This window comes from Alosa pseudoharengus, unplaced genomic scaffold, assembly GCF_046254945.1.
Source record: "Alosa pseudoharengus isolate Yale_2024_CS ecotype anadromous, Long Island Sound unplaced genomic scaffold, YU_APseudo_1.1 YU_APseudo_1.1_scf_24, whole genome shotgun sequence".
In the NCBI taxonomy this organism is placed as follows: Eukaryota; Metazoa; Chordata; class Actinopteri; order Clupeiformes; family Clupeidae; genus Alosa; species Alosa pseudoharengus.
In genome coordinates this window covers 24,906,681-24,967,628 of record NW_027468689.1, presented here as the reverse complement: position 1 = coordinate 24,967,628, position 60,948 = coordinate 24,906,681, and the positions used below count along the sequence as shown (strand labels likewise).

At 41.1% G+C, this 60,948-nt stretch overlaps 2 protein-coding genes across 6 annotated transcripts; one reads left to right on the top strand and one right to left on the bottom strand.

Moving 5' to 3' along the window:
• Window positions 1–1,823: 1,823 nt before the first annotated feature.
• LOC143141826 (cyclic nucleotide-gated channel cone photoreceptor subunit alpha) lies at window positions 1,824–8,603 on the top strand. Its single transcript, XM_076302531.1, has 9 exons — window positions 1,824–1,833; window positions 3,305–3,446; window positions 4,260–4,322; window positions 5,160–5,312; window positions 5,702–5,761; window positions 6,234–6,446; window positions 6,568–6,669; window positions 6,881–6,987; window positions 7,207–8,603. Exons 1-9 carry the CDS (start codon window positions 1,824–1,826, stop codon window positions 8,601–8,603), a joined length of 2,247 nt encoding a protein of 748 aa, XP_076158646.1.
• Window positions 8,604–10,234: 1,631 nt separating this feature from the next.
• On the bottom strand, window positions 10,235–27,711 carry LOC143142580 (ubiquitin-protein ligase E3A-like). Of its 5 annotated transcripts, none has more exons than XM_076303557.1 (12): window positions 27,429–27,711; window positions 25,758–25,805; window positions 23,907–24,226; window positions 22,032–22,858; window positions 19,288–19,719; window positions 18,258–18,402; window positions 17,963–18,168; window positions 17,346–17,510; window positions 16,347–16,502; window positions 16,168–16,244; window positions 13,790–13,933; window positions 10,235–12,651 (listed from the first exon to the last, which is right to left on the bottom strand). In XM_076303557.1, exons 1-12 carry the CDS (start codon window positions 27,503–27,505, stop codon window positions 12,531–12,533), a joined length of 2,718 nt encoding a protein of 905 aa, XP_076159672.1. In that variant the 5' UTR covers window positions 27,506–27,711; the 3' UTR covers window positions 10,235–12,530. The 5 variants fall into 5 exon arrangements, with proteins under 5 accessions (XP_076159672.1, XP_076159675.1, XP_076159673.1 ...); XM_076303560.1 differs by having other exon boundaries at window positions 16,168–16,241; XM_076303558.1 differs by having other exon boundaries at window positions 25,758–25,802.
• Between the last annotated feature and the right edge of the window lie 33,237 nt (window positions 27,712–60,948).

The window sequence follows — 60,948 nt, the reverse complement described above, 5'->3', positions numbered from 1 at the left end:
TTGAAAGAAAGGGAAAGGATTGTCTATAGCAGTGCATTTTTCTGTGATCTGCTATTGTATATGCTATTTCCTATCTATTGAAAAATCATGAGGCTGCTGGCTTCATGACAACATGGGCCATATGCTTAGAAGAGGCATTTGCCACCTTTCACAAAGCCTACCGGTACGGTATATGGTAACATACAAGCTTGTTTAGACAGTTCTTACAGGCGGTGTGTGCTATCCACCACCCTGTTCTATCTGTTCAGTGCCACACATGAATTTACTCTCCTCTAATGGTCTGACTCTACCTCTTTGCTGTTTTAAGTCCTGTATGAGAAGTGCTTAACACCACATCCAGGGAAAAGCATTAGGTGGCTCAGGGACACACTTAGGCTAAACTAAGATTAGGAGCTCCAGCCACTGTTCTCCAGATTGCTGGGAAGGATTGCCCTGCCCTGGGGGTGGGCTCTCTGACCGAGCAGAAGTGGGTGAGAGCTCCTTCTGGAAAGGTGTGCACAACCCTTTCTGACTTGCTGCACATTTTCAAAAGCATCCAACAATACCGTCTGTCTTGTTTTGGATATCCAAGGCAACAGCTGATGTATGGGGGCGGAGGGTTACGTGTCTCTGTTAATGCCAAGGGTTGTCTGACCTGAGAAAAAAAAACTGACTTGGTTATTGGTTGACACTCTGGAATAACAGACTAGTCTGTAACATGCAGTGTAATTTGGTAATAACAAACGTTCTAGTAATAACAAATGTAATAACAAAGATAATGTCACAAAATTGTATCACTTATAAAATTGTATTACACTGTAAAATGTAAATACGGTGAGGAAATAGTTAAATGAATATGTGCACATAAGTAGCAATATTTTTCCCCAGAAGGGGATAATATTCTGGAATCTCTCTATCAGTAGAAAATAAATAGCATTTGAGAACATTAATGACTGAATAATGGAGAATTATGTTTGTTAGTTAGCCTACAGTTAACCTACTAAGCCTCATGCAAAATATTTGTTCATAATAAGTGAACGACATGTAATGCATCCATTCAGCTCATGTACACATCCATGCTGATATGACCAACTGTTTGAGAAGACACACTAGGCCTACAGAATGCACAGAGGGAGGTGCGTGACAAATCGCATTTTGCATGGGAGGAGGGAGGAGGAAACGCCAACCGTTACTCATCGGGGAGCTGTTCGCGTTCAGTGGTGCTGATATTGTCCGATACTTTTAAAAAGCAAATTAACTGAGTGTTATTGATATGGGGATTTCACTGCAGAGAAGATGTTGTAATTTTTGAATTGAGTGGAAGTAAATGTATGTGAAGAAACACGGGATTGTGACTGTTCAAAATGGGATTACTTCAAGGTGCCTGAGAGGATTTTGAACTAAACTCTTCACCTAATTGGCAAAGGAGACAAAAGGAAAGAAGCGGTTTTATGGTCGACATCAAGGTAACAAAGTAGCCTAAACCCTTTTTCCTGTCAAGATATTTTAAAAACGTGGAAAAAACAGATGTTGCTTCTTGCTTTATAAGCTAGCTTGCGTTTCGCATACCTTGCCGTTACACCAAACAAAACCAAACAAATTAGAGAGAAGATCAAACAGGTATGCCTCTAAAACGTTATGATTCAAGTTGAATGTTGGCTTTTATGTGTCTTCATTAACTTTCACAAGTAGGCCTAGCCTACCTACGTCTGGTCAGTTAACATTGTACGGGTTTGCTGTATTCAAAGGAGGGAAATAAAACAACGGTTGAAACACAACTGAATTCAATATGGCACTAAGCTTAATTAGCAAAACCTTAATAATTCATATTGACATGATTCATAATGGCTCCAGGTTTGTATCAACAGTTAGCCAATATCCAAAAACAAGATACTTGATAAGATAGCCTATGTTCACTGTTTACTTAATCTCTTCAAAGATTAGCATAAATTACATGCATGCCATGCAATGTATGCAGCCATGGGTCAGAGGAGGTAAAGTATAATGGGGTTTACTGATCATTCTTATTAGACACGTGTGTGTAGGCCTATTTGATATTTGAATGCATAATGCTGATGCATCCCCAGGCAGAGCCTTCCCAAGCACATTAGCCAGCATTGGTTCTGCTGTGTGCAGGTAATCTCATTAGTATAAGCTCTTTGAGTCCATGTACTCCTTAACAACCAGCCTACCCAGAGATAGACCTTTGCTATAATTAGAAAATTAAGAGTGAATCAGCTATATAAATATGGTGGGACAAAAATACACTGAAGAGCAGAAGAAGAAAACGAAGAAGAAAAATCTGGAAAGTGCGGGTGATGGAGAAAATCAACGAACACATGGTTATTGTAGAAGATATCCAGTATAGAAGACACCTAGCCTAGCTATGTACACATAGGGGACACCTCAAGAAGCCTATAGCTCACTCTATGTGTGTGGCACAATATTTCTGACCACGATTTAAGGGGGTGAGAGGTAAGGACGACATCAACCCACCTGACCCCGAGCCTGTTTGTTTCTGGGAGTGTTTATGTGTGTAGGCATAGCTCCCAGGCAGCAGAATCAAAAGGTTGAGAGTTGTTTAGCTTGGGCCATGGACAGACAAAGCTCAGTAATCTCTTGCAATCCTATTGCGATGCGTTGGACAAAATAGTAAGGCACACAGGGTTATACTTACCCATCCTCTTTTAGGCACTCAGAGTTATACTTACCCACCCTTTCAACTTCTGGTCAGCATCTGAGAACGTAGACTTAGTACACTATATTTCAAAATATTACCCCACCCCCAGGGCAGGGGCAATCCATCCCAGCAATCTGGAGAACAGTGGCTGGAGCCCCCCCCCCCCCACCCCATAAAAGAATAACTCCATTTCAAGAATGAACAACAAAGACAACAACACAAAATCATCCATTATAGCTACACAATCTTAAGATATGAGACACAACTGTACAATGGCAACTTTCTGAATACCTCCTCTCTAGATATTTCTAGGACCTTCTAGGACCCTAGAGGTTTGCACAGTAGTAGTTTGGTGTCATGGAAGTATGGTATTGTAGAGGTTCCATATCATATCATAACAATCATAACATCAAGTCAACTGGATTAAATCTATTTCAATGTGTGTCAACAACGTAAAAGCCCGTTTTTGAAGTATCACAGCAAACACTTTTGTAAATACTCAAGGGTGTGTACTGTACTTCCTGTCCTCTCCTTAGTCTGTAGCTGACCAGGGTCATCTTTTCAACCTGTTGAATTTCCAACCTGTTCACATTATAAAGTTGTGTGTATTTGGACTACTGTACACACCACTTTTCTCACCTACAGGCTTCCCTGAACAGCCGAAGCAGGCGGCTGGCCTAGAGCAAGAAGCCATGCCAAAGATCTGCACCCAGAAGTCCTCTCCCTCCCCTATGTCACCCGACACACGTGAACGTGACCTGGACCAGCTTGAGAGCGGCGAAGAGAGGTTAGAGAACATAAACACGTGTGTCTGTGGGGGCATACACACAGACACACACTTCTTCATACACACACTGAAGATATTGTATAGATTTATGTGAAATGCTGTAGAGCAAATACTCTTCAAGGCAATATACCAAGCCAGTGTTACATGATCCAAGATATTCGTGTTAATGTGAGTGAGTGTTGATTCTATTCAGGCATGTTTTTATGTACCTATAATTTTATGACTAACTATGATATTGTATGTAGACTGAATATCATACTTACAATTGATAAATGACAAGAGTGTTCAAATTCTCAGAGAGTACCTTTTAAATGTTCTCTTCTCTTTTTGCATTATTTTAACTCCTACAGTCACTGTCTTATAGCCCTTTTCTTTTCTTTCTTTTTGCCTTAGGTCATTTCTTTGTTTATTGTGCTTAAGCACTTTATTGTGAAGCACTTTGGTGTGTCTCAGCCGTCTGTAAATGTGCTATGGAAATAAAAATTGACTTGACTTGACTTGACTCCCCTCCCAACACTTCAAGTCAGCACACCTTTAACATGCACTTCCCATGCACCTCCTTTTCTTACCTCCCCTACCTCCTTCATCTTCTACCACTATCTCCTTCGACTATACTTTACTAGTACTTAACCTTCTGTACTCTCATTCTCTGGTAATAGCATTTATTGTTGTTGTATTGTATTGTTGTATTGTTACCTAAGGTGTCCTTTGCAATGTAGCTTGAATGTTATTTTTGATTGTTGTAAGTGGCTTTGGATAAAAGGGTCTGCTAAATTAATGTAAATGTAATGTTAATGTCATGTTCTTTATTAGGGAATATGAGGATCTACCATGGTCTCAACAAGACTCGTTTAGTGGCACAGGAGCCATGGGCAGGTAAGATGACAGTTACACAATGACATACTTGAATGGCTTTCAGTGTTTCACTTCGCTCAATCTATCTTTTTTATTAGATCAGCTTTTATGCTGTTAGTCGTTGATTAAAAAGGCATTAGTGAAGTTGCAGTACATGAAGAATGAGAAAGCTGAAGCGCATGAAGCATACAGAAATTGACAATTAAATAATATATGATCATTTAACTTAACAAGATATGTACTTTATTTATAATGGAATGAGAGGTGTCTTACTGGGCTCAGAACATTTGAAAACAGAAATTATTCACCCAGTTGGAAACTGTTAAATGCTAGCGCCGTTGTGCCCTGGTGCAGTTATTTAGATTTTAGGCATTACGCAAATACCTAACTTATTAATGTAGTATTCCATCAAATAGATTAGGCATACTCTAAAGTGCCTTTTTCTTATATTCACATAAAACATTAGCCAGGCATGGTGAGGTGAGGTGATTATGGCTGGATGATGGAGTGGGAGGAGGGGAGGGAGTAACAAAGAGAATAGATTTTTTTTGTATTTTGTGGTGGTGGTGATGGGGGGGGGGGGTATGATTTGAAATGCATAGGTTAGAATATGATGAGAGAATTTGAAAGAAGTTGAAGAAATACTTAAATCGATGGTATGATGTTTCTTTGGAACTGGACTTTCATGAAAAAAGATGAATTTGAAGGGTGGGGGGTATGTTATTTGAAAATCACAGATCATGATTATGATTGTATGTAGTATGATTATTACATAGAATGTTATACTATTTACTGATGTAATGAAAGATGTCTGCTTTAGAACCAGCTAAAGCCTTTATCTCTGCTTTGAATCATAAGAGTGTCGCGTTTCGTGCACATGGTCCAAGGCTGGATGTCCTCAGGCCAGGAGGACGGGAGGCGCACCTCCATCATGGAGCACTCCCAGGTGGAGGAGTTCCAGGAGACCTGCACCGAGACCAGAGAACAGGCCCTCCACTTACGCAGGAGAAAGTGAGTCTGCCCATACCAGAGAGCTGCTTGGTGTTTAGCTGGTGACAGTAGCCATGTTACTGTGTGTGTGTGTGTGAATGTGAGGCAGTAACTTGTAAAGCACTTTGAATGTTCTGTGGAGTAGGAAAGTGCTATATAAATGCAGTCCATAATTGATGATAGAGGGATAATGCACTTGTTTCTTTATGTAGTGCAAACTGAGATTCAGCAAGGCAAGATTGCTGTTGTATTTTTGTATCATATCATGGACTGAAATTGACCCTAAAAATATTTGTGTGTATTTAGGTGATTTACACTAAATCCTAACAGGAAGAAAATGAAGATATGCCATCATTTGTTGTCATTATACTTAAATGTTAAATTGAACCCTTTATATCTCTCCTTTCCAGTCATGTCAGCCAATGGCCTCTTGCCACCTATAATATGAACAACTGCAACAACACAGACGAGTAAGTAAAATCACCATAATCTGAAATAAATTGTTGTTTGATGATTGTCTTGTCAATCATCCCAATGTGCTACTGTATCTGTCTTCAAGTTTACAATGAATTCAAAGTGAGAGTATCACTGCCCCCTACTGGCTGAAATCTTGGGTGTCGATTGTCACCTTGAGGGGAGTCGATGTATATGGCTGGATGGTCTTTTTTTGCTTAGGAAGGTCCCTAGTGAAAGATTTGATGATAAGAGCTGTTTGGATTCTCTAAATGCTTAGGAAAGGTGCTTAGATACTTCCTTCTTTTAGCAATAAGGTACACTGAAAATCCAAACACAGTCATGTGGCTTCTGGTGTAAATTTGAGCCTTTCCTGTATCTGTACAAACTGTAATTTGTTGTGTCAGTCCTGAGACTATCAGACTATATCAGAATACAAGATTAATATATGTTGTGTCTGAATGAATGTTTGGTCATCCTTGTCTTTAGCAAAAAAGATGACAAAAAAGATGAAATAAAGAAAGATGAGAAAAAGGATGAAAAAGACGAGAAGAAAGATGAAAAGAAAGACGAGAAGAAAGATGAAAAGAAAGACGAGAAGAAAGATGAAAAGAAAGATGAGAAGAAAGATGAGAAGAAAGATGAAAAAAAGGATGACAAGAAAGATGACAAAAAGGATGATAAAAAGAAAGAAGAACCTCCGTAAGTATAGCAGTAGAGAATGACGCAGAACAAAGAGCAACCTCTCTCAGCATGTAGTAAAAAAGAACTTTTCAGTCAGTTCCACTGATTATTTTAACATTGTTTTGATTTTGTGTTTTAGGAAGGAATACTGGATTATGGATCCTTCCACAGACTTGTACTACCGCTGGCTAACAATAGTTGCTGTTCCAGCATTTTACAATTTGATGTTGCTCATCACAAGGTTTACCTTCAGAACATGTTTTAATGTATTTAAATTTGTTCATGCACAATAGCACATAATGATGTTCGTAAAAAGAAAAAAATCTATTCTGAGGCCAAGAAGATAAATCTGATCACTTGTAACAATTAAGTGAAAGATATTTCAGAAATATTTGAAGGTAGTGTTATTTTTTCCAGGTTCCAAAGTGTTTAACAATCCTATGTTTCCACAGGGCTTGCTTTAATGAACTACAACAACGCAATACCTACCTTTGGATTGCTCTTGACTACACAGCAGATGCGATCTACTACATGGACACTTTTGTGAGATCAAGGACAGGTAAAAAAAAAAGAAATTTCAGTTGAGCATTCACTATGAGGACCAAGGTTTGAGGTCAGGCCTAAGGCCATTTCTCAGTCTCACTCCCCATCTCTCTCCCACTCATTCCTGTCTTCTCCACTGTCCTATCAATAAATGCCAGAAAAGCCCATAAATAAACCTTTAACAAGAATATACATGATTATGAGTATAACTACAACTGCTTGTTATCTTTCACAGGTTTCTTGGAACAAGGCCTGTTAGTGAAAGATATAGCAAAGCTAAAAGAACACTACAAGGGAACACCACAGTTCAAATACGACATGATATCAATGCTCCCAACTGACGTACTTATGATTTACATGGGCTATGACAATCCTGAGGTTCGTTTCAACCGTCTGTTCAAAATGGCAAGGCTCTTTGAGTTCTTTGACCGGACTGAGACCAGAACCAACTATCCTAACATTTTCCGTATCAGTAACCTTGTGTTGTACATCTTGATCATCATCCACTGGAACGCCTGCATCTTTTACGCCATCTCCAAAATCCTCGGCTTCGGCTCAGACACTTGGGTCTACCCCAACATCAGCCACCCTGAGTATGGCCGACTTGCCAGAAAGTACATCTACTGTCTCTACTGGTCCACCCTCACCCTTACCACAATTGGAGAGACGCCACCGCCTGTGAGGGATATCGAGTACCTCTTTGTTGTTGCTGACTTTCTGATCGGTGTGCTGATCTTCGCCACCATTGTCGGTAATGTCGGTGCCATGATTTCCAACATGAATGCTTCCCGCGCCGAGTTCCAGGCAAAGATCGACTCCATCAAGCAGTACATGCAGTTCCGTAAAGTCACCAAAGACCTGGAGGCCCGGGTGGTCAAGTGGTTTGACTACCTCTGGACAGAGAAGAAGACCTGTGATGAGAAGGAGGTGCTCAAGAACCTTCCTGACAAGCTGAAGGCCGAGATCGCCATTAACGTACACATGGACACCCTCCGTAAAGTGCGCATCTTCCAGGACTGTGAGGTTGGTCTGCTCATCGAGTTGGTGCTAAAGCTTCAACCACAGGTGTTCAGCCCTGGTGACTACATCTGTAAGAAAGGAGATATTGGACGCGAGATGTACATCATCAAGGAGGGCAAGCTGGCTGTGGTGGCAGACGATGGGGTGACACAGTTTGTTGTGTTGAGTGATGGGGCCTACTTTGGCGAGATCAGTATCCTCGGTATCAAGGGCAGTAAAGCTGGCAACAGGCGAACGGCCAACATCCGAAGTGTGGGCTACTCCGACCTCTTTGCCCTCTCCAAGGACGACCTCATGGAGGCACTCCTGGAGTACCCCGAAACCAAGAAGGCCATCGCGGAGAAGGGGACAGCCATCCTGATGAAGGACAACCTGATCGACTTGGAGGCGGCCAATGCAGCTGGAGACCCCAAAGACATGGAGGAGAAGATCAACCAACTGGAGAACAATCTGGAGGTCATGACCGCCAAGCTGAAGAAGCTGATGGTCGACTGGTCCGCCGGTCAGTGCAGACTCAAGCAGAGGATCAACAACATGGAGGCCAGGTGCAAAAATCTGAGGGAGGAGGATCTCTCAGAAGTTGTAGCAGACAAGAAGGAAGAAAAGAAATAGACTTGCACAGTATTACAATAACATGCCTATATACCATACTATACCAAAAAAGGATCATAAGGGCATTTATTTCTTCTTTTTGAGTTATTCACCTAATATAGCAGGGCTACCTTCCAAATGAACTGTATGTATAAAAAATATACTATGTATTGATACTCATAGTGGAAAGGCTGTGAAGAACAGAATGTGTGTGGATTTTTCCTCTTCTTTTTAAACCAAGGACTGCATCTGAGTTTAATACAGCACTGGCATGCTGTTTGTGAATCACTCAGATTCACCATTCTTTGTTTGTTTGAGAGTAAAAACAAAACACCTGATCTTCAGCGATGTACTTGATGCTTCACATCAGCAACATTTGAAGTTCTCCTGTCAGAATGTGGTCCATAATCTGTTGTTTATACTCTTGTAAATGTACATTTTCAATGAATAAAAGCTGCTTTGACAGTTGAAATACATTGCACTCTCCCACTATTGCTTGTGAATTAAGAAAAGCAGGTGGTCCAACACAATTTTTGAATCTGGATTCTTTGGTCACTTCCAATTCACACTTTAATGTAGGTTAGTAGTATCATAGACTGTCTACTACATTCTGGAATTTGTCTTTGACATTGGGAGATGAACCATATTTTACCAGTTACCAGGATTTGAGCTTGAGGTTCATTTTGACTAGATAAGAACTTCAGTCAATCAGTTGAAAAATATGCAGCTGTGGCAATGATAAACATTGCCAATCACAATTTGTATGAAAGAAAGGGATAACTAATCTTACAAATGACCAGTAAACAAACACACACACACTAATTGAGTATACTAAATACGATGCCCCAAAATAGTATACAAAAATGTGAATTGGGACTGTTGAAGTGGACTATTGACCCTGAGGATTTAAGGTATCCATGAGAAAGTGTCTGCAGTAATGCATATAACCTCTGTTGGCTGATGGGGTCAAACATTTGTGAGCTGAGCCATTATGACTTGGCAGAGGATGCTGGTGAAGACACAAGGTACGTAATTGGAAATTGTGCTCTGGGGTCATTAGACAAAAAGCTTTCATATTTCTACAAATTAAGAGAAATTCAATAAAATGACCCCTCCCTGTGGGACTAAAGCACTGCACTGATTGGCTATAGTTGTTCATGGCTCTATGCAAGCCACTATCTTTCTCATGTTTGGAGCCAGGACTGTGCATGCACACTCTTAAAAGGAATGTGTTAGAAACAACATAGAGATGTGTTAAAAACAACATAAGTTGATATTTTCAACACATTCGTTTTTAAGAATGAACACGAAGAAGTGTATGGGATTACAACAACAGACTTTATCTTCAAGTTAGCCTCCTATGGTTTCAGGAGTACCACCTGCTTGAAGATGAACCTCAAGGCTACTTGCCACAGTATATGCCTATTTTTAGTGTAAACAAAAGGGTTTGCATCACTGAAAGGATACTTTTCAGTGATGCAAACAGTTCAATACTTTTTTTTACCACTTGTAATGTTCAGAACCTCTAACAAACCTTTTCTGTAGTACAGTAGTTAACTGAGAAGGGCATTATAGATATAACATACTGAAATTGATCTACGAGGATGCTGGTGATAGTGAAAACCAGAATTTACTCATCATTAAATACAAGATGGAAAAAAGCAGTCACTTTTATTTAGCATTATGTTTTTCACACCACGTGATACTTGAAGCCTTTTTGTTTCTCCCCTTTAGATTAAACCTTTTGTTTATATTTTTATCATTTCAAGAGCAACAGTCTTCCAAAAAAACACATCTACAAGGAATGGCTTCCGTTTGAGAACGCTACCTGACATTTTTCTCCTGCATGGCTCTAGAGTCCTTTTAAACTGTGGGAGGTTTAGGAGGGTGGGGGGAGGGGGAGGAGGAGCAGCAGCAGCAGCAGCATTATCATCATCAGCATCGTCACCAGCAGTTCGAAAAGTAAAGAGGTACTCCAGACGAAACAAACAAACCCAAAACAAAAAGACGCAAACATGAGAACAGTGGCTCAGAATGCTTACGAGGAGAACTGACAGGCTGGGTCCTGACATGAAGTTGGGCATTTTTGTTTTGTTCATCCTAGTGGTTCACCGGACATAGGCTCAAAAGAACCAGTTTAAAAAAACCCTCATTCTTTCAGGATGGTTTCTGTAATGGTTGCACTGTTCAATTTCCAAAGCTTTGTTAGAATCCATGCAATATGCCAGTTTTAAGGATGTAAAAGTTATATTGCTATATTTACCATGGTTAAGTCAGGCATCTTCAGCAACTGAAGAGGGTTGCCTTTGCAAAACCGTTACATATATTTTAGATATCATTGAAAGAAAACACAAGAATGTGGGTTGTTTAAACCTGGGTCTTTACCGGGGCTTCTGTATACAACATACCATAATAAAAACTGGCGTAAAACTCACAGATTGTAAATACTACTACTGTCAGATGCTACCACATTATGCTGCTGCAGACTGGCATTTACACAGGCATTTATGCCATTCTAATAGACACAGTCACCAGTTATTGTTTAAGTATAGTCCCATTCCATACACAATTTACTGTTGACAAGGGAACATTTCACAGTTAGCTTTATAAAAAATAATACAAAAAATAAAAATAAAATACAAGTGCCACTTTTAAATGTTCAGTTATGGGAGACTATGTTTAGTCTAGATCCGAATCCAAAGCATCTTAACATTGATAATAATTGTAAATAATTGTAACGCCTTACTGCATGAATACTCCCTTCATTTGGCAAAAAAGAATGAATGTAACAAATAGCTAGACATAAAAGTGGAGTCTATTTCAATATAAACGTGTTTAGGAAAACATGTGAAATTTAAACATGGGCATACCATTTAGACTTCAGAGTGGTGCTTGGGAAAGGAAAGCAAGAAACAGGTGGAAACTGGACGCTTCAAGAAAACATTCGAAAAATGTCTAAGTGCACTTACACAATCTCTGTCAAGAAAATAAGTCCAACTCCTCCATGGTGCTTTCAAACACTTTTGTTTTTCTACTGTAGAAAAATGGATCTTCCAACAAAATGTTCCCCAGACATATCTTTGCTTTGTGTTGTGTTTTCCTCTTCCCACTGTTTGACGTTTGAATGGGAATGAAATCCATTAAATGTACGGCCCCTCACAGTGACTTAATGCACGTGGGTACAGATAAGTGAAGAGAAAGAAAAAAAAGAGAAGGGATCGATATGGACGTGGATGGGAGTGGGTACACAATCTGAGAACAGGAGGAACCGGAACCGCATGCAGAAAAGAACCCAAACTTCCTTTCTTATACCCACGTCTTACATACAGCATTACAGCTAGTTTTTTCCACACATTTATTTTGGTTTTACCACAAGTATGCTTTAGCCTCATTTCTTTCCTATGGGGGGAAAAAATGAAAAATCAGGCAGTTTAAACCTTGAAATAAATAGTGAGGAAAATGTTCTGTACATATGAGATGTGTAACACATTCACATAAGGATGACTGAAGGAGTGGTTGGGTCACGGGCGTGTAGAATTTGATCATATGGTCTGATACTCCATTGAGTCAAGACAATAGTATTTTGGAAAAGAGAAAAAAGGGGTAAGGGGTTAGGGAAGAAACAAAAAGGACAACTAGAGCACACTAACTTTATGCGCCATTTTGGACTCCTCACTCCTGTTTAGCTTTCATTTTGTTGTATTTTGCTTTGTTTTTTTTGTTTTTTTTTCTTCTGTTTCGGTTCTTTTAATTTCCTCGTCTTCAGAATGTGAATCATTTCCTCTTTTCTTGTCGCTTCAGTTTATTTTTGATGTAAGATAGGGACTAGAGATGTGTGCGTGTGTGTATGTTCATGTGTGTGAGAGTGTGAGTGTGTGTGTTTGTGTGTGTGCGTGTGCGTGTGTGTGCGAAAAGGAGTCCGTGGTTGTTTGCTTGAGCAGGGCGAGCTCAGAGCATGCCAAAGCCTTTGGCGTAAGTGATGGCCTTCAGCAGTCTGTCCCGCAGTTTCTCCTTGGTTGTGTATTCAGGAAGGAGAAGCACGTTGAAGCAGGTGTGGGACGTGGGTAACCTGCAGACACAAGGCAGAGTGAAGCATTGAAAACACATAAAAATGACCGGTCAGTAGCCTGACTGGTAGTTGAAGTCAAATATCAACAGCCCTTCGCCTGGAAATGCAGACTTTAATTCCATGTTGGGGTTAGAAAGGAATCTGGACAGATATTAGAAACCATATGCACAGCAATACCCATCCCCAGGACACCTGGGGTCTCGTGAGCAAATGTCGTATACAAAAAAACATCCATCTTTCTCGCTCAGCATCGGGTGTATGAATCTATATGAAGAGTGAGATGAATCTGAAATTGTGCATGACTTCCCAGCAACTTCATATCTGCTGTGTGTGCACATTACGAATGATTTCATCACAATCAGAAGCAGTGTAACTATGCATATTACGAGTTTGTTTAGAAGTCTGTAGGCCCATGTGTAATAACTTTTACATCTCAAAATTATTTACACAATATTCAGAAATGGGCTTCATAGGAAATCCTCTTCAAGGTCTGTCCAGAGGAACATCTGACTGTGGCAGGGTGGTCTGGATCAACACATGATTCATTTATGCTAGGTGACCGGGTGTGTAAAGGCTTTTTGATTTATTTATGTGCCGTTATGAGTGGAGTTATGTTGCTATATTGTTCAACTGCTCATCAACTGCCCAGACTGACAGAGGATTTTTTCAAACACTTCTCTAACCACACCAAATTAATAGCCCCTGCCACTCCACTGATTTTATGCCGTTTCTACTGTTACTGTTGCTGAATGACAAAATGTCACTTATTTTGTATTTATTGCATTTACATTAGATAAGAACATTTGCACCTTGCATTCCCTGAAATGTACTTTTTATTGCTTGCTTTTGCCATTTTGTCTCAGTCCAAACATTGAGTAGCCTTGGCCTATTTCCATTAATAAGCATATTAAAATGAGCAGTTGAGGGAGGAGGGAAGGAGGAGTGTGGAGATTATGCATGTTTGCTCCATTTGTCAGATAGGATGTACAAAGAAAAGGTGCAAAAAATCCTGCATACTCATGGCCATTTGTATTGGGCATACACCGCTTTTTAGCTACTTACGTGTTATGTGTCTATTTATTATGTTCTAATTTAAATTCAACAAGGCGTTGTCCATAAGGCCCCAGGTGTTCCTTACCTGTCGGTGTCAGGTCCGTTCTTGGCGATGATCATCTTGAGCTTGCCCAGCCCTCCTACCGGTGCTCTGTCTGTGCCGGTCGTGAACTGCAGAAATAGCCTCTTCTGCTCCTCACCGAACGAGTGCAATGTCTCCCAGAAGTCCCTGCAAAGAAAGTCACCAAAAGGGCTTTAGCTATGCGTAACTATTATTTTGTGTCATACATTTTTGAGACAAGATTATTTGTGTGAAAAGTTGTGAGCCTTGAAGGTTACATAACTATGGAATAAAACATACTAATTGTATTATCAATCAAAATAGTCATTCTATATTTGCAGATACAGTCCTGCTTGAAAGTATGTGAACCCCTTGAACAGTTTGGAGTTTTCTGTTGTTCTATCGTGATTTTCTTGATATATTATCACCAGTTTTTAAACGGGACAAGGTTTGAATGTTCTATGTGGGAGCAAGATGAAGTGCGTTTGCAGGAGAAACAGATGATGCTCCCCCGCAAATGAAATACATGCTTAAAATAACACAGAAATGATTAAAGTAGTGTACAGTATATAATTATAGTTGAGACGGATATTGTCGTTTAGGCCTATGTGGGTTCTTTTCTACGTGGGTTTCAATTCTTTCCTGCTGCTCCGTTGTCAAAACTCGAAATCGAAAGCATGACAGAGGAAGAGGACACCACTAGGCACTTCAGATGTTTGTGCATTTCTACAGAACGGATGCCAGCTAGCATAGCTGTGTTACAGTAGCCTACATTCAGAATCAAGAAACTTAAAATCAGACATCTCACAGTCTTTTTCAGTTGAGTGCTCCTTTTGAGAGACATAAGACAAAACTGAATATCCCTCCTGCATATCCTGCAGGCTTTTGGCGGGTGGGAGCGGGGCCAAATGTTACAGATGCGGGCGGGAGCGGGGCCTAATGTTACAGATGCGGGCGGGAGCGGGACTAAAAATGACACATTATTGCAGGAGCGGTGGGACAGAATGTTGTGGGAGCGGGACTGAAAAATCCAGACCTCAATTCAATAGAAATGTTTCGGCTAGATCTGAAGCGGGCAGTACATGCCAGTTGTCCCTCCAACCTCTCTCAACTGGCTGAGTTCTGCAAGGAGGAGTAGGCAAAAGTGTGCAAAACCAGATGTGAGACACTGGTTAATGGGTAAAGAAGACGTTTGGTTGAAGTAGTGAATGCAAAAGGAGATGCTACAAGACATGGGTTCACATACTTTTGCAAATGTCATACTTTGAGTTTTTGTGAACTAAATCACATTTGTTAAATATATAATGAAACTATATAACTTTCTTTTGTTTCTGTCTATTATTTGGAAGGTCAGCTTTACAAATTGGGGTTTGGATGTGCATTAAATAAGGTTATTTTGTTTTGATTTTTGTAAAAAAAACAACTGACCATGTCTGAGAGTTCACACTAGGGCTGGGCGATATGGCTGAAAACTGTATCACAATATAAATATTTCATATCAGTCGATATCGATAATTATTATTATTATTTTAAAATCTATTTCAGATAAGGACCAGAAGTGAAAAAAAGTTCAAATTAAACACTTTTATTTTAAATTTACCCTTCCTCTGATTTTAATCACCTCAGTTATCAATCAAAGCAAACAAGGAAAAGAAATAGCAACACAATCATGAAAAACACTCAAATAAATAAATGTGCACATAAGTCTGAATAAAAAGCAGCACTGGTTGAAGCCTGGAAATATTGTAAACAAAGTAGCTTAATTTGCTAGTTTATCATACTTTGTCTACTGGTTAGACTGTTCAGTTTCCCCATGTGTGTTTAAGTTTCAAATTAATACCTTTTCTTCTTGGGACAGGCCTGTTTGAGTCTTGGAAAGTACTTTTCCATTTGCATTGGGATTGAGATGATTAGAATTTAGCAGTCAATTTGAATGCAACAGTTTTGAACAAATTCGTGCAGCTTGCTAATGATGCTAACCGGATTTAATAGCAATTTAGCTCGATTGCACGATTGTGAATGTTTGGATTACGTGCATGCTGAAAAGGGATGCGCCTGTTGGGAGGGAGGGGGAGAGAGAGAGAGAGTGTGTGCACGGAGCAAAGACTCTTTGAGAGTCTGTGTTGAGGTAGGCCTACTTCTATCGCCTACTCTGGTAGAGTTGCACATAGCTACAATGCAAGATATATTTAGCCTCTTCATTTATGGACAACGTAAGGAGGTGTGTGTTGCTTTTAATTATCGAATGTTCTATGGAACGTTTTTTTTTTTTTTTATTTCATCGATGACATGTCTATTGTGATACATATCGCTATCATTTTATCGCCCAGCCCTAGTTCACACACTTTCAAGCAGCACTGTGTGACTAATACCTTCTCTATACATGCCAACAGACTGCTTACCTAATAATTCGGCAGTCTCTACTATAGCCTCCGTCATACTCTGTGGTTTCTTCAAGTGCTTGAAAGTCTAGGTTCTGCTGGAATCAAAAGCAGACATAATAGATAGGGTTACAAAAACACATCTATGATTTCTGAATGTAGAGGAAGTGATGCAAAGTGGTGTATGTCCCTTAACTTACCCTGCTTCCACAGATGAGTAGCTCAATCTCTTCAGGTCGAAACAAATACTTTAAGGGAGACTCGTTTGTCACCATGTGGAATCCTCTCCTGAAAGCCTTGAACTGCTTCTCCACGCTCTTGTTCAGCATGTACTCTGCATACTGGGCCACGAAATCCTGTACAGAGAGATAGAGATAGAGATAAAGATAAAGATAAAGATAAAGATAGAGAGAGAGAGAGAGAGAGAGAGAGAGAGAGAGAGAGAGAGAGAAAGAAAGAAAGAAAGAAAGAAAGAAAGAAAGAAAGAAAAAATGTGCAAACGTTACAACAATACATCTCTGCAGGTCAGGTTATACACAGAGGTGATATATTTAAATAAGTTAGGACTTTATGATAATTCATGTTATCTGTTATTCATGTCATATACATTCATTCAAATATAATTAAGTTAACCGCAAGAATCAAGAGTAAAAAAATAAAACAAATAACACAGAAAAACTTGTTGGAATATCTGACAACAGCAAAATGAATTACTTTCAAATGGAATCAGAGCATTTATGCTTTTAAGACACTGAAGCCTAAGACTATAATATTATTTGTGTGTCTAACTTTTCCATGTCTAGCCATTTCAGTTGAACATATGCATGCTCTTCTCCAACGCCAGGTTACAATCCATGAGGAATTTTATGAATGTGAAGTGGTCTGTTGTGCAGTGTCTACAAGACATATGTTCACAAAGCCAGCTATCATAAAGACCCAAGAAGAAGTGAAGATGAATGATTTGCAAACAATGTTCCATATTTTCCATTTGCTTTCGCATGTCATAGACATGCATGCAAACATATTAATAAATGGTAGATAATAGTAACAGTTAATGATAGGTCAGCCAACTGACTAATCGTTGCTAATTATTGCTAATCGTGACTACATCCAATTTACTTTCTGGTACCCCCTGACTTCAAAGGAAGTCCTCCAATAACAATTAAAATAAAACAAAATATCAAACTGGGCTCACTTACTTTTCTGTTGCTGTTGGTAACGGGGATCTTGTCACCATTTTCTCGTAAGTCGTACATGAGGGTGTTTCCAAAAAGGTCTGTCTGGGAAATCTGGAAGGTGATCATCATGTCCTCCTCGACTGAGCCCTCATACTCCATCAGCTCTTTCAAACTCTGAGACAAAACCTGCAACACAGCACACATTTAGGTGAGTCAACATTGCTCTGTGCACTATTACAGGAGACAACCAGCGATAGGCGAGATTTCGTCATTTAGCAATTACTTCACTATAAAACTCTTACCATCATCTCCCGCCTATCAACTGAGGTTTATACACTGTGCTGCGGTTAATAGACTGGTGCAGTCAATACACACAGTTTTTTTTTCATCTGCATACAATACTGTGGTGCTGCTAATAGACAGGAAATTCTGTATTACTGTAAATACAACACAAACACTATCTGTAGCTGAGTACACCACATGTAAGTGCAAAGATCATATACAAGATAAAAGCATTGTAATTAGGTCCTTTGTATATTCTTGCATATTGCAGCAAAGTTTAACTGACTGGATGGACAAAAAATCACACGATATATGCATGTTATCAAAATGCACTTCTGTTTCAGAATGGCACGTACCGGATGTGAATCGGCCAGGTCCCGGAAGGTCCCCTTCTTGCCCATGAGCTTCCTGTAGACCACCATGGGGAAGTGAACGTCCAGGATGCAGTTGTTGTAGATTGCCAGGCCCAGGACGATCCCGATGAGAGTGAACTGGCCCTCATTTTCAAACGATGATGGGTTGAACCAAAACAGCCTTGTGCTTTCATCATACGAGAACATTCCTGTAGACATCCACAGTTCACAGTTGTTCGCAAACACACAACTAATATTACGATGCTATAAAAAGTAGGTTTAGCGGACATCAACCTACCGATATCTGGGTTGAAGATCTCCTCCACCACCAGCTGGAAGAACTCTTTGGACACGCCGCCCTCGTCGACACCCTGCTCTCCTTCAAACTCTACGTACAGCTGCTTCTTCAAGTCGGCAGGATTCTCCATGGCGATCATCTCAAGCTGCAGAAGATGAGGAGGAGGAGGAAGAGAAGATGGCATCAGAGCCTGGTCAGGGAACCTGGCAGCTCAAACTAATTGAACTGATGAGCTGAATGACCGCATAAACAAACTGCACCCACAGCAAACACTCACACTGCCAACTACTCAAAGTGCAAGCCAGCACCAGTGGTGGCTTAATGAATGCAAGGGAAGGCTCTAGAAATACACACTTTGACAGTCATAACTTCATCATTAAGGACAAAATATGTGTATAACTCTCGTAATTATAAATATTTTAATCACTCAGGTATCATATTTGACCATATCAAAGCGTGGACAAATCACTGTTTACACTTTATAGAGCTCAACAGTCCCGCCCCTCCTCCGAGAGTACATATTTTAATTTCCAAGCAAAGGGACAACTCATCCCATCAGCCATTGTGAAATACATTTCAAACATTTTCCAGCCTAACGATAGTTTAACATGCTTCCAGTGGCGGGAGTTAAGGCATAAACATTTCCATGGCAACGGTGATCTCTACCAATCAAAAGCTCTGCTTTTACAGGATTTTGGGTAGTGTAGTACTTTCCCATTGAATCGCAAATAAAACACATTTTTATCAAAACAAGGTTGATGCCCCATAAACTTTTGGTGTCTATATGAGCATATACAATCGCTTAATCATGACATAGCTGGTTTTGAGTCTACCGTAGACAGTTACGACTTTATGGATTATTATCCAGTTCTCAATGGAAAAGAATAACTTAAATCTAGCGTCTGAAATCGGGACTGTTGAGCTCTATAGAGCCTCTTGAGAGATATATAGAGACTCTAAACCAATGGAAAATCTGACATTCACTTTGTTAGTTAGAGACATGTTTCCAAGTGTGGACGGGGACACTCACTCTGACGAGCGCATCGTCGATAATGTGGTCTCGCCGCACTTTGAGCCGCAGGTAGGGGTTGAGCTGCTGCCCCTGCACCAGGCTGTAGAGCACGGTGATGCGCCGCTCACTGTACATGCGGATGCGGTTGTCGTAGTACAGCCCCAGGTTCTTGGTGACAGCGTTGAGGATGAACGGACACGTCATGAAGGAGAACTTGTTCTCTGTCTCCACCTTGAAGAAGGTGTAGTCCTTGTCCATCTCCAGCACGTCGTTGAGCGGCTCATTGATGAACTCCTCGAAGGGGATGAGCGGCCGGCGGCAGTCGGACACCCGTGCGCCCAGCTCCGTTTCCAGCGGGTCCACGCGCGGCCCCTTCTTGTTGCGGCGCTCCTCACCCAACAACTCCTGTAGCGTCAGCTCGCTCGACTCCGGCAATGGCTCCTCGTCCTCCTGGAGCCACGGCAACGATGAGACACACAGAGAGATGGTGAGAGAAATTGTTAACCGGGGGTGAAAAGATTCAGAGCACTCAATTCCAAAAGTGGCTCCTCAACAGACACAAAACAAGACAAATTAAGACAGGAATCCATTCATGGTAACAGAATAACAGTTAATATCAGTTAACTCAGTTGTAGTAGTGGTTCCTCCAACTACTTTGACAACACACACATAAATGGAAAATAAACAGATGAGCAGTATACACAATTCCAGTCATGGGTCCTCATCCTTTCAACAAGAGATATCAATGACTCAGACAAAACGACAATTGGACACAAAGCTCAATTGATATTAAAACAAATCTTTCTTGGGAGGTTGGGTTTTTCAGTCATTTTCAAAGGGCTAAAATGGTATGTGGGGTAGCTAGTAGGGCCATGAAAATCTATGTGGAAGTAGCTCATTGTATGGGTATTTTGTGTACAAAGTGGCAGTGTTGTATCATAAAAATAAAATAGTATACATGGGTATAACAATGTTACTAATTATGTGAATTTATTTATGAATGTATAACACACTAGGCCTAAATAATCACACTCTAAGCTATTTCCACATAGATTTTCATGTTCCTACTAGTTACCCCAAATTGTATTTTATTTCTATGAAAATGCCCCGAAAATGCTATCACAAAACGAATATCTTCATGTTCCTATGTTGTGGAGAGCTAAAATATGGGCAGAACATAACATACCTAGACAAAATACTTAATGATGCCATGTGGGTAGAAAACAATTACGGTACCTCAATATCACTCTTTTTGGACATTTTTTTCCGAATCTAGGGCCTTTTATAAAGTCTTTGAGCATGCATGACATTTTAATATCATTAATCAATCAACAATCAATCAAACTGAGAACATGTTTGTCAAGTTTGGTAAGGCAAGGAATAATACTTTTATACCCAAACGTGGCATAATTATAAATATCATGGCATTAAATTAGCTATTAGCTCATATTTATCCAATAGATATTAGCTTTGGGACCTAAACATTGTGTAGACAAACTTAGAGCAAAATCTGAGAGACAACCATTTCCTTGTATTCTGTCTGATTTGACTCAGAATGACCACTTTACTACTGTACAAAGTAAAAATGTCAAGTCCACTTTGTGAGAAGGACAGGTGAATTCACCCTAATGGCCTGTTTCTGGAAGCCTCCATAACACATTACACAAGTGTCTTCTTGTCATGGCCTCTTGCCATGACACCTCAACATGACACTGGCAATTAAAAAAGAATCTTTGGCTGTACTGAGGAACGAGAAAATCTATCTACAGTAATATTATCTAACAGAGATAAAGATAAGATACAGAGTAACCCTGATTTATGTTAATAACAATATCTCTAAAACATCAGTCAACTCGCAAGCTGCCAGTGTTCATTTTAAACTGAAAGTGAAACTACTCAAAATCAAACATCACCATAAACAGCTGATAAGGCTGATGATTAGCCCAAGTCTGAAAGTGCAGACATTGTAAAATGTAGTGGCTGTATGTTCCACTATTTGCTGAGCAACAAGGAAGCAATATATTGTCTTGAGAATGTGTTCCTATTTAAGGACAAGGACATTTTGAAAAAGATCATTTTAATCAACATTGATCAATCAATAACAATCATGTTTAACCACTGCTCAACTTCTACCTTTCCCTGGCCTCCACTCACATACCCGGGCCCACTAGACTGACGCAGTAAAGCTAATTTAGTCACATTACTTTTCCATGATGCAACAAGACTAGAATGGTCATTCCATGTCAAATTAGAGAAGGTTGTTGCTGCACCATCTCTGATTTTTGTTCAAACCTTGTCTATAACTAATGGGTCCCAAAACCAAGGACTTGTGAAATACTTGTCCAAATCCTACGGCAAAATCACTTTCCTACATTCTGTCTGATTTCACATGGAATGTGCTACCCTGATATTACATTTTTTATAATATTTTCATTCTATTAGTACCGATAGTTCTTCTTTAAGAATATGTTGTTAATCAGGCTTTAATAAAAAGCTATTTTTTAATCATTTAATAAAAAATATATTTTTATTACAAGGTTCAACTCATCTAGGCTTATTCTGACTTCCAACTACTGATGTTAAAGGTTTTTCATTATCATTTCAGCATTGGTATCAAGATAGTTAGGTATGGTATTGTCTCAAAATCATACATTTGGTATCGCAACACTAAATCATTTCTCTTTAACTGCAGCTACACAGTGGCCTTTTTCCAAACAGGACTAAGGTGATGGGCCCGTTTTATCCCCCGTGCTGTTTGTTACCTCCTCATTGTGCTCTCTGTCCACGTCTCCGCCGAGCACGTTTGCATAGTAGACAATCTTCAAGCACTTGGTGGCAGCCACCACGGCGTCGTCGTCGTTGACCAGGTTGCGGTTGTTGAACTCGTTGCTGATGACCTTGTAGGTGATGAGCTGCTGGAAGGTCTCCATCATGCGTCGGATCTGGTCGGCGTGGTAACACGCCCAGAGCCGCGCCAGCTTGGCCTGCGCCGGGAGCGGCAGCTTGCTCATGGCCTTGCAGAACTGTGGCAGCGCAATCTCCAGGTACTCGGGGCTGTGCAGGTTGCCGTTCTCCATGACGATGACGAAGAGGTTCAGGTAGTTGGGGTCACGCGAGTACACGTTGTGGTAGGTCAGGTCGCACTCCACGTTGGGCGACAGGTAGACCAGCGCATTTAGGAAGGCCGCCTCCACCTTCTCGTTGGACAGGAGGCGGCCGTAGACGCGGCGGACCGCTTCTATGTCCACCGACACCTCATCTGGGCCCAACTTCTGCCCGTCCCCCCCTTCGCCTGACCGCGATGACGAGGACGCCTCCAGGTCCGTGCCGCCACCCTCCTCCATGGCGGTCACTGAGCAGGCACCCCCTGAGGCCGCCTCCTTCTCGTCCTCGTCCTTGTCCTCATCTTTGGCCTGCAGCGACTTCAGCTCCTCCTTGGTGTGCTGCTTGGAGCGGCGGAAACTCTGGACAAGGCCCTCGGCACTTGAGAAGACGCGGCCAATGACGCGGATTAGCGGAGAGTAGTCCTCCTTCTCGCCGCAGCTCTCCAGGATCTCGTAGACCTTTTCCTCCGTCAGGAAGTTCACGTCTGGAACCAGAAAGAGAGGGCCGTATGTAGTCAAGTTATTTTCAGTGTGGCTACACTGGCCAAAGGCCAATCTCCCGCTTGTGACTTCACCCCCCCCATGGTATGTTGCACCAGCCTTAATATACACTTCAGATAATCCAAACACAGAATTTGTATCTAGACAATGCAATTTCATCTTTAGTAAGAATACTAAGGACCATGTTGCGGACATTTGGGAAGGGGAGCTACACAGAGAAGTCGCCTTTGCCTGTAAGCAAGTTCCCAGGACACCTCAGCATAATGAGATTCCCCCTTTCAAAAAATAATATACTCTATAGTATACTATATAGAATGACATTTCATGCACTCCCAGATGTCAGATGGATATTCTCAGAATGACAAAGCACACTTATGGGTAGAGGGCTACACCTGGTGCATATGATTACCGTGGAATATAGATGTGTGCCAGATAGAAATCAAACATGAGAAATACATGTTTCAGTTGGCAAGATATGTCACTGCTGCAGGGCTCAGGAGAATGGGACAGACATAAAGACAGACAGACCTGTCTTTTTCAATGCCAGACAGACGAACAAATGCAGACTCAAAAATAGTTTACAGCCTGTGACATTCACAAAGAACCCAGAGTGGCCATGACCCAACACAAGACAAAGGCAGAGAGTGCACCTTGGGTGCAATAGGCTTTACTGGTGAGCCGCTCACTAGAAGGTTCTAGAACTACAGACACTCACTCCAGCTACCAACAAAAGAAAAACACCAAAATATTATGAGGGAGGCAAAACCTGAGGGACTCATTACATAACTAAACCTCAGTGTTGTACATTTTTGTTTATTTACAAACAAAGAGACCAAAGACACACTTTTACAAGGATCCTATTTTAACAAACTGCAAATATGAAAAACCATACAACATACTGCCTTTCCAACTCTGAATTGGGAGAGAGTAGGCGGCTGCACAGGAAGCTTTACAAAAAAACAAACCAAGTAGCCTAAGAGCCTTCCTTATATTTGAATGGTGGCACCATGCTGCCTGTGTTGCGGCCCTCACCTTTGAAATCCTCTCGAACTGGGTGCAGTTCCTTGTGGTTCATCTTGCGGTTACCGCACGCCATGTTGTGATGTCCAGCACTGTTGAAGGAGCTGTTCTCCAGGTAAGCAGAGCTGGTGCCCTTCTTAGAAGGGTGGGGGTCGCACAGTTTGGAGTTGACCTTGTAGAGCTCCAGAGCTTTGACCGCCGCTGCATTGTTGTCCATGCGGTGGAAGCTCGGGCTGGAGGCACAGCAGTCATTGCTGCATGACTCGTTTCCACAGCCTTCCGTTAACTGGTGGTAGTAACGTTCAATGAGATGCTTGGCGGCTGCTCGCTTCCTGTGACAAGAAGATTGGGACCAAGGTTATTCAACAGAAAGGGAATCCTGTGACAGACATTAATCATTAAAAATATAGAAAAAAGCAAACCACAGACTGACAAAATACGATTTTTCAAAATGGTGTCAACAAGTATGCACAGGACACATTGAATGCTGCCAAATGTAATGTTGTAAATGACCAAACTGAACAGCATTCACAGAGGACAAACAATGATGATGGAAGCTAAAGCACCTAATGATGAATTACTTGCTTGTGATTTAATAAAGTGAACCAGTTTGACTCTTGGCAAGTATGTGGCAAGTCTGCATGAAAGTCCATCAAAAATCTACACCGGGAAAATGTGATGGTAGTGGGAGTGGTGGATTTAGGTTCAGTCATTGCTCACTTATGAAACCCTTACAGCATCCCTTTATCACACTGTGCTGAAAAATACTCAGGAACCACACATCCTTGCACCACACAAAATAATGAAAATCGTATTACTGGCACGATTGAAAGAAATAATTAGTGTGCTGTTTAAAAAGCAAGTTAAGTCAACAGTGGTGCGCCTCTGCTCTCCTGAGGAGCGCAGTCACTGGACTCACAGACAAAGAGGAACTATATGCAGACAAACAGGAAGAAAAAGCAGCCTGCGATGCTAAACCCAACCTCTGGACATTGCAGTCAAAGGCAAGAAGCATTTTGGCAAACAGACTTATTTTACCTTGCACATAAGTACTCAGACATTGGAGTGAAATGACACACAGCTGCTATTTCAGACTGATTGTGGGTTTGCCGAACCCAGATGAAGGTCTAGGAGTTGAAATGTATTGGTCTGCTTGCCTATGCTCTGAATATATACTTCCTTTTTTTACCAAAAAGTGCCTTAGTTATGGCTTGCAAGACTTGTTTTCCAGTTTCAGATTATCTCAAACACACACATTTTTAACATAAATCATACATTCCTCCTACTTCTTGAAATCGTTGAAATCGAAATTTGGACAGAATCAATAATGGGAAAAGGATTTTTGGAGATGTACCAGTAACGTTTCATTTTTACCGACTGATTTGCTCAAACATTTGTATATGTTACACATGCAAGCAAACTCATTTAATACACAAAAAAAGAAAGACCACCGAAGAAAGCAAAGAGTAAGCCAACAAAATCATAGAGCATGGGAGAATTAATACAAAAAGATGATGCCAACACTACTCCAAGCTCTTATTAGACTTTAAAGGAAGTTTATACCTCTAACACAACTTACTTTCGGCTTGCTTCTGTGTTTTCAAATTTGCACATCTGAGATTCTCTCTGACACGCACTGATTTTTCATAGAAATAATTTCTCTAACTTCTAGGGTTAATAAGATTGGCACAGGATGGGAAAGGATTTTTTGCGACATGACTGATCTTCTGGTACATTCATAGGCTACATCCGTTACGCGTGCAGAATGGGGGAAACAAGACTCAAAGATGATGCCAACACTGCTTGGAGTATGGTCCAAGCTCTTATTAGACTTTTAGAAATTTAACAGCTAACACAACTTACATTCGGCTTGCTTCTGCGTTTTCAAAGATGGACTCCTCTTGTAATCTATTGGGGAGATTTAAAACGCAATAAAAATTAGTCAGGTTCCGTTTACGACAGATACTATTGCATTATGGATTGGAGCATGGCAGTTGCTAGTTTACAACTAACGTTAATCAAGATTGTACAATAAGAACACAAAACACCTCGCACGACCATGACAGTTAACTACCAAGTGGAATAGGTGAGATAAATAGACGGTGTTTGACCAAATAGATCTACACACTACAAAACATCGCAATGTTTAAAATAAAAGGACTATCATTGATTGGAAGCTGGCTAGTCTGCCCAGCTAACATTAGCTACCTCGCTATGATGCAGCAATTTCAGGGAACCGCTTGACAGCTAGCGATAGCCAAGTTGGCTAGGACGGTTGATTAGCGGTAGCTAACTACTGCTAGTCATTTAGCAAAACTACGCTACCATTACAGTAATATCCCTGCTGCTTAGAAGGCGGTCTACAATGGCAGACCGTAATGTCATATGGTATTGTAACAACACAGTGTCACATGTCTGCTAAGCAAATTATCCCAATATATTGTCAACAACACGTAAATTGCAACACTTTATTGGACTATTAGCTATGCTAGGTAGATAGCTGACTAAAAAACATGCACATTAGCATTAGCCTACTAACATAGCTAATGCTATCAAACATTCACGGAAAAACATCGACATGCCAGCCAGGCAGGTGCAGGGATTTAACTTAACATGCACGTTCATTTAGCTATCCATCCAACTAAAACTATTGCAACTGCTTTGTACCTTAATAACTTCTGAACTGTTTGAGGCGGTAACGCTGTCTGCTTGCAATCTAGAACTATAGTTTTCGATCGCTAGAAATTCAACATAAAAACATTAGCTAGCTTAACGTTACCATTTAGCTTACAAGCTAACATATTGATCCCCTGTCAAATGCCTTGATTGCACGCAAAACAAATCTTCCACGCGGTAACGAACACATAACGTTATTGTTCTTGTAAAACAGTTAGCTTCTACTGCTGTTGTTTGAGACGGCAATAGAAAACAAATTGCATGCATCTAAAGTTAACAAGCTAGCTGTAGAAGTTAGCGAGGTCAGAGATCTGTTCGAGACAGACGAGTTTAATGGAAAACAACGTAGCTCTAACTGTTCATTAACGACCTAATGCAATACTTTATGCTAACGTTACATGATGCACTTAGTAGCCTACATATCTGTATTCAATTGCTGTGTCCTGGATTATAGTGACGGGTGTTGCTGGAAACACTAACGTTCGCTGCTGATACTGTCGATAAGTTCATAAGATTCAACTATACACAAACTTCGGGTAGTGCTAGGAAGCTGTGCTAACCAGCTAGGTTTCTGTGAAGGCCCTATGCCCAATCGGTAGGCTACATAGCAAGCTAACACTATCGAGCAAGTCTGACCAGTGGTGGTATAATAAAATAAAATAACGTGGCAACTCAATATAAAACCAAATGCAGCGTAGAAACCCACTCAGACCGCTATGATCCACCAGTCCAACCTGACCATTTCCAGTTGGAGTTATGGTGCGTCCCCTTCTCTTGTAAGACAACCTTTGCTAAAATAACATACAAACATACAAGTTTCCCCGCCAGCCGCCGCTGTCGCTTAAAACTCAAGCCGACCTGTCGTATCCTCCTGTGGGGTTGGATTCGGCCTGTGGTGGCGCACACTCACAGTCCTCTTTCTCGTCGGAATTCATACGAGACTTGATCCCTCGGTTGTTTGTGCGTGTTTGTGTTAGAATTTGCAATTCCGCCAAAGATCGGATGCAATCCAGCAAAATCAAATTTAGGTCCTGCAACTGGTCTTAAACGATGGTGTCAAATGCACACACAGATCTATGCAACTTCATTTAAGGCCTGTTTCACTCTCTGTTCTGATATTACTATCTTCTGCCATCTTGACTTCCACAAGACTCACCGAATACCGGGGGAGACATCCCAGCATGCAATGTTACTGCAAGACTGTATTGTTCAAAATCAAGTCTGGCACCAGCAACGAAGAAATTCTCTTTGCAGTGCACGCATAAAGCTGTTTAGGGGCCGTAGGGTCGTAAAAAATGTTCAAATAGGAGCAAGGAACTGCAGTCGTCACCTCAAATAACATTAGATTTGAGCTATCTCGTTCCTGGTAAGCATACAAAAAGGGAGAAACTGAAACATTTAATCGTGACAGTTGTATTCAGCAGTCACTGCCAAATATTGTGACTACCCAGATACATTTTGCTGCAGTGGCTCTGAACATTGAGACTATACAAATGGTTGATTTTGATTTATTTACTTATTTATTTTTTATTTTAAAAAGGTGATTCTCTCAGGTTGTTTGGTTGGTATTTCTTGCAACCAAAAATTGTTGGAATTCTGCAGGAATTCTGAATTGTGGCTGAAATTGAGTGAATTTGACTCTAGTAACCAATTGTAGGCCTAAATAGTGCAGAAATTCGATGCATTTTCTTGTAGGCTAAATAGTGTAGTAAGCTAATATCAGGAAATTGCCAGCCACATTTACCAGAAATGGAAATGGTATCATTTGAAAAATACACACACAAGCTCACAAACATCCTTGACAGACTGATTGGGTTCTTGAGTGAGGTAAGCAAAATGTGTCTGGGCACAATAATTAGTAGCCTACACTACAAAAGAAAAGAAGAATGAAAAGGCTGCTGAATACAACATTTAGAAAGATTGCACTGACAAACTTTCACTTAAATGAATAGGCCAATGACCTCATAGGGATTGTGGGTTTGTGTTTCATCTGGGGTGTTGTTTGGGCAAAAACAAAACCGAAATTAGCCTACAGGATGTAGCCTAACTGAAAACCAACCAATTTCACTTGTTCCTGTGAAAACAGCATTGGATAAACACTGGGACAATATTTAATTCCAAACTTTTCTTGAAATATTATTCAAAAGTCAGGTATAGGAAAGTCACTAATGTTCCCCAGACCCATTGATGGGTGCAAAGTGCAAAGTCTTAAGTCTAACTGAAGCTAATTTAATATAAATAACTAGATAAACAATTTTCTAATTGAACTCCATGAAAAAGACCTGAATCACAAAAAAGACTTTGTGGCTTATAAATTAGGGTCCTATGTCTTTTTTCAGGGAAGGCCTTTGGTATTTCAGGCAAACAATGTCAAACTGCATTTTGCACATATTAAAACAGGTTTCATAGTAGAGGGGTCCAAGTGTCTACAGTCCCGATCTGTCACTTTTGGTGTACTATGGAATGAAAAACACAAATAAGAAACATCAAATTCAAAATGAGCATGTATTTTTCACAAAAAAGTACAATTAGTCAATTTCAACATTTGATATTTTTGCAAATAAATAGCCTATGGGGTGATGTGATTTACAATGTATCACAATCCGTTTTTATTTACATTTTACACAACTTTTTTGGAAATGGGGTCAAATAGTTTACTCCTTCAAACATTAAAATGCACAGAGACAAAGACATTGATTGTAGGTACAATCTAAAAACTCTTTAAACAAAATTGCCTGAGATCATTTGTGAGTTGTCTACTGTACAAGCCAATTAAGCCCGTATGACATCAGCAAGTTAGCTAAGCTAACTAACTGACCCATTGCTAGGTCAATAGTACCATCATTTGAGCATAATAAGTTGGGAAAATTCTGCCCAGCAGTTTGCAAGATCCTCTGGAAAATAGACATATTTTGGAGTGATCAAAAGTTTTTAATCTCCTTTTAAGCTTTTTTATCCAGCACAGAGGCATGTTTTGAGAGCCCTCAAAAGATACCTCCACTGGAGGTAAAACAAAACACAACCATGTTTTTTAGTATTTTTTATATGTCTAGTTTATTAAATGGATTGTTGTATTGTATTAAAATATTTTTATACTTTTTTTAATGGTATTTTAATCCTCCCTAAGACCGGAAATTGTGAAAATTCTGGATTCTGCAAAAAGGACATTATTTACTTTGTCACATGTATCTTTGGAAATAATGATCAGAAACTCACCCAATTTGGACTGTATGTCCACTGGCAGTTTGTTCGCACAACAAGGTGATAAATGAACCAATTTATATGAGTATTTAGAAAATGCATACCCTTCAACATACATGGAATGTAGGCGGTAGTAAAAACTATGTATGTTTGTAATCGGAATCAACTAAAATCGGTATCGCAGGTCAAACTCTATGACAAATCGGAATCGGCCCAGAAAATTGCAATCGGTGCATCTTTACTATTTACACCACATCACTGGGTCCACTCGCACAGCTTCTCTCTTGCCGTTACCTGAGTTAGAAACCTATGTCATGATCGATGACCAACTAACCTCTGATCATGTTGCATGAGTCACCTGGTCATGTCGCTTTGTGCTGTACAACATAATAAAAATCAGGGAGTACCTGACTCAATATGCAACCCAACTCCTAGATAGATAGATAAATAGATAGATAGTTACTTTATTGATCCCTAGGGGAAATTCAAGGTCACAGTAGCATACAGACATACACACACACATTCACTAACAGCAGAAAAAGTAATTAAAAGTATATAATATAAAAAAAACACAACTAAGCAATAAACAATTCTACAATTCTAAAAAACAGTATCCACATAGTGGGTGATTAATCAATCAGGTGCGCTTGCAATGACTGAAGCAGGGACTGAGCCTGTGGTCCTCTGTGCGTAAGGTAAGGTGCTCTTTGTGAATGAGTGTCATGGTGATGGTGCAAATGAGTAAGTCAAACAGTGCAACAGTGCAAGAATAAAGTCTATATATCTATGTAATAATAACTATATTAAGAAAGGTATAAGTGTGGTCACAGTTCGGCTGTGGCATGGAGGGAGGGGTTGTGCATATGTGCTAATAAAGCACGCAAACAGTGAGGCAGAAGACAATGGTAAAGTGGCTAGTGGACAGACAGTTCAAGACATGGAGGTGGTGAAGAGGCAGACAGACTATGCGGAGAAGTCTATTTCTACTCTTCCCTTAAGTGATGCATTGAACAGTTCAATGGCCCTGGGGATGAATGACTTCCTCAGTCTGTCTGTTGTGCAAGACAGTGAGCGAAGTCTCCAGCTGATCAGGCTCTTCTGCTTAACAATAGTGCTGTGGAGTGGATGACACTCATTGTCCAAGATGTTGATCAGTTTGTTCAGGGTCCTTTTGTCAGATATTGAAGTGATGCACTCCAGTTCAGCTCCCACTACAGAGCCAGCTTTCCTTACCAGCCTGTCAAGTCGCCCAGCATCCTTCTTCTTTGTGCTTCCTCCCCAACATACCACTGCATAGAAAAGGACGCTGGCAACAACAGACTGGTATAACATCCTGAGGAGCTTGCTGCACACATTGAAGGAGTGCAGCCCCCTCAGGAAGTACAGCCTCCTCTGCCCTTTCTTGTAGAGTGCGTCAGTGTTGGCTGACCAGTCCAGTTTATTGTCCAAGTGGAGACCCAGGTACTTGTAGGTGCTTACCACCTCGACATTGACCCCATCAATGGAGACTGGTAGCAGAGTGGGCTTAGACCTGCGGAAATCCACCACCATCTCCTTGGTCTTTGAAGTGTTGAGTTGGAGATGATTGAGTTTGCACCATTGTCTCCCAGTCTGAGGGGTTGGATGGTGTTAAAAGCACTTGAGAAATCAAAGAACATGATTCTCACAGCACTTTTCCCCTTGTCCAGGTGAGAATGTGTCCTGTGTAGAAGATAAGTGATGGCATCGTCCACGCCCACTTTCTCCTGGTATGCAAACTGTAACGGGTCTCTGCCATCTTTTTCCTATTAAGAAGGGTCTTGACATTGCTGGTTATCCAAGGCTTGTTATTGGGAAAGCAGCGTACAGTTTTGGTGGGAACAACAATGACCATACAGAAATTCAGGTAGTCAATTGTGCACTGTGTGAACTCCTGATCTCATCTTGCGACTCGACTGTTGTAATGCCCTCCTGAAGGGCCTCCCAGATACTGTGAAACCCTTCAAGTTGATCCAGAGTGCGATAGCATGCCTGGTTTTCAATCAATCCAAAAGGTCACATTACCCTGCTGCTCATCGAGTTGGTTGGTGGAACACACTTCCAGTATCAGAGCAGGGGCATCCCTCTCTATCTTCAATAACCTCCTGAAGACCCAACTCTTCCAAGAGTACCCCCACAAACAACTGGGCATGCTTAATCTAGCACTTACCACTAGACTATCCCTCTTCTCCTTCCCTTGATTTAACTTCGCTTGAACTTGCTGCACTGACATGTCCCAGTCGCACTGTACCTTGATTGTTCCCTTTTTTGTCGCTTTGGATAAAAGTGTCACATACGTGAACTGAGGGACAACCGTGGCCTACTGGATAGGGCTTCGGACTTGTAACCAGAGGGTTGCCGGTTCGAACCCCGACCAGTAGGAACAGCTGAAGTGCCCTTGAGCAAGGCACCTAACCCCTCACTGCTCCGCGAGCGCCACTGTAGCAGGCAGCTCACTGCATCGGGATTAGTGTGTGCTTCACCTCACTGTGTGCTGAGTGTGTTTCACTAATTCACGGATTGGGATAAATGCAGAGACCAAATTTCCCTCACGGGATCAAAAGAGTATATATACTTATACTTATACTGAACTTGCATACAGTATGGTACTAGTATTGCAGGAGCCAAATATAAATTTTGGCAGGAGCCAAACTGTATATAAAAATATATTTTTAAATATTTAAGGGCCATGTTCATGAGTATGTGTGAAGAATTACATTAATTTATGGTATATTATGTAACTGTATAGTTGTTAGTTTCTGCTTTCAATCTCTTTTCACTTACCGGTAACAAAACCCATATTTGTTGGCCATTTTTATAAATGGCCACCGTGGCCCCCAGGGGCCAAATCCAAGGTGTCTACGATTCTAAATCTGATCAGAGCCCCTTAGTGAGTTTTTTTACCAAATCTGATCAAAGTTACAAATTGTTGTGCTTAAAGCGTAACTCTCGCCAAAATGCAACCTATGGTCTTTTTGTGAATGTAACCAAGTCCAACTTTAGTTTAGAAGCATAATTAGGACGGAAGCGCCACTTTTAACTTGGACCGTATTGGCCTTTTGAATGGGAGTGCTGGGGCACTATGATCGCATCAAAATCGCTATTTTTAAAACATTAAGAAGGCTCGGCACAACATGAAACTTTGCTCAAAGTATCACCAGGGTCTCTACACATGAACTCGAACATTGAGAACATTGTTTGTGTACACAGAGTTTACTAAAAAGAAAGGTTTTGACAAGATGGCGGAGAGTGGACAAACCAACTGCTTAAGTGAGTTGTTCAAAACCTTTCTTTCTTTAACCTTTCTAAAAGCATCTATCTGTACTACATATAATTACATTCAATGGTGATTTTGATGTATTTACTTTTAAAATTACAAACATAGGCTATGTTATGTCATTTTGTATTACCATTGCCATTTCTACCTACAGTACATTCCATGTACAGTATGTTGAAGGGTATGTATTTGCTATATACTCATAAAAACTGGTTAATTTATCACTTCATTGTATGAACCTGTGGACATACAGTTCAAATTTGGTGAGTTCCTGATCATTATTTCCAAATATACATGTACCAAATGGTACAGAATCAAATAAAGAAACAAAAAAAGAAATAAAGCAGAAAAAGCAGACAGACACAGATCAACAATGACAACAGGAGACATGTACAGAGTTACAGACAGGGCAACAGACAGAGAGTTAGGGAGCTGGAGAGGATAAGGTAAAAAGGTGGGTTTTGAGCCTAGACTTAAAAACACAGATGGAGGGAACATTTTTAATGTCCAGGGGCAATTGATTCCACAGCCATGGCGCTGCAACTGCAAAGGCTCGGTCACCTTTTTGTTTGAGCCTTGACCGGGGCACATGGAGGAGAGTTTTGTCATTTGATCTGAGAGATCTGGGGGCTTGGTGCAGATGGAGGAGGTCAGTGATGTAATAGGGGCCTGCCCATTAAGAGCTTTAAAAACAATCAAAAGTACCTTGAACTGGACTCTAAAATTAACAGGGAGCCAATGCAAGGAAGCCAGGACTGGAGTCATGTGTCTTACAGCTTGCAATTATCACATATCACATATAAGAAAAACATGGTTTGGTTTTTGTTCTCAGAAGGAGGTATCTCAAAAACGAATGCGTTTTTGGGGCTTTGCTTCCTGTACTATTAACAATCACAGGGTAAAAACAGAAAGACATAGGTAGTGATTCTTTTTATCTTCATGAATCAATTTAAATTAATGTTTGAGCCACGTTTTGAGCAATGTCATGAATTGTAATTGGTAGGCTACTCTGCAACCTCGTGAAGAATATTTGTCATTGTGCACTTCCTTTATGCTACCACCAGGTGTCAGAGCTGCCAGTGAAATCAAGCTCATTCATTACAAACTGAGTCATTATGATCATAATGAAGATCATTAAAATGAAATTCATGAAACAAGAGAATGTAGAACAGGTCATATCAAGTGGAAGCCTAAAAATAGGTCTTATGTTATCTGTTACAAAAATGAGGGAGCTCTTTCCTTCAGGGGGAAACCCATGGACCTTGACGTTTGATGATGTATTGGGAACTATTGGCTTTCATGACGGTGACTTCAGTTGAGGAAACCAAGATTATGTCCTATATTATTTTTTTCTGTAGGACTTTTCCAGGTTATGGCCCTGAGGGAGCTCATCTAGGATAACGCTGTCTCTACGTTGTCTTTGTCTCTCGTGTCCACCAGGAAACGTCCTGTTCACTATGCACTAGAGAGCGGACCTGACCATGAGTGGTGCAGACTGACTGGAGGGAGAGCCCAGAATAGTGTCCAAATCTGCCTTCGGTGTGAACGGGTGAAACAGATGCTGGACACCCTGTCCTTGTGCTCCAGTCTGTGAGACCAGTGCAGCTGGCATAAGGTGCAGCCCCCGGGGACACATACAGTATCTCTGTTATGGCAGACACAACTGATTTTTATAAAGGTGGCATACTTCTCCTATGTTGCAAATGTTGGCGTACATACTGGTACTTTGGAGACACCTTTGCATTAAAAACTCCTCATATCATGCATCTAGTGTTAAGCTGTAGATGCAGTTATAGGCTTATTTCACATGGTGAAATATAAGCATCTTAAATTGCTGAATCAGGTAGAGCAAAGTGTATTCTGTGAAGAGATAGAAGTATCCGTTTCAGCAGTGTGGTTTGCTTTTAGAAATTGCAAGCTGTGTGCCTAAATCAATCATAAACAGTTGGCAGGAGGATCTTTTGCAGTGGTGGACAAGGCGGCCAACCTACATTGCACAAACAGGATTTTTTTCTACATATAGAGAGAGCACAATGTCATGTCACTATACAACAGTTTAAATGGAAAACACAAACCAAAGAATATGAAATTGGAAGAGTATACTTACCATTTTGCTTAAGGAAAAAAAGAAATCCATATGATACTGGTAATGCTGTCCAGCGCAAAACAATGGCAGACTCTGAATCATCCACTGATACTGACATGGTACATTATGTGGTATAAAGGTATAAGTCGGAGCGCTCAGTAATGTTGTAGGTGTAAAGGGCTTTTAGGTAAAACCATGTAACGGCTTTTCAATAAAACCATGAAAGAAGATACTAATTTCTTTCAATTGCTGACATTTCTTTATTCTCAATAATTCTCATTTATTTTGTTTGTGTTTTTATATTGATAATGTAACACTAACCCACCCTATGTGGCTCTTCATGCCAAGTAGTAGGTTTAACTTGACACATTTTTTTTCTCAGGGCCGAGTATCAGTTCTCTTCTCTAATTGCCATGCCTGGATCGGGCCCCAGTTCTGCGTGTGTCTCCAGTGAGATAAGAGAAGAGCAGAGGGAAACGCCAGGACCCCAGTGCGCTTCAGGAAGTGAGCTCGGAATGTACCACCGCTTTCCTGTTCCGGCGTTGCCACTGTGTCCCTCCGAGACACATCAGCCAATCAGTCGTGGCCCGGGTGAGTGACCCATCCTCAGTTGTAGCATGGTAATGCATCATTAGTGAGCTGTTTCTGGATATTGTAGATGTAGATTGTGTGGATTACATAGGCAGTCATTTACATCATTTGCATCTCAGAGGCATGGTCAAGTCTATCAATTATTCTTTGGCAATATTGAAGGTGCTGGAAGGGATATCACCAAATGTTTTGCCACATTTGCTGCAGTGTCCACTGAATGCATCATCTCTACATAGGATAGGATTGAATGGATAACATTGGCCTACTTTTCAGTATGATATTGGTATCAAATGTTCCAATGGTAATTTACCAAGCGTACTTTAGGCTACTTAATGCTACTTCATGAAATATATGTCACACATCAAGACTACACACTACAATGCATGCACACTGCACATAGGGAACATGAACATGGTTTGCACAGCTTGGCAAACATATAAGGCACAGAGTATTGCATGAAAGTAAAAGAACATGCACAGAAAAATATTCTCAGAGAGAGATTGCAAAATCTCCTTTTAGATTTCTCATGGGCCGCGGGCCGCGGAACTGACTGCATCTTTGAGCAGGAACCTGGCAGTTTGCTCGTCTCCCCCGAATGCGAACATGCTGGACAGACCAGTCGTGCCAGTAGGGAGAACCCTCGAGGAAGGGAACACTGGAGTGAAGTGATTATGAATTTATTGGGCACTGATTTCAGAAGGAATATATTAGGGTGCGATTCACATCCAGATAATAACAACACAAGGGAAGCAAGATGGAGGGGGAGACAGGCTGACATGCAGGCAGCTCTGGGGGGAAATCTCCCATTCAGCCCTCATGCTTTAGTCTGTGTGCTATAACTGCTGTTGGTTTTCAAACATCCAAGATAAGTTTGTTTTTTATAAAATCAATTCTCCATATAATACAATATCGGCACCTACTGTATGCAATCTTTAGAACTGTGTGAGATTTACATGCTGTGTACCGAGTTGTGAGCTCAGTTTGAAGTATGTATAAGTACATAATATTTAATAAGTACATAATATTTAATTTTACAGTTGAACAATTGTACAGTCAAACAATGTGAAATCAGCGAAAGACAGTTGTTTTTTTAACATTACACATTTTTGCAAAGAGCTAACTTCCCAGTTACAATTCATTTAGAAAAAAACAAATATAATTTCCCAGCTACTGTACTGTATATGCTCAGTCTCAACAAAGAACATAAATGAGAAACCTATGCATTTTTAATCATATGGATTTATTTAAAACTAAATACTACTTGTGTAGTACTCTAGGGAACGTTACCATCTGCTGAAAACATATTGGAACAACAATTTACTTGGCCCAATAATCATTTGAAGGGAGCGCTGGTTTAGAATGATTCTTCTAGCAAAAAGCATACAGTATATTGCAATCACATCAATCCCAACTGAGGACATTTGATATTTCACTCTGATATTGATTGTCATAATGATGCATAATGCAGACTCATTGGGTGGATCTTTCAAACAATACTCTAGTACAGTACAGTACAATACACGGTTTGCTGAAATGCATTTGTCTAGACCCGGCAAAGGTAAACTATGGATCCAGCTTTCCATGGCCACGCTGAATTACACCAGTGGGCATTAGCCTTTGCTTTATAAGTCTATAGATTTTCTAGTCTAGACTCAGTTAAAGGTATTGTTCATGATTCTTATCAAATACACTATCTGTCAAATTCAGTGATTTGCGTCTTACAGTTATCTGCCTGTGTAGTGTGTGCACTGGAAATACTCCACTGTTCATACACAGTCCTGACAATGTAAATTGGGAGACAAACTAAGTTGCACATACTACAGTACATGTAAGTCATAAACAATTCCAGTCAGTCAACATGAAGCTTTACGAGTAAGGAAGGGAGGGTTATTTAATTTGAGCTAATTCATCAATAACCTCAGAATCACAGACTCTGCCTTTTGGTTTATGCTACATAATCCAAACATTATGTTGATGTAGTTCAGATTAGTCTGTGTAAACAATATGATAATTTACAATAATTTACCTTTTTAACATTTAAAAAAATAAAAATGTACATTTACATGTTTGACTTCAGAGCATAAAAATAGCATAGCACAGCACAGCAAAATAGCATTATATATTCTCAAAGTGTTGGAAATTGACAATGTGGCATATATCTGCACTCTACAACTGAAGACTGAGACATTGTGTCTTATGTAGATAGCATTCTGACATTGTTAGTCTTTTAAACAGCTGGTACTCTGCAAAACATTATATTCCCTGGGGATTTTGATTCTTCTTCCATGCTATGCTGGTGATTTCATGAATAGCTCCCTTGCGCATCTTCCTAAAGGCTGATTTAATTGCTTCCTATACTGTTTTATTGACTGTGAAACATGTTATTGCATCTGTCACTGTCATCTTATTATTGTCCTTTTTGGTAGCCTGGACGCAAAGCACTTCAGTCTCAATTACAGTTCATTAGTGTACAAGTTGATTGACCAGACATTCAATCTCTGTTGTGTGCACATCACTCGCTCTGAGGGCATGTAAGAATCAGTGCTAACAGCATCGCCCTGTTGGCTTGGATGGGCTGGGGGGGAAATTAACCAGCATATGGAGCGCCATGCCTCATTGAGTCCCTGACAGTTTTCTCCTTCATTCCAAGACCCATTCAATTTCACCCCTTCATCCATTCATCCATCCATCCACCCACCTAATCCATCCATCCAGCTACCCATCCATCTATCCCTCCATCCATCCAAGCATCTATTCCTTCATCTGTCCATCCATCCATCCATCCTGTAGCCCATTATTCTCATGTGCTTCTTCCCACGTTTTGGAGCCTCATGCTCTTCACTCGCCTTCCCATCTGTCACAGGAAGCTCTTCCATGTTTTGCTCGTTATTTTCGACCGGCGTGCAGGGGGTGCCCAATGGGCACAATATGCTGAATGTCCTGTCCCTTCCCATCCCCCGTTACTCTACTGCAGAGGTTCAAAGAGTGCCTCTGTCAAGGGCAGAACCAATGTCAGCTTCACACACACACACACACACAGACCAGCTCTGTCACCATTTTTAGGTTTGGTGCATAGTTGTTTAGAGACTATAGCAGTTGTTCAGTGAAGGTTTTCTTTTAAGACGTCGAATCCTGGTTTGGTTATTAAGCTGTTTGTTGCATCTCCATCTCAATGATTTGGCTTTAGATCTACATTATTATTATGGCCCTGGCTGAGATGCTTTAAAGATGCACTCTGTAATTCCTTTTCACAAATGTTGTTGATATTTGAGTGTAACAGTTAATCCAATAACACACCTCCTTTCCATGCTCCTGAAGAACTATGTTGATTGGCACTGTTTATGGCTCGATCGAGTCACTATGTTTATTTCCAAGTTACAAGAGGCAGGACTATGTAGATTACAAACACCGGTTTCACTTTTACTAGGTGAACTAAACAAACAAGAAGAGGGTCTTGAGGTGCAGACTATACCTTAAAGAAACTTAAAAGAACAAAATATTTATGAAAACTCATTAAGATGGTGGACTGCATTTTGGAACCAACTTAAGTTCTTAACACTTCATAGTCATATTTGTCAAATTTCATGTAAGCCAGCTTGTGAGTAAACATAAAAACGGACATCCTTGTGAGTTCTCTGTTATTTGGGACCTGTTTCAGGTATTGTTCTGCATTCAGAGCTACTAGTGGCATGAGAGCCAGGCAAGTGTTTTCAGTGCATGAAAGTAGGACAATTATTTTACCTAAATAACACGGTATTTTAGTCTACAACTGGCTCCAAATCTAGACCACTCTCCTAGGCCTGTTTTGGCTTGAAAGAGGCCATACTCTGGCCAACTAGGACACCCTCTGGATTTGTAACCCACCAGGCACCAGTACCCATCAGGCCTGTACAAAATACAAGGCTTTACTCACCTGCAAATTGACAGAGTGCCTTGAAAATAACCGCTCTCTTAGTATATTCTGACTTTCCTCAAAGTCAGCCAGGACTAATGCAAGCACAGCATTGAGTGGCTTATTTGCAGAATCTGCATAAATGCAGTATGGCTAAAAGTAAGAAGATGGCCAAAAAATAACCATTTAATGCAAGTCCCTCTTCCTTTATGCATGACAAACTTACCCACATCCCAGCGAGGACCATTGAGCAAAGCATACATTGGGCCGCAAGCATTCAGTCTCAATATTAATGGTGTTGAGTTTGATGTGGGGATATGCATGAAAGCTGATGCTCTCGCCGCTTTCCCCTGTACTCTCTCCCAGGTTAATTTACTCACTGTGAGAGTCCACGGGTTTGCTAGCACTAAAATTCCACTGACGCCATTGTTATTTATTGTGGTCACGTCAAGATGGCCTGCTGAGTTAAGCTACTTCAGCACCTTTACAAATGAATCTGTTATTTTTTTTCCCTGAAACACTTCCTCACCCCCCCCCCCCAACACAATGCTGTTTTCTTACTCCGTCCCCCAAATTCACCCCAGCCACTAGATGTATTTCACAAGTGAACCATGGTTGCTTGTGTCTGCATTCACAGTTGTATTGAGGGATGCTTTTGTAGGTGATTCACATTCACCTCCTCTCTAGCTGTCAGTACCTTGTTTTTTGCTGGTGTTGAAAAAGGCTTGGTGAAGCTGTAACTTGTCTCTTGTCCTTCTGTCTTGTGGCAGACTCAGTAGAGAGTACTGTTACTGTACAGCATGTAGGTGTGGGTGTCTGACAGAAGTCCAATAATGGACAGTTGTAATCACCTCAGAATATTTGTGGCCCCATTTTACGCTACGTGATTGTGAAGGGAAAATGTAGGCTAGGCTGTGGCAAAGTGCAGACAGAAATGGATGGACTGGCATTACGCCAAATATGATTCATGAAATATACCCATTTCATTTCATCGACTGAGATAGCCTTCACCACCCTCCCCTCTTTTACGATCAGTACCCACCCTCCACCCCGTCCCAATGTCAGACACTTTATACACCACTGGCTACTGTGCTTTAAACATTACCAATTAACATTTAATTATGTAGCCTAGCCTTCACCAGTGTTGTTGTCACTTGATTTGATCCACTTTGGACACCAGCTTAGTAAATAGTGGTCTGATATTCTGCGTCAATGCTATTATGCTGCATGCTAAATGCCCTTTGGTGTAAACATGAACTGAAGACAGCTTGAAAGAAAAGAGATGATAAAGTAATGCATACACTTTACACTCCATGTACTTTACTGGACATACTAGCACTTTCTGGGTTTTTCTAGGGGGCATTTAGTGACTTAAAAGTACACTATGCAAGATTTTCACCTTAATATAACCTTTACGAAGCCAATTTGATGGTAAATGAACTTGTAATAGGGGAATCGTTCACCTAGCATAGCCATGCCTGATTTTAATCCTTCACCAACACAACAAAAGCATTTTCATTGTGTACAGGGAAAACAAGCCATGAGATGTAGGCTATTTAGAACGGCAGAGTAAAATATAAATATATTTCGACTCTAGGGGGAGCTCTACAGTCGCCAAACCTGCATAGTATACCTTTAAGAGGCTTTCCCATCAATCATAATCTTCTGTTCAAATTGTGTGCTCACATTGTGGTTGTCACAAGCCCAAATACTGTGGAGTCCCCATCTTGCCCACCCTCATACGTCCTCAGCTCAGGAGCCAATGGTGGTAACAACTCTGCTGGAAAACATGTGCATCACCACCACCCATCCAGTTAAACGAGAGCCACGACGCTCCAGCTCCGTGCTACAAGTCCACTCCCTCACGAGACTGACCGCGTCTGCTGTTCATATGCACATTAAAAGTCTTCCCCCAAAATGGCCTTCCCATCACAACTTCTTTTTTTGCCATACTTCAATCTCAAGAGCCAGCAGGACCCTTTTTCCCCGAGCACTCCTCCTCCTCTGGCATCTGGGGGGCTTTATGTAAACAGCATTAGCGGCGAAAGCGCCTGTAAGGCACTTTGCACGCTCGGAATACTAACATTCAAGGCACACCTTCTCCAGCAGTGGACCGGCGGGGTTTGTGGGGATTTCACTGGAGCCAATGCTACGGTTAAAATCCCTGCAGGCTTTACAGGCCACTGCGAGTAGAGATGTCAATGAGCCTGTGACAGGAGAGGAAAAACATGGGACAAAAACCTGGGAGAGTTGGCTGTCGCAATAGATGTCTGTGTTACTGACGTCTACGCCTTATTGACATATCTGTGTCACTGGTTAACTATGATGCTTTCCTCATTTTATTGTATATAATTGAAATAGTATAGTGAGTTTAAGTAAGTGAAATAGTAAGTAGTGAGTTTTGAAGTGAAAATGCAGTGGCGATGTGTGTGTGTGTATGTGTGTGTGTGTGTGTGTGTGTGTGTGTGTGTGTGTGTGTGTGTGTGCGCGTGCGTGTGTGTGTGTTAGTGTGTGTATATGTGCAAGAGAGAGATAGAGTGTGTGTGTGCATGCTTGCATGCATACGTGTGTGTGTGTGCATGCGTGCGTGTGTGTGTTTGCGTGCGTATGTGTGTGTTTTTTTGTGTGTGCATGTCTCTGTGTGTGTGTGTTGCATGCGTGTGTGTATTTGAGATGTACAATCTATCGTGTTGCAGGGGGCTTGATTCCCCATGCAGCCTCTCTGGTCTCCTCTTGGCCTGTGGTCACTGCAGGAGCCTGGCCAGCTTTTGGGCAGGATATCTTTAACTCCAGCTGCCCAGTCCTGGATGGACAGACCATGAACAGGCTTAGAGTAAACTAGAAAAAAAAACACATACCCAATGAAACAGTGCAGGGTGGCTGTCCAGATACCTCTTATTGCGCTTTAGAGCCTTCGAGCTCTTCATGAGCTCATAAACAGACAGCCTGGAGGGGCACGTAAGCCTGACACGGTGATGGAGGACCTCCAAGGTGGACCTCCTGTCGGGTGGCAAGTAGTGAAATCACAGTGGTTTAGGAGGAACAAGGTGACACTCAGGCAAAACAAAAGAGAAGACAACATCTCTTGTGAACAGCATGACTGCTCATGAATCCTCCGTACACTGTCTTTCCCAGACTTTGCCTTATTCTGCCTTTACATATAGCATAATGAAAGGTCTCACTGTAGTGACTATTTTGTGATCGCCCTGTATGAGACAAGCTGCTAAGGCTCTTTAACAGAATGTAAAATTACACAGCAAGCTGTATCAAATGTGGTTAAGGCCTGACTATCCAGGTTTTAAAAAGATTTCCAAGCTTTTAACATAACTTTGTAAAACCCTTATAGGATTATAGCGGCATTTGTTAAATAGCCCAGAAATCTTTGCTGAGAGCGACTCTTTTATTCTGCCAGTGACTTAATCGCCCTCTCCCCCCCCAGGTTCCATAATTCTACGTCAGCAAATTCACAAATTGCATGGGGTGTCAGGTGGCCAGGGGGCGAGGAACCCTACCACGTGCACAAGGTGCAGTGACTCAAAGCATGTAGGATTAATGTAGTGCAATGTGGTCCAAGGTCTCATAGAATTTATCTGGAGTGTTCAGGTCCAATAACACCCTCTTTAACCCCCCCCCCCCACACACACACACACACAGACACACACACAGACACAAACACAGACAAACACACACACACACACACACACACATTCAAGTAAAAAGGATCCCCTCAGGAGGTTTGATACTGTAATCACAAAAGCAATCATCTCATCTACAATTGATTACATTGACAGCAGCTAACTCTGATGAGATGAGTAGATGAGTAGTAACAATCTGACATTTAATGCTAATAAAATGTTAATAACATCAGTACAGCTTCATTTCATGATTCCATTGCATTTAGACACTAAATTCTTGGTTTAACAGCATGTGATAGCATAGTGGTATCTGTCTAGAAGTTCCTGAATCTGAACCGCATCACAGGCATACACAAAAGTGGCGTTTATGAAGGTGAAATACAGTGAAAATGGCAAGCTTCTGAGATGAAGGCACATATTTATATTTGAGAAAATATAAAAAGCTTTCTTAAATATTCGGTTCTTGTTGTGCTGTGCTTGCTTAGCTTCCAACAACCCTTAAACTGACCAATAGAGCAGAACTGGTTCACAACAGCCAGTTTAAAAGCCATGGTTCACTGGCGTGCCTCATTGAAATGCATTACGGAAATATATTTCTTGTAAACTGCATCCTTGTTTATTTGTTGAGGGGCCACATTTCACTTTGTAATGGGGTCTGGGTAAATAGATCTACCTAATTACAGTGGTCTTCGCTATATATACTATACAAGTATCTCTTGTAGCCAGTAAGTAACAGATAGGGGACATTTTTGTTTACTCTGCAAAAGGGACTGATTGTGTGCAGAGTATGCAAAAAGAAAGATGTTTACAGGCAATTTTGTGCTATGTCAGTTCATAATATTAATATGAACCTAGTTTCAGAAGAGGTGAATGATGTTGCGGTGGAAAAACAATAACCAAATAGGCCACTCAGAATTAAGGTAGACACCACCTAGAATAATTCCCGAGTAATCAGCTCTGGCCCTCCAGAACTGAGGACAGCAATACTAATAGCAAGCAATAATCAAAGCACTGCAGTGACTGAGGCCCTGGGCCTATGAATGGCTCCTTTTTACTCCATACATGCTACAAACCCTCTTTCTATACAGCAACAACAAATTATTCCAGGTCTTCATGCTACATTTCCCTCTGGGTGCAGTTAAAGATGAAGTTCCTTGAGTCGGGTTGGCTCACCTCATACCAGCCTTCAGCCTTCATGGAGCCCATTGTACATAGTCAGTAATAACTCTTATTTTTCATCTATTGAAAGGCGAGAATTAAGCTTGGATAACAGCTGCAGATAGGAATTGACTGATGAGGGTTTACAGATGGGCTTAACCTTGTATGCTGAAATGAACCCTTTCACTGGCTAAGAGCCTGTAATATAAGAATGAGAGGTAATATGTCCCCGGTAAAGCACAAGCATTGTCACCGCACGGAAAACCAATCAATGATTTTCACATGTTCATTCAACCACACACAAATGAACCATTGTACCTACACCTATGCAGCTGTCCTTGAAAACAAAGTAAGAGCCGCAATATATACCATACAGTAAGTCTTCTCAATCAATCGCCTTTTTGTATGGAAATTTACTGGACACAATACTTAAATGGAACTCTCCATGTTGCTATCACAAAGGATTCAGTGTCTCCCATGATACAGAACATTTGAAATGAGGAAGAATTGTTTCTGGGTCTAATAAAATCACTTGGGAAACACAGGCCTTTTAATTAAGGAATGTTTTCAAAATCGTTGCCCTCCCAAGGGATTGCTACTTTAAGTGTCACCAATTATACTTGTCGGTGATAAGGGTAAATGCATATGAGATGTTGTTGCTGAACACCCCCAGCTTGTTAGTTATATCCGGCATGCTACCGATCTTTAGAAGCAATGTTGTGCTGACAAGTAGATATTAGCTGTGCCCTAAATGAGATGTGATGTTGTGAATGTGAATTTGCTGGTGAACTGCTGTATTTTACAGTTATACATGGAGGTGTGGTAATCAATTATCTCCCCTCCAGGTATGTTATGAACGAATGTCAGAAAAAATAAATTTGTGGTCACCTCTAGCAAGGCTATGCAGTGATAACTGTTATAAGCATTATTTCTAAATGTAGGTATTTCTAGTGCAGTGCAGACTGCAGAGACAGAGCAGTAAATAAATAGTGGAATAATTTTATTTCTGTCTTTGCTGTATTTTGCCATTTGGGGATGTCATATTTTTTGGGAAGACACTGAAAACACACACTACACACTACCAATAAGACAATTGAAAGAGTTTTGTGAAATATCCTTGGGTCTGACTGTGAAGAAGCTTTCCTTATTTTTTCTATTTGATGGAATGTGAGGTGTTTCTTGTGTGTTTTATCCTATAATTATTACAGTTATTCCACATAGTTTCCCCACGCCAAATGCCATGAATTGTCATTGTAGCTTATTTCAGAGCTGAGATTTAAGAGTGAGTGGCTACATTGTATTGACAATGGAAGATTGATTAACAGTGCACAGTGGCCTGCAGCAGAGCCTTCAGTCTCATAGGACTTCAGTCTGTAGCATGAACATGTATAGTTTACAGGCACAATATATATGTATATGTATATGTATGTATGTGTGTGTGTGTGTGTGTGTGTGTGTGTGTGTGTGTGTGTGTGTGTGTGTGTGTGTGTGTGTGTGTGTGTGTGTGAGAGAGAGAGAGAGAGAGAGAGTGTGTGTGTATACATGTTTGTGTGAGAGAGAAACTCAAGTTCACCTGAATATTGTGAATATTTGAGGTAGGTAAAGTTGATAGTAGCTTATAAAGACAACAGATAAATCTGAGGGGCCATGAGATGATTAATGAGAGAGAGAAAGAAAAAAAACATTTCTGATAAACAAATATTTTTTTTTACTTTTTCCTCTAGTATTTTCTAGTTTTTGGTGAGATATTGGATCATTTGAACATTTATTGAAATTAAACCATATGAAAGATTTGATGAAATAGTATTGTAGACGTTTAGGCACCCTATCGTGCACCCGGCGCAAGGTGGCGCAAAGTTCGACACAAGGCTTTTTCTTATCTTACACTCAATAAAGTGAGGAATTTTTTGCCATGCCCTTCACTTTTATTAAACCTTGCGCCCAGGGGTGTGGCAATTAAGTGTTGCTTTTTTAGGCTATATTTGTTTAGGTATGTTTTGTCGTTGACTATGAGACCATGGTGAAGTTAGTTTCACTTTGCCTATGAGTTCAAACCAGATGAAGTGCAGATGCATGTCGGATATACTCCGCTAGTCACAAACAGGTTTTAGTAAAGCATGGTTTAGTGGAATCCCTGTTCCATACGGTCACTTGTGCAAGCAGATTCCTTCATATGTGCCGCTCACTATCAAAATACCGATGCGCTGTTTGAAGTAGTGCTGTTTGCTGTTAAAGGGAATGACAGATGTCATTCTCATTGGTTTAAAGGATGTTATTCCCAAAACACACCCAAGACTGATTAAGAAACATCAGGACAATCTTTTTGTGCCAAGCGCCCGACGTTTGATCACAAAATCACTCCATTAAATTAGTGATTGTGGACTGGCCACGCCTTTAATGTCTATAAACTTTACGCCTACCATCCATTTCTGATCGCCAAAATAGAGCCCTAAAGCTGCATATGGAAAGTACCAGTGCCTCAAAACTGAACTTCAGTGCAATACTTGTGCAAAAATATGTATACATTACTTTCCCCCATGAGAGGTACTGAAATATTTAATCATGACCATGGTTCTCATGCTTGATTGTACACATCATATGGGAAAGTTCAGCACTCTGTAGCACTATGCCAGAGGCTATGAGAGAGTGAGAGAATGAGAAATGAAAGAGAAAGGATGAAAAGAGAAAGAAAGAGGAATGGAATGTTCAGAGAAAGCGTGAAATAAGTCATCAATCACCAGCAGAGGGAGTCAGAACCCACCTCACGTCCAGCTGTGGTCCAGACCCAGGAGCCACCAGAACTAAATGCTGTGAAACCCAGCACTCAGTCATCACATAAACAAGCTCTGTGCTCTGTTCTATATGCTGCCTCTGTCCACTGACCACTGAGCATGTTGGTTAATGAAATGTAGAAAGGTATGACATTTTATAAGGCGTTGGCCTGAATTTTGTGGAATAATTATGTTGACATGTTTACATACATCTCTAATGGACTCACGCCTCTTTACCAAAGCATATCGACACCCACGTGACGCATTTGTGAAACGTTTGACTCTAATGGAGGAGGTGGGTGGACAATAGTTCTCTGAGAGCAGTCGAGGACCGAGATGGTCAGGACTTTTTTTCTACGGAGAGCCCATAAACGGGGAAGGAGTATAAATAGCGTTCTCCCTCATCTCTTGTTGCCTAGAGATCTTGCTCTGTGGACTATGGTGGTGTGAAAGCTTGCACGCTTCTCTCTCTCGCTCTCTTTCTCTCTCTCTCTTTCCATCTCTCCATGTCTCCATCCTGGTGGAGAGCCAAAGCTAATGCAGCACAAGAGTGCTTGAAAAAAGAGCCCGGGAACGGGAAATAAAAATGTAAATACAGACCACAAACTCTGTAACCCCCCCCCCCCCCCAACCCTTTAACATACTTTAAAGGAGAATTCCGGTGTGATATTGACCTAAAGTGTGTTGAAACATGATACCGAGTGTGAACGTATGTCTCATAGCCCATCCAAGATTCCAAAAATAATTCAGTGGAAATGCATGGATTCCAGTTTCTTAGCAGCAACTGGAATCCATGCATTTCCACGGAATTATTTTTGTAATCTGATCCCTTATCATACCTGTTCATTCTTACTCGTCGCTCGACTTATCGTGACTAAATTCAAGATGGCTGCTAACGCTAAACTTTGTGAAGATACTGTCTGTATAAATCGTTGTAAGTAAACTACCAGTGCTTTTTCAAAGTTGACTCGTTTTAAATGTCAGGGCCTTCGGTAGTCTACAAATGAAGTGTGGAGATACATTGAGCCTCGTAAATGGTGTAAAACAGTGATTTATTTGCATGGCTAGCCCGATGCCGAAGCACCACCATTGAAAAAGCTGTTGGTAGCATCGGCTAACTAGCGCCAGATTTGGGAGTGCAGGGGACAAGCCGAGATGGGCTATGAGACATACGTTCACACTCGGTATCATGTTTCAACACACTTTAGGTCAATTCGGTCGGAATTCTCCTTTAATGTCACGTGTGAAAAGGGCTTAACTTTGAACAACATAATCCTCATGGCTACATTTGAATTACATTTTAGGAGCACAGAATAGCCCAAAATGTTTAAAAAAAACAACAGACAACTGCCTGAAATGGGTCATACAATAATGTGTCTCAAAATTAATGACCTTTCATGCTTGCATAGGCCTAAAATTTAGATAAGAAATTTGAAAGTTGATTAAAGTTCTATTAAAATTAAAGATTAAAGTCAGTGTACAAAGTATTTACACACACATGTGTAATAGAATTGTCAAGAAATATTATTTGCTACAGGTAACTTCATAGATTTTAGCATAGTATCAGATTTAAAATGGCTCCTCACAAATTCCCAATGTCTCCTGCTACCCAAATAGGCAAACCCCCTCTGTGTAGTAGAATATGGTGTGGCTGTTACTGAGCAGGCTGCAGGGGATGTCTGGTCTAGGTAGGGACAGAAAGAAAACAGGTAATTTTTCAGGTCGCCCAAAAAATTCTGTACTAAATCTAGCCCTTGTCTTATCATTGTGCATCTAGCCTAGTTTCTTGCAATCACAACATACACCCACACTGCCACTTTCATGACTAGGCCTGCTTCCGTTGCAAGCATTTCCCTCCACCTCAACAAAACAAAGCAAATCATTTTGCAGTCTTATTTCCCAATTCTAGCAATCAGAGTGCTTGTGGGTGGTTCAAATGGGACCATATGAGGAACATATATTTCTTTCTCCCAATGTATTTTTTTCCTTTAATTCCTGATGCAGTTCTTCGTCTTAAGCGCGGCACCAGGTTGATGAATGGCGCGTTTCTACTCCTAGGGAAGAAAGGGCAACCTTCAGCAGATGCGCGCCTCGCAAATGTGGGACTGAAATACGGTGCCCCCTCGCCAGCTGCCGCTCTCTCTCTCTCTCTCTCTCTCTCTCTCTCTCTCTCTCTCTATTCCCAGCTCGCTCATAATGAGCCTGTCCCGTAGATATTGCCTCTGCCACAGAGATAACGGATGGGCGACTCACTCAAAGTTCACTCGCAGTGATATCTAGCCTGCAAAACATGCTGATTCCGGAGGAGTCCCAGATCAATCTGCCGTAATGATATCCAAAGGCTTCCGTGGCCGATTCCTGAGATATATAACTAACAATGAGGAATTACACGAGGTGGGATTTGTGGCAGTAAGAAACTGCGGGAGTGGGAGTTGAACAGCACCTCAGAATGGATTGCCTGAAATTGACAGTTATACATTACAGTGACGTATTTGTTTTGGCTAGTCAAGCTTTTTTTTGGATTGTAGTGGCGGTAACTTGGGTGTCAGGGGCCCAATGCATAAATGTCCCCTTGAAGGTCATGACACAATATACAAGCACCACTCAACACTTTGCAAACTGACCTTCGCGAGGAAAGAAAACATCCCTTCTGCCATATTTTATGGTGATGGTGACTTGTTATCCAAAAGGCCTTTCCCCAGACAGGCCAAGCTCTGCGGCACCAAGCCATATAAGCTCGCCTAGAAGGTGACATTGTGTAAAATAAATAAACAAATATGAGGACTTACCTCAGGACTCAGATGAAGTGGACTGGGGTCAAGATCGGAGCAAATGATATCTATGCCTTTAGCTGCATTACTTGGTGAAAGACAGAGAGCAGATACAGTAGACCATTGCTCAGGTAAACAATGACACTTCATGGATGGAGAGGATCATTGTTTTGTAGTATGGAAGTGGTGTGAAACAGCTTGGTGTGTGTATGTACACACAACACACAATAGCTTTAGTTTATGCGCAAGAAACTCATTGACTGACTGTACACTTTGCCCATCATTTCAATTAGAACCCATAATCTCCCAACTTTGAGGCCATTTATCCATTTACTTTTTCAGATAAAAATAAGAATCACAATGTAATTATACCCACACTGTTGCACTGTGCAATGTTCCACTTAAAACATATGATAATATGGATGCATCACCATCATAGATCTTTTATCTCCACCTCTTGGCTTTGGTGTTAAACCAACTGAAAGTGTAGATGGATTGATGGAAGCAAGCATTTCAAATATGCTGGACTAAATCCAGTAAAAGATCAAACAAAACTCATGCATGGAGTGTGTGTGGTTCAATACATGAAATCCCATAATAACATAAAAAGAATTATTAATTTTAATTAACTCTCTGTAGTTAGAATTAAAAAAACACCAGTCAACAACTTACATAGTGCCTGCTATTTTAAAATCTCTTATTGGGTTAAGGCTGTAGCCTGAAGTAAAAGACAACTGTTAATTTGCATACAACAAATTGTCTTATGGTATATATAGCCTTTTCAGTGCAATCCACACAATGTAATCGAGGCCCTGAAATATAATGATAAAGCCATTTGTGGGAGAGCAGCTGTAATGTATTCCTATTAGGAAGTAGTTTGGTTCTCCAACTGGAGGAATGCTGTTCGCCAGGCAGGCACTGCTGACTGTACACAGGAGAAGGGATCCCTGTAAATAGGTTAGCGCTCAGCTGAAGTGTGCCACATGCTTCTTAAAACAGACAGGCATCATCAAACGCACGACTGTATTCCCACAGTTACAAAAGAGAGCCTTTTGAAGAGTGCCACTTCTCCACTCTCTCTCTCTCTTTCTCTCTCTCTCTCTCTCTCTCTGTTGCAATCTTGCTGTTGAATTAAAAAAGAAAAGTGTGTCAGTTTGGGAGGGGGAGGTTGTGGAGGAGGAGAGGGGGTAGCACAAACGGAAACATCAGAAAGAATTTCTTCTCGGGGTCTCTAAAAGATCACGTCTTAATTTCACTCAGAGTACTGTCATTAATGGCAGAGGAAATTATGATGGGGCTTTGATTTAAAATGATAATAGGCATTTAAAAGAGATTACAAGTGTTAAAAGTCACCAATGATTGGCAATTCAAAGTTCAGTCATTTCTATTTCATTCATTTTTTTCCTAAAGATCTCTGGATTCATGACTTAAACAACACATACACTGTCATATCCTCTTAGCTGGGACTCAGCACAGTTAACATAGTCAGGCTGAGACCCAATCGAGAGAGACAATCTTACATTACCACCAAAGATTGGCATCATGAGTGGAGGAGGGCTTTGCAAGTCATGCACCGCCATTTCCTTCTCAGATATACACAGGAAAGGTGTTAAATTTAACACAGTGACCAATCAAAAGCCAAGCCTATTACTCAACATGATTTGGGATACAACAACAATGTACAATTGGTTGACAGCAGTCACATGTTTCACCCGGGGTTCCCAAAAGGCCCTCCTTCAATTCATGGGTTTCATCAGGTCCCTTTCCACAGGTGTATTAATCAAGCACCATGCAGTCTGTATTCATAATCTAGGTGCTTGATTTTATACACCTGTGGAAAGGGACCTGATGAAACCCATGAATACAACATGCACTTCCACTAGCTCACAATGAGTTAATGTGATTGAAGGATTCTTGTACATTGTTTGAGGAGAAATCTTGTCCACATCTTCTAAGAGGACCTTTTGGGAGAGTGAAAGTCCCTGGGATTGCTTTTCAGGAACAGAGGCATGTTTAAAAGTAATTTCCATTTTTCAGAGTGGAAAGAAACTTTATGAAGTGTCAGATAATGTTTTAACTTTTTTTGAGACAATGTCTGTTTATGATTTGTTATTATTGTACATCTTAATTTCTATTTTGACATACATTGCTTGGGTAACGTAAAACAATGAAAACACTCCAGTAACCGATGCTCATTAGGGAGAAAATACAACGCTGCTGTCACATCCACGCTATCCCAGCCCTCTGTTCCAGCTCCAGTCCCTGCAGCTACTCCAGTCCGGCTTCCTGCCCAACCAGCATATGCAGATCCAATCCGTTCATCCTCCCCAGAATTTTAGTTTGCCTTCATTAGTTTCCTGCCTTGTTCAGTGCCCACCTGTTTCCAATCCTAATTAAGTTCCTATTTAAACCCTGGACTCTCAGTGTGTGTTGTCGATTATTATTTGTGGATTCAGCGTGAAGCTCTGTGAAAAGAAAATACCTTTTGTCGTGTTTGCCCACTGTGGCCTTTTGTTTTGTTTAACCCATTTATAGTCCAGTCATTTTAAGCCAAAATAGGGGTCAAAGGTTGAACAAATTGCAACACAAGCAAACTTAACTGATTTTGAATCCTCAATATGTCCTGAGTAAGGGGAAAAAAGCCCCGAAGAATCCCGATAGGGGAAAGTTTCGAAAAAGACCCAAATATACCCTATACAGTATTTTTCTCACGTGAATAGGGGAAAACAATTAACCTTCACATATCACCATGAAAATTACTGAGTTGATTACTTACAGACAAACAAAAAATGTATTAAGTTTTTTGAAATTGTTTGTTAACATGGGCAAACAGGGCATAATGTAATTACGTATAGTTAATTTGTAGCTAATAGTCCAGGCAAAGGTCTGACCCAAAACTAATTGCAACAGAATTTATTTTCACATTTTTATATTTCAATTGGTGATCTTTACACCATAGTAAAAGACCATGAAAATCCAGTTGGTGGAAATATGTTAAAATGAGGGTTGTTTTATGCATTATTCTTCAGCAAATACTGACAAAACTGTAATTAGAATGTTGTAGAATTCTAAAGAATATCTGACCCCATCTAACTTAACATGGAATTTTAGAATCTTGCATTGTTGAGGAACATTCTTTTATTTTCAAAGAGTGAATTCCTTTGGCTTATTTCAGACTGGTTTGTTGCAAAATTGGTGTCTATTTTTACATTGTGGCCCTTTGAATCAATGGAAATGGTTGTTGAATCTTTAAATAGAGCCAAGTGGGTTTTTGCATGTAAGTGTTCCACAATGTGTAATCTGTACAAACACATAGTTAGGCATTATTCAGCCTAGGAAAGTGGTTTTGGTGTTTACATAATCTGATTTAGAGGTCACTGAAACATACAGTATATCACACTAAAGTATCAGTCCATCATTTTGCAAGTCTTATAGTAATTGACCTCTTGCCCAGGGGTTGACTGATATACTGTCTGTCCAATCAGAGGGGCCTGTATGATGCCCCTTTACTTTGCACAATTTTTGTCTAAAACAATAATCGGACAGCACAGTATGTTTATGTTAGTGAATGCAGGAAAATTGTGAAGGCAAAGTTGAAGATGGCCTAATTCGACAGAAGGGTGTAGATGGGATAACTGCAGTTGGCCTCCAAGTGACTCTATTGTTGTGACATCTGGCAAAAATGCTATACTAATAAATATAGTTTAAGATGAATTATTAACAATGCATGCCAATGCATGGGTCATGGTTTTACCAAAGGCATAGAACAGTCAAAACTATACATATTCTAAAAGCATATGCACTGTACATGAAATATAGCATCAATCAACTTATGTCCCATCTTCCTCCATACCATGCATAACACATACTCCTCTATTCTGTATAGGCGAATCAAGTGAACAGCTGATACATTTTGGCCTGCACTATTAAGGGAAACAAATTAAACACCCTAAACTGTATATTTTCTGCAAGCATATACCCTCCAGAGGAGATATAACACCATTTAAGATATTTCCCATCTTCCTCTATGCCATGCACAATACATTGCCCTCTATTCTGTAAAGGCGAATCTAGTGTAAAGTGGATACATTTTGGCCTATACTGTCCAGGGAAAACAAATTAAACACCATAAACCATATATTTTCTATAAGCATATACCCTCTAGAGGAGATATAACACCATTTAAGACATTTCCCATCTTCCTCTATGCCATGCACAATACATTGCCCTCTATTCTGTAAAGGCGAATCTAGTGTAAAGTGGATACATTTTGGCCTATACTGTCCAGGGAAAACAAATTGAACACCATAAACTATATATTTTCTATAAGCATATACCCTCTAGATGAGATATTATACTAGTTAAGACATGTATTATCTTCCTCCATGCCTTGGACAATTTATTTGTCAAATGTTGCAATTAGTTTTGGGTTACATTAGCTATACATAATTACATTATGCCCTGTTTGCCCATGTTAACAAACAATTTCAAAAAACATTTTTTGTTTGTCTTGATGTAAGTAATCAACTCCGTAATTTTCATGGTGATATGTAAAGGTAAATTTTTTTCCCCCTATTTGTGTGAGAGAAATACTGTATAGGCGCATGAATAGGGTATATTTAGGTCTTTTTCTAAACTTTCCCCTATTGGGATTCTTCGGGGCTTTTTTTCTCTTACTCAGGACATATTGAGGATACAAAATCAGTTAAGTTTGCTTGTGTTGCAATTTGTTCAACCCTTTCTCCTAAAATTACTGGACTATTACTCCTAAAATGCCTGCTAAAAACGCCTATAGAAGCCTATGGCATTCTAGACTAAATAACCTTATTTCCTGAGGGTTTTCTGAAAACATACAAAAAATTGTCAACGTCTACCAAAATTTAATATCTAAGCCTCTGTAGCACCTAGAAACATGAAATAAAAATCATGCTGCGCTACGCAGCATCCAGCGGGAGGGTCAATGTTGCGGTACGCAGCATCCAGCGGGAGGGTCAATGTTGCGTCATGCAGCATCCAGCGTGAATGGGTTAAGTAAAGTAACGCCTTGAGCGTCTGCATCCTAAAAACCTCGTTTCAAGTCCTTGTTTGTGATAGAATAATCGACCGTATTATGGATGCAGCCGAGGCAACAAGAGTTTGAGAAGCCCTAGCCCAGCAAGGCCAGTTACTGGGTCAACAGCGAGAGCAAATTACCCGCATGTCTGCAACCATCCAGGAATTGGTTGCTCGTCCACCACCACCTCCTCAGCCAGCGCCCCAACGAGGGGTGAAACCGGAGAAGTATGATGGAAACCCGGACACCTGTCGAGGTTTCATGCTGCAATGCGCACTGTACATGGCTCATGATCCTGTGAACTTCCAGTCTGAAGAATCCAAGGTAGCTCTTGTCATTTCCCTTCTTACTGGAAGAGCTTTAGAGTGGGCTACTGCAGTATGGGAGCAAGGAGGAGACAACATTGAGGATTTTACCAGCTTCGAGGCCCTCTTCAAAGCAGTGTTCCAGCATCCAGCAGAGGGTTTGGAGGTCGGGGAGCAGCTGCTGAAACTTAAACAGGGTGGCCGTACAGTTGCTGACTATTCGCTGGCTTTCCGGACCATTGCAGCCAGAAGTGGTTGGAATGACCAATCTCTGCTCACTGTCTACCGACGTGGTCTGAAACCTGATATACAGTCTGAGCTGGCCTGCCGGGATGACAACTTGACCCTGGACCAGTTAACAGCGTTGGCCATACGTCTGGACAATCTCCTAAGAACAAGAGGAGTGCCTAGGATCCGTTCGTCCGTCAATAGTGAACCCCTTCAGGTTCAGCAAGCCCAGGAGCCAATGGAAATAGGCCTCACACACCTGACCATAGAGGAGAAAGAGCGCCGGTGGCGTAATGGTTTATGTCTGTACTGTGGGGCGTCTGGCCACCTTAGAGCTACCTGTAACCGCCGTCCTCAACCCCAAGGGCCACAACAGTCTGCTGTGGTGAGTAGATCCTCCAGTGATTTTATACCTGAACTATTCAGCATATCAGTAACTCTTAAATGGGGAAGTGGTCACTACTCGGGGCCTGCCATGATCGACTCTGGTGCTGCTGGCAATTTCATTGCTGAACAGTTAGTGCACTCTTTGAAGATTCCACGAACTCCCTGTATTCCCCCTTTACGGGTGAATGGAATTGATGGTTAACCGCTGGGCACCAGGGATGGAAATTAGCCACCCGCCCCCCGCCAAATGCGGGTAGTTTTGTGCGCTGGCGGGTGAATTTGGTCAACTTACCAGCCACTGTGGCGGGTAGATAAATAGAGCTAGCATAGGCTACCACAAATAGTCAGATCCGATCTAATTTTCATAGTTATTGACGGTTATAAATAAGAAAGTGTCTGTAGGGATCATGTAACGTTACCAGCCGTAAATCGCGCTGATTTGAAGTTCAACAACTACCAGTGAGCTGCCACCTGCAGCATAGCCTATAGTCACTGGTGCAGTGCTTCACTTTTTGCCATTACCATTAAGAAACTGTCGCTATGCTTTCATGTGCCACTGCTAGCTTATTTCAGGATGACTGCATAAACAAATCTAGTGAGATCTGTGGATCTGCGTTGTATCTAAACAGACTAATATTCTCACGCGAATTTGTCTTTTGAAGTGGCCCATAGCTATTTTAATCCGGCCCGCGACACCTTCACGGAAAACAAGATGACATGCTACTATTTAGACCTATGAGGCAAACAGGCGGACATCTCCACACCCATTCGTCGTGGTGGAATATCCTACAAACTTTTCATTCAGGAGATTAGCCTACATATCAGAATAAACAGCAGAATTTACCAAACACAAAGGTGTAAAGCATTCCGTTATGCAATTAGCCGTTCCAGAGTAATCCGGTTTTGAAATTGAAGCAAATGTCTTCGAGATCTCTAACTTTGGACTGTTGTAGCCTAATACACGATACGGCCAAATACAAAATAAATGTTAACAATATCGCCTAGATAACTGTAAATATTAAAACCAGAGTTTTTACAATGTAGTTTCACAAAATGCTAAGCATTAAAGGAACACGCCACCCAAAATCAGTAGTGATATATGTTCTTACCGTAACTTTCACGAGTTGAGTCGTACCTCTCCCGCGTCGGTAGGTGCACTCAAACGCTCTGTCGCGCGGCGCGAATGTGTTAGCATGTTGCTATGCTAGCGGGCTCTGCCGTGGCCGTAGAGAGAGGCACATAGCAGTATTCAAACACCTCCAAGTTTTACCTACTTAAATACAGTTGCACGAGTAGTTGATGAAAAATGTTAGGGCACACAACATGAAACGTGACGATTTTCCAAGCGAATAAACATGAGAACTACAATGTGTGGCGCAATAGCACTTGGGAGTACTTCGACCTAGCGTGGTAATATTATTAACACCTAATTGTAGATCCTATCCACCACAGAGTTTAGAATCCATGCTGGATCGACCCTCAGCCTCTCCCTCCCCTCTGAGCGAGAGAGGCACACACACTAGAGATGCGCTGATGGGCTATTATTTCAACCATAACTGCATAGCAAAACGTATCATCCATCAGCCATCCATCAGCACTAAAGTTTGTTGACCAATTTTCAAAACTGCACCCGCCATCCGCTGGTTGTTTTAATGTAGGCTATATGGGTGATGCAGCGCTGCTGACGTGAGGCTAGAAAGCCCTTGCCTGTTCTAGAAAGACTGATCTAATGCAGCAAATATATTAAAAGGCAAAAGTCGTACATTGGCTAGGCCTATCCCCAGAATATCAGCAGCAAACTCAGTCTCTGTCGCGCAAAACAGTCTCCAAATAAAACGCACATCGGCCTGTTGCCTATTCTGCCAGCTTGTGACAATATATCGTCCAAAATGCTTGATTGCACTGCATTCTCCACATTTTTAGCTACATTTTCATGTACCACATCAGCATTTTTGTTCAGTGAATCTTTTGTAAATTGCTTTACAATTACCGTCGGGCCTATTGCCTGGCTTGCCTCAGCTTCGGTCACGTCCTTTTACAATTTTATCATTGTAATAAAAAACGCAATTTGCCACATAATTTCAGCATGCTCCTGGCCTACTAATTAATGCCTATTGTAGGCTACTTTATTTTTTGCAAAAAGAAAGAAATCCTTGATAAAATAACAAGTCATTCACATTATAGGCTACTTCACACACTGTTATGTCAGGTTGACTGACAAGCCTGTTCTGAAGACTCCCATTCATTTTGACTGCACGAGCGCGTCTTTTTCAGACAGACATCGCAATTCATTTTATAGCCTAGCAGGCCAACGGACAAATATGACGCCTCGATATTAAAGAAACTCCGACTCCATTCATTCTGAAAGTCCACCGCACAACAATGCAACGTGCATGTTCACATTTTTAGTAACAACCGCCAAACTTGCTTGCTTGCCTTACACATCTAAGTTTTCCGACTATTTTTCTTACCTTCTTTTTCCGCTGTGGGTGTTAGTGAGTTTGTAGAAGTTTTAGCTCTTACGTTCTGAACATCTCGCACTGCCATCGCCCGATGTCATTTCTTAGTCATATCACTCTCTGTCTCTCTTTTAAATGCCTATTCCCTGAATGGTAGGCTACAATTATGTGTTTTATATATAGGCTAATATCTAAGCAAAATAACCCAGGCAGTCTCATCTAGGATATAACACAGGTTGAAGTTGGTTCTATTTAGGGAGGTGAACATCTGTAGATGACTCAGAAATGACATCGGAAGACAAGGAGTGAATATGGCAAGAGGCAAGCCGAAGTCTGCTGACAAGGGCCCGACGGTAATTGTAAAGCAATTTACAAAAGATTCACTGAACAAAAATGCTGATGTGGTACATGAAAATGTAGCTAAAAATGTGGAGAATGCAATGCAATCAAGCATTTTGGACGATATATTGTCACAAGCTGGAATAGGCAACAGGCCGATGTGCGTTTTATTTGGAGACTGTTTTGCGCGACAGAGACTGAGTTTGCTGCTGATATTCTGGGGATAGGCCTAGCCAATGTACGACTTTTGCCTTTTAATATATTTGCTGCATTAGATCAGTCTTTCTAGAACAGGCAAGGGCTTTCTAGCCTCACGTCAGCAGCGCTGCATCACCCATATAGCCTACATTAAAACAACCAGCGGATGGCGGGTGCAGTTTTGAAAATTGGTCAACAAACTTTAGTGCTGATGGATGGCTGATGGATGATACGTTTTGCTATGCAGTTATGGTTGAAATAATAGCCCATCAGCGCATCTCTAGTGTGTGTGCCTCTCTCGCTCAGAGGGGAGGGAGAGGCTGAGGGTCGATCCAGCATGGATTCTAAACTCTGTGGTGGATAGGATCTACAATTAGGTGTTAATAATATTACCACGCTAGGTCGAAGTACTCCCAAGTGCTATTGCGCCACACATTATAGTTCTCATGTTTATTCGCTTGGAAAATCGTCACGTTTCATGTTGTGTGCCCTAACATTTTTCATCAACTACTCGTGCAACTGTATTTAAGTAGGTAAAACGTGGAGGTGTTTGAATACTGCTATGTGCCTCTCTCTACGGCCACGGCAGAGCCCGCTAGCATAGCAACATGCTAACACATTCGCGCCGCGCGACAGAGCGTTTGAGTGCACCTACCGACGCGGGAGAGGTACGACTCAACTCGTGAAAGTTACGGTAAGAACATATATCACTACTGATTTTGGGTGGCGTGTTCCTTTAAGTTTCCTAAAGCTGAGCTGTGCATTTATTGTTCAGTGCATGATTTCATAACAGGCCAAACAGAAAATGAATACTAAATGTTAAATATAGCCTTGATACCTGTAAATATTTAAATCAGATGATGTACAGTATAGTTAGATCAAGTTGGAGAGTCGATTATAGGATGCTCCAGAACTTTATGACATGACACTATGGCATATTATTGTGGTCCTGTTGGCTTTTAGTTTTGTTGCTACTGTGGTTGTAGATTTAGGGCAAAATTCAGCACATTTTAGTCGTATCGCAATAATGCCGATAACCGTGATCATTTTAAGTAGCCTACTATAATCATGATATCACATTTTCATGCCATTTCTCTAGTGGCTGGTAAAAAAGTTGAGTGGCTGGTAGATTTTGGAATCCACCAGCCACAGTGGCAGGTGGAAAAAATATTTAATTTCCATCCCTGCTGGGCACAGGACAAGTTACAGAGAGGACGCAGGTTTTACAACTGACCGTTGACCATGTTCATACAGAAACTTTACGTTTATTTGTTATTAACTCGCCTGTCCATCCCCTTGTCCTAGGCTTGCCATGGCTTCGCCAACATGACCCTAACATATGTTGGTCTATGAGCAGTGTTCTTACCTGGTCTCCAGCATGTCAGGACCGATGCCTGCAGGTACAATGTGCCTCTACATCCATTGAAAGCCCTGAAGTGGGTGACATTGAGATCCCACCTGAATACCAGGATCTATCTGAGGCTTTCAGTAAGGTGAGAGCCACACAGCTGCCACCTCGTCGTTGGGACTGCTCGATTGACCTCTTGCCAGGGGCTCCGCTGCCACGTTCCCGGGTCTACCCCTTATCTACCAAGGAGACAAAAGCCATGCAGGAATATGTGGATGAGGCTCTGAGACAAGGTTTCATTCGGCCTTTGACTTCGCCTGTGTCAGCAGGGTTCTTCTTTGTGGAAAAGAAGGATGGTGGGTTGTGCCCATGTATTGATTACAGAGCCCTCAATGACATCACTATAAAGTATCGTTACCCACTTCCTTTAGTCCCATCAGCACTGGAACAACTTCGTGGGGCCCGATGCTTTACCAAGCTGGACTTGCGGAGCGCATACAACCTGGTGAGGATACGGGAGGGTGATGAATGGAAGACGGCGCTACCCACTACCACTGGTCACTACGAATACCTTGTGTTACCCTATGGGTTAGCCAATGCTCCATCTGTGTTCCAATCATTTGTCAATAAGGTACTCCTAGACATGCTGCATAAATTTGTT

Bases quoted from the DNA above. Each gene is read 5' to 3' on its own strand.
- LOC143141826 (XM_076302531.1), top strand. The intron at 3,447-4,259 runs GTTAGAGAACAT...GTTCTTTATTAG, and splicing joins CTTGAGAGCGGCGAAGAGAG to GGAATATGAGGATCTACCAT. The intron at 5,762-6,233 runs GTAAGTAAAATC...CCTTGTCTTTAG, and splicing joins AACTGCAACAACACAGACGA to CAAAAAAGATGACAAAAAAG.
- LOC143142580 (XM_076303557.1), bottom strand. From the start codon at position 27,505: ATGAATTCCGACGAGAAAGAGGACTGTGAGTGTGCGCCACCACAGGCC. The intron at 24,227-25,757 runs GTAAGTTGTGTT...TTCTTGTCACAG, and splicing joins AACGCAGAAGCAAGCCGAAT to GAAGCGAGCAGCCGCCAAGC. The intron at 16,245-16,346 runs GTAAGTTAAGGG...TTTTGATTCCAG, and splicing joins TACTCATCTGTGGAAGCAGG to CAGAACCTAGACTTTCAAGC.